Source organism: Rattus rattus, chromosome 5 (assembly GCF_011064425.1).
Source record: "Rattus rattus isolate New Zealand chromosome 5, Rrattus_CSIRO_v1, whole genome shotgun sequence".
NCBI lineage: Eukaryota > Metazoa > Chordata > Mammalia > Rodentia > Muridae > Rattus > Rattus rattus.
In genome coordinates this window covers 145,501,479-145,571,208 of record NC_046158.1, presented here as the reverse complement: position 1 = coordinate 145,571,208, position 69,730 = coordinate 145,501,479, and the positions used below count along the sequence as shown (strand labels likewise).

Genomic DNA, 69,730 nt, shown 5'->3' with positions numbered 1-69,730 from the left:
AGTTCCTGTCCCGGAACTCAACATGTATATCGGGCTGGCCTGGAGCTCACAGAGATACAACTGTTTCTGCCTCTGCCGCCCATGCCTCTCATGTCTCTCCCTCCCCCTCTCCCTCTCCCTCCCCCTCTCCCCACCCCCACTCCTACCTGCCCCCCGGAGGCTGGGTTTAGATGCCTGTGCCACCGTGACTGGCACCACTATCTTTTTACTCTTTCTTTTGAGACAGGATCTCCCTAAGTTGCCCGGGCAAGGCTTTGAACTAAGGTTCTTACTGCCTTAGCCTTAGGGTTTAGCACCATGACCAAAGGTAAATTGTGGGGGAAAGGGTTTATCTATTTGGCTCACACTGCCACATCGCTGGAGGAAGTTAGGACAGGAGCTCAAGCAGAGAAGGACCCTGGAGGCAGGAGCCGATGCAGAGGCCATGGAGGGTGCTACTCACCGGCTCACTCCGCATGGCTTGCTCAGCCTGCTTTCTTATAGCACTTAGTACCAAGAGAGGAGGCACCCGCACACAGCGGGCAGGGCCCTCCCTCACCAAAGCCAATAAATGCGTCGGTAGGCAGAATCGTGAACAAAATCTCACATCTCGGAGTAAACTTTTAAAGTGGGGCACAGTGGTCATGCTATAACCTCTGTACTCAGGAAGCTGAGGAAGAAGGTGGGGAGTTTCAGGCCAATCTAGGCTACAGGGTAAGATCTTGGTGGGGTTTGGGGGTGAGCACAAAAACCACCAACCATAAAAGTGAAACAAAAAAAGCGAACTTAGGCAGCCATTGTAATTTGAAAGCTATTCAAATTAGTAATTTGAGATTTAATTTTTTTTTTCAGAAGTCACCTAACCTACAAAAGAAAGGAAAGCACGCCATGGAAGCAAAGTCAAATGAAAACCAAGACTTCTGTGGCACGGTAAGCCCTTCTGCCCCTCAATGCTCTGATGAGTGTGATTTTGCCCTGGAGAGCTCTCCTTGGCTATGGAAATTCAGTGTTACAGCCCACTCCATGTTTAAGACTTCCGTCTGTCTTCTGCTTTCTTTGGTAGTGGAAGGAAACCTGGACACCCAGGGTGGAGCATCAGTCCCTAAGTATCAGGGGAGAAAATTCAGGTGTTGTTCAGGGTTATCATGAGTGGCGTCAACATGGCATTTGCTGACATTGTCGCACGTCCTGTGACAGTTTTCCCTCTCCCTCTCTCCTTTCTTTGCATTTGGAGTTGAATCTAGGGCTCTGTGCAAGACAGGCAAAGACTACGACTGAGCTACACCCCCACCCAGCAACCCTTTTGTGTCTCTCTGATCATGAGTGCAGTAAAGCATTTTGGTCCAGGGGTTAGGTATCTTCATGGTTATCTTTGACACTTGATCAACAGCTTCTAAACCAAAGATGCTATCATGTTTTGTTTTTATTGGCTGTTTTATTTGTGGCAGAAGGCAGTTTTCCGTTTACCAACGTTAAATGTTTCCTCTAAATTAAATAAAGTACGATCGTTGAGTCCAGGGCTAGGGAGATGGCTCAGTAGTAAGAGTGCTTGCTGTGCATGCATGCAGACCCGAGTTCAAATCCCTAGCACCCATGTAAAAACAGCATGGCTGGCTACCACATGCCTGTAACACCCAGCATTGGAGGGTGGGTAGAGACAGAGTCTGGGAGCTCACTGGCCAGTAAGCCTAGCCAAAATGGGGAACTTTCAGTTCTCCTCGAGACCCTATGTCAAGACAGGAAGATGGGAAAGACTGGGGAAGAAACCTGACACCATGTTTTGGCTTCTGCATATATGTGCACAGCAATATCTGTTCACCCACACACATGAACCATACACTACACACACACACACACACACACACACACAGAGTGAGTCCATTTAAAACCCAAGTAAAAACCCAGACGACATTGCAAGAGGTCAGAGATGACGGTGTCAGTGCAGTAAGCCAGAAGGACAGCCAGGGTACTGGAGAGAGCAAGACAGGATACAGATGTTCATTGACTCGGACAAGGTCATCTGCCTTCTCAGAGACAACTCTGGGCCAGAGCCCAACTCTCTCAGAGCTCTGCTCCCTGAGCCCTTAGCTCTCTGGCTCTCTCCTGATGGAGGCCACATTGTTTTGTCCCACATGAGGAATGCCTTGATTTCCTACAAATCTGATCTCTTGCATCTGGACAGAGGCCAAGAATCTGCATCCCCAACAAGTCCTGAGTTGATGTTGATGGGGCTGACCCAGGGCTCACATCTGCACAGTGCTATTTCATACTAATAGGGCTTCCCCATAAAGCTGGCTCTGTGTTTGGGATGCACCATTTGGCTGCCCAGGGCCCCTGCCCGCTAACTATCTACAGCTCACAGCAGTCTCTCTCTAAGAGATGACAGCTGCCTCCCCAATCCCCGACCCAGGTACATTCTTCATTTCCAAACCAACATGCTCATGATGCAATGTCTGTCTGTCTGACTGACTGGTTCTACCCTCTGCCTGGAAAAACAGGGTTCACCACATAGGTCAGGTCAGTCTTGAATGGGCACTCTTCCTCCTACCTCCAAAGAGTGGAGATAACACCCCTTGAATGCTTGAAAGTTGCAAATTTATCATTATGGATGTGTTCCTTAGAATGTGTTTCTTATGGTTTACAGAGCTGGTTGAGTTAAATAATACACACAAATGTGTTGCAGTCTATAACACAAGAATACATACAGTTGGATACAGAGCAGTGCTTTGAAAACACTGATATTCCAGCTGGGAGGTTGTGATCCCGTGCCTTCAATCCCAGCACTTGGGAGGAGGAGGTGGGTAGAGCTCTGTGAGTTCCTGGATAACTTGGTCTACAGAGGGAGTTCCAGGACAGTCAGGGCTACATAGACTAAGTCCTGTCTCAACGAAACAAAAATGAAACAGAACACAAGAAAGGAAGCAAACATTGACATTCATTTGTTAGACAAATGTCACAGCCAGCTCTGCATTTCCTTAACAAATCGGCTTTTTTGAAAGACAAACAGCATCCTGCTGGTGGTTCTGGTCCTTACATATTTTCTCCTTCCTCTTCTCTAGAGTCCTATCCCTCTTCCCTCTCCTTCTCCCAGTGGGCAGAACACGGAGAGGAAGATCCGCCTGTCTGAGCACAGCAGGCTCTATTTCGGAGCACTCTTCAAAGCCATCGGTGTCTTTGCCAGTAGCCTCAGCAACAGCCAGCCCCCTGAGGTCTTCATCACTCAGAGCAAGCTGGCCATCACGATCGGGCAGAAGCTGGTGGACACGCTGTGCAGCGAGACCCAGGAGAGAGATGAACGCAATGAGATCCTGTGTGGAAGCAGTCACCTGTGCGGACTGCTCAAGGACCTGGCGCTGGCCACCAAGAATGCAGTGATCCAGTACCCCAGCCCGAGTGCCCTGGGCCTCCTCCAGTCAGAGCTGGAGAAACTAGAGTACCACTCCCGGAAATTCAGAGACACACTGGAATGAGGCCTACGGAGGTCAACCCCTGGCCCATTTTATACCCACCACTCTGTTCTGTGGTAAAGCCAATCGGAATGGCTGAAGCAGCCGTGGGTCTCGGAGCTGGTGTTAGTAAGTGGCTAAGGCCCTGAAGGACACCGGCTGACCACGAGGAGGTCAAGAAAGAGAGGCAGGTGACAAGTCAGGACCTTGGGATGGACCTGACTTCACTGACCTTCACTGTGAAGGTGTACAGCATGGACAGGGGAAGTGGCATTGTAGAAGCCGTGTTTCGTGTCGGTCGAATGTGTATGTGGTTTACAGTCATTCTGCGCATATCAGGCAGCACCTGAGGTCAAGGTCAGGGGGCTGGAGAGACAGTAGTGTGTCAAAAGCTCTGAGCGCAGAGAGTCCCAGTCTGATTGGGAAAATGGACAAAGAGACGAAGTACTATCCGCAGTCTGTCGGCTGCTAGTGAGAAAAGGAATTGTGGAAGAGCGAGAATGGAGGAGGAGAAAAGAACTTTCCCCCAGAGGATTGACTTCTGTCATGTTCATTGGGAAAGTGCAGGTGTTGGTGTCACACACCTTTAAGTTTAGCACACAGGAGGCAGAGGTGGACAGACAGGCCTTAAGGAGACCAGACCAGTCCACAGTGAGCTCCAAGCCAAAGGCTGCATACTGAGAACCGATTTTTTAAAGCCTCCCCAGAAGTAATGAGTTTGCCTTTTTTAATCTGTTGTTTTAGATTAATACTGTGAGACGTATACAAGTTGTATATGTGCGAACGTGAGTGTGTGTGCATGTGTTGCTAGAAACTGAATCTAGGGTTTCACGAATGCCAAGCATGTACTCTGCCATGAAGATTGACTCCCTGGCCCCCCAAAATGTATTTTTGCTGTTACTTGCCCCTGAAGGTGATGGCTATGTACCTGTTGGAGGTGGTTATGTGCTCTGTCCGGTCCCCTGCTAACTTATTTCATATGTTAAAATCCTGTGTCCATCGGTTCCCCTGCTCAAATTATGTTTGTATTTCACTAGTCTCAAATCTGTTGCATTATTTATCTATAGTCATGGGTTTAAACACATTTGCAAAGTCCTGAGAGATGGTTCAGGAGGTAGAGGTATCAATCTTGACTTCCCGAGTTCTATTCCTGGGACCCATGTGGTGGAAGGAGAGAACTGACTCCTGATAACTGTCTTCAGACCATGCACAAAATAAGACGAAACTGTAATTAAAAACTTATCAACAGATGAGCAGGCTGGCGGCGATCCTTTCTTTGACAGTGTCTCTGGGCCTTGTCACCCGAGTGCCTTTGTCTCCAAAGTGAAGTGTTAAAGACACCTCCACTTTGAGCTCATCTGCAGTGAGTGTGCAAGCTTGTTATGTGTTGGTCTGGACTGGAAAGCAACACCATCATTGGTGTGTTCCCAGGGTGGGTCAGGAAGATGTGGGATGCCGACAACACCCACAATTGGTCACAGTTCCTCTCGTGCAAACCGCTTCCTTTCTCCCTCTCTCTGCAGCTCAGTCTTTCCCCTCATGTCACTATGGTGGGGAGGGGTCCCTGTCCCTCCTGAGCACTGGATACCTCCACAGAAGGAGAAAGCATTCCCAGGTTGTGTCAACTTCTATCTTATCTGCATGTGGTGGGCACTTAAAAAATATTGACTCTAGGGACTGGAGAGACAGCTCAGAGGTTAAGAGCACTTGTTACTCTTACAGAAGACCTCAACCATTTGTAACTCTACTTCAAGGGATCTGATCTCTTCTGGATCCTTAGACAGCAAGCATGAAAGTGGCATAATACATACGTACATACATATATACATATGCATGTACATACAAACATACACCCACACATTCATACGTACAAACGCTCATATGCATGGAATAAAAATAAATCCTTTTCTTAAATGTTGATGTCATTTGGGGTCAGAGCACACTTTTTGCTCTTCCAGAGGACCTGAGTTCAGATCTTAGCACCTTCAGTGGACAGCTCACAATTGCTTGCAACCACGGCTCCAGGAAAGCCAGTGTCTTGTAGGCTCTGCGAGCACCTGTGCACATGCTCACACTCACGATGAAACATACTCACATTCCAAAGCCCTAACCACCGGCCCAGTGTGGCAGTGGGATGCATCTAAGGAGTCCTCCTGCCAGTTCTGCAGAAATAAAGATCGGAGGTTCTGGGAGAAGTGGCTATGTGGGCGGGTCTCGAGTAACCCTGTTACTTAATTAGTCATAAGGGGACTCACAGGACCCAGGACAGTCACACTCAGACCTATGCCTCATTCTTTTTGTTTTATGAGACAGGGTTTCTCTGTGTAGCCCTGGCTGTCCTGGAACTCACAGAGCTCCTTCCGCCTCTGCCTGTTAGTCTGGTTAGACTGAATCACACTATATGTGTGGTTTAGGACCAGATGGCCATGCTTAGCCATTCTCGGAATGGTGAAAAGTCTTCCTGACTCCAAGTGCTGATCCAGAGCCACCCCTGGAGCTGGCTCTCCTAAGCGTGGCAGCCAGGCACGCTGCACGGACCTACATCTGCCGGGAGGCAAGGGTTGGCAGCCTCAAAAGCAACGTGTGCTCACTTTCACATTAATGATTGATCCATGTCCCTTCAGCCCCAAGGCAGGTTGTAGAGGTGGGCTCGCATGAAGGCTGGCACAACATTTCATATTGGAGCCAGGGAGCTCTTAGTTGAGGAATGCCTTGCCTTTTACAGCAGACCCTGAGCACAGCGGGTGGAACTGTGTCTCTCACTAAGACATCATTATTTATCTGATTTTCAGCAGCTGGCACTTGGGAAGCAGAGGTCACATTGAGGGCAGCCAGGGTTATGTAGTTAGATTTGGTCTCAATTTAAAAAACACACACATGCATACACACACACACACACACACACACACACACACACACGCTCTGCTGGTGGCAGTTGCAGCACCTTTAATCCCAGGACCCTGGAGGCGGAGTAACGGGTGTATCTCTGTGAGTTCAAGGCCAACCTGATCGAAAGAGCAAATTCCAAGATAGCCAGGGCAACACAAAGAAACACTGTCTTGATCCAAAGAGATTATTACACCTATATCTATTTACATAGAAGTCTATAGATGTCTACACATATACATATATCTGTAGATATATCTGTGAATTTGAGGTCAGCCTGGTATACATAGCAAGTTACAGGCCACTCAGGGGGTATATAGCGATCCCATCAAAAAAAAATAATAGGTGTCTATAGATAGATAGATAGATAGATAGATAGATACTTTGTTAGTAAAAATAAAATCTGGGGCTGGAGAGATGGCTCAGTGGTTGAGAGCACTGACTGCTCTCCCAGAGGTCCTGAGTTCAATTTGTGAGGTGGCTCACAACCATCTGTGATGGGATCTGACGCCCTCTTCTGGTGTGTCTGAAGACAGCTACAGTGTACTTATGTATAATAAATAAAATCTGTCCTGCAATCTGGAGGAAGAAACTCTCTTTTTCCTATAAGGTCGTCAGCTGCAGCATCCTTGAGAAGATAATTAAGAACAAAATGCCACGTGGTCTGCTCAGATATGCAGAAATGGAAGACAGCCATTGCAAGGTTGGGGAGGCGGCTAGAAGCAGGGGTGGGGTGTGGCTGGAAGCAGGGAGTGCTGTAGGCAATCGAAGGGTAACGTCTATCACTCCACGATAACAGCATCTATCTGCGCTGGTTCTTTGGCTCAACACTGTCCCAGTGCCTCATCAACTTGAACCCCGCCTTTCCCCAGTGACAGACAGCCTAGCAACCCGTGACTGGAGCTGCTTTTCCTATTTTTAAATTTCTTGAGTTGTGTTCAATCCAAGAACTGTTGTCAAGAGATTCCGCTGAGTTGGCAGTGTGTGCGCTTAGCATGCATGAAGGAAGCCTTGACTTCCATCTCCAGAACCTCATAGATGGTGGGAGGGGAGGGATTTCAAGGTCATTTTCAACTACATATGGAGTTTGAGGCCAGCCTGCGCTATGGGAGAGACCCTACCAAAGCAGGCAAAGAAAATCCTTGTCAACCAAGAGCAAACCCATTCTGTACAAAACCATGAAAGATACTGCTCTGGGCTGCAGATGCTTCCTTCCCTCTTTTGCAAAGATGGCAGTGAGCCCGCCCGGACTCATTTCATTAGACTGCCCTGCATTGTGATGGTTTTGTGTGCTCGGCCCAGGAGTGGCACTAGGAGGAGGGAGGTGGAGGCCCTGTTGGGTGGCCTTGTTGGAGGGTGTGGCCTTGTTGGAGTGGGTGTGGCCTTGTTGGAGTGGGTGTGTCACTGTGGGCATGGACTTAAGACCCTCACCCTAGATGTCTGGAAGCCAGTCTTCTGCTAGAAGCCTTCAGATGAAGATGTAGAACTCTCAGCTCCTCCTGCACCATGCCTGCCTGGGTGCTGCCATGCTCCTGCCTTGATGATAATGGACTGAACCTCTGAACCTGTAAGCCCGCCACAATTAAATGCTGTCCTTATGAGAGTTGCCTTGGTCATGGTGTCTGTTCACAGCAGTAAAACCCTAACTAAGACATGCATTTTCTCAGCTTTTGGAGATATCTTGTTGAATGTTTTTTCTAACAGCCAACACTTTGTACTGTTTCCTCTACAAAAATGAAGAGGAAATGGTGGGTGGTAGTGACAGCAACTTGGCCTCGATCATGTTCACTACACTGAGAGGGTGGAAACAGTGACGGCCCACTGAGCGAGCTTCCAGTGTGACAAGCACTGGGTGTCACGTGTCCATTCTGATGCAAATACACTTTCTTAAGAGAGGGTCTTGCTATGTAGCCCAGGCTAGCTTCAAAATCACCATCTTCCCATGTGCTAGGATTATAGGCATGTACCACTCCCCCCAAAAATAATATTTATAAAACTTCTTGGGCCAGTGGGTGAGAAGGATCGGCGGGGAAAGGTGCTTGCTGATCCACAGGTTCATGTGATGGAAAGATAGAACCATCTCCCGTAGGTTGTTCTCAGACCTCCACACACGAGTGTAGTCCACACACATACATGCTGGCAAACCCATCTTATGCATAAAATAAAATAAAATTTAAAAACCTTTGAACCTTCGGATATATTTTGAAGGAACAGGGGAACCGGGGAAATTCTCACCTAGGGTTGGTCAAATTTTTCACAGAGAGAAATGCATCTTTAACTGACCCAATCATTTTTTTGCTTACAGGTGGATTTCTGTTGGTTCAAGGCCAGCCAGGGCTACACAGTAAGCCCTGTCTCAAACAAACAAACAAACAAAAAACACCCGGGCTGTTAAAAACAATGTAAGTGCTAAGGGTCTGCCCCATTGGACATAATGTCTTCCTATCACACACAAAGCTTTTGGTGCCATCCCTGCACTGCATAACTGGGTGTGGTGGTGCACGCCTGTGATCCCAGCATTGAAGAGAATGGAGGCAGGAGGGTCAGAAATTCAAGATCACCCTTGGGTACCAGGGGGGTGTTCCTACCTTTCTGCAAACCACCACCACCACCACCACCACCACCACCACCACCACCACCACCACCACCACCACCACCACCACCAGACTATTGTTTCTGTAAGAACAGGATACTTGTGAATCTTCGGGTTTCTCTGGACCAGACACTTCTGTCACCCCTAAACCCGGGCCGCACACCCATGACGGGAAACTAAGAGAGCCAGCTCATAACTGTGTACTTAATCTTTAACCTTTGCTTGGTCTCTGCACTTTGTGGCAAGCTGCATCCTCTGGGCTTTGTAACTTCGGAAGCTACAAAATCAGATGTATAACGACTATAAGACTCCTAAGTGTGACTCTCTCCCTTGAAAAAGCCATCCCTAAGTGAGGGGTGTTTAGTGTTATCCCTATTTCCCATATGTATGGCATATGCATCTATGATGTGCTAGAAAAACATGACTTACCACTGAAACATATACATGACTCATTTTTTGGTGTGTGTGAAACAAGGTCTCCCTCTGTTGCCCAGGCTGGCCCTAGAACATGCCCTGTAGGCTCAGCCTAGCCTTGAACTCAATATAACTCATAAAGCGGAAGGCAGAGATGTAAGCCGTCCTTCTGGGCCTGCAACCAGCTAGGATCCCAGGAGCAGCAGAGCCCCAGAGGACACAGCGCTGCCCTAAGTGAGGGTGAAAACGTAGAAACAGTGGTCTTCTGAAACCATCTGGTCACCTTAAGCAGTGCGGGCTTCAGACTGGCCACCTTGCAAGACTGGCACGGATACAGAAACGAAGAGCATACTTAGCCCAGGACTGCTTACTTATGCATGCCATCTACCTGTTGTTCCTCTGGGCCTACAGCTCATGTTGCCGCCCCAAAGAACACTAGGGAGTCATTGAGCCCCTTATTGGGTCTCTTCCCAATATGGTCACACTCCCCTTTCTCTGCCTGCACCATCACTAATCTCTTTAACTGGCACAATGGGATGAGTGGCTGCGCTTAGCTTTTTGGAGACATTGGAGCCCTAGGTTTTGCCCTAAAAACTTTGGATACAGGATGGAGATGTGCTCAGTGGCTAAGAGTGCCTGCTGTTCATTGAGCGATCACAGGTTGGATTCCCAGAACCCCAGCAGCTCACAGATACAACTCCAGTCCCAGGGAGATCCAACACCCTCGACAGGCATCTGCATTCACGTAGAGCACAAGCACTACGTCTTTTCTTTTGTAAGTCTGGATTTAAAAATACAGGAAAGGTAGCTGAAATGACAGGTCCCGTCCCTCTCATCCTTAGACAAAGCTTCCCTGGTCTGCAAAAATGACGGGGACGCAGACCTCGGGACCACCACTACTGATTTCCCAGTACTCCTTCAAGCCCAAGCTTACGGAACCCAGCGTTAAGTCCCGGGACCCACAGGGAAAAAGAAGGGACCGCCCATGGCCGGAAGTGGACGCACTCCAAGGATGCTTCAGCAAGTCGCCCGAAAGCCAACGCCCAATTCCCTGACAAAGATTTTCAAAGGAACTGCTGCTGACCAAGGTCTCAGCGGGCCTCGCGCGGTGACCCCGCCCCTTTTGCCGCGCGCTGTTTTGTGCGTCATCAAGGAGCGCCGGAAGTGGGCTCGGTTTCTCCCGAGACCCCGGAAGTGACGGCTTCTAGTGTTTGCTAAGGCTTCTGACTATTGCTAAGGCTTCTGACTCCGGCTTTGGGATGGGTTGCGACGGAGGCACAATCCCCAAGAGGCACGAGCTGGTGAAGGGGCCGAAGAAGGTCGAGAAGGTCAGTGAGGACTGCGGGCCGCGGGGCTCGGGATGAACAGTGTCTGCTGGCGCTTATGGAGGGTTTACTGTTTGCAGTCACTACTGAACAGTACGGTTAGACTGGGTATATGTAAACATTAACGCTAAAAAGGACAGAGAATGGGGAGCTAGTTAGTGACCTAGCCAGGACTGGGATGTATGTGCAGTTAGCGACGATCACGGTGATAGATTTATGGACTTTGTGTGGGTTGTTTGTTTGTTTTAGACAAAAGCTCTCAACTCACTATGTGGCCCTGGGTGGCTGGAACTCGCACCTCTGCCTGCCGAGTACTGGAATTAAAGGTGTGGGCTACCAAGCCTTGGTATTTGAAAAATCCTTTTTTAAAAAGAAATGTTGTGTGTGTCTATATATACGTGAGTGTGGTATCCAAGGATGCCGTCAAACTTGGCTGTTCGAACCAAACTCGGGTTTGTTGGAAGAGCAGTACAAAGGCTTAACCACTGAGCCATCCCTCCACCCCGAACTGTGTGTGTTAAAGTCTCCCCAAACCATTCCCTTATGTGAAGTCAGACCCTTATTTAACTGCGTTAGCACTTAGCATGGTTGATCCCATCTGATCCCCATGTCACTGTAAGCTCCTACTGGTGGACTCTGTGCACTGTTTTTCTTCCAGAACTAGCACAGTTTCTGTCACAACGAGCACTTTTGAATAAATGGGTGAACAGTCTTTAATTCTTACAAGACATTGAGCAAATCGTTCCACACTAATGTAATGGTAGGGAAGCTGAGTTCCGGAAAGTTAGTTAACACCCCACTAAAGTGACATGGCCTAGAGTTGTGAACTGCTGTTCCCATCCAGTTGAAGGCATTTCAAAGCTAGTGTTGATGATGACTGTTCAATAGTATAAGGCTGGGATACAGTTCCCAGCACAGGGAGGATCATGTTTTCTGACCCAGCATTCAGAGAACTTTGGGGTGAGAGGCGAATCCCATCCAGTATTGTACTTAAGACACTGCATAACTTCCTGACACATTCCTAATAAACTCCATTGGGTCCTGTGTGAACAAACTTCTGCTTGTCTCTCTGCCCTCATCTTCTGCCCTCATCTTCTGCCCTCATCTTCTGCCCCTCCTTAGCTCTTACACTCTGTCCTAGATAACTTGGACCACCTTGCCCCCCAGCATCCTGAACATTCCTCACTCATAGTGACATCATTACTTTTCCATTCCATCCTTACTTGGGGGAAGGGGCCACTTGAGACAAGGTTTGGCTGTTAGGTAGCCCAGGCTTGCCCCAGACACCTGAGTGGAGAGTGGCAGTGTGTGCCGCTAGGCTCTTTTCCTTCATTTCTTCACTCAGCCTTCATGGCAGTCGGCTGCAGTTGCTCTCTAGGCCCCGCCCCCCTGCTGCTTTCCTTTTTGTCTGTGGGCCCTGTCTCTGTGGTTAGCAACTATGTATCCTATGTATCGATCTCCCTCCCTTGTGCTATGGGGGTCCTTGCACTCTTAGCTCTGCAGTCTCTAAGATGTTTCTGCGCATATTAGACATCCACTGAGCATGTGTTGAAAGTCTGAGGGCCGTGCCCTCAGACCACGCCAACATGTCACACTCAAGTGTGCATAAAGTATTCATCTTACTGTTGTCTTGTGCCCAGGGCTGACAAAGAATAGTGTAATGGAAGAGTTGGCAAACAAAAACAAAAACAAAAAACCCCAGAAAATGCTGATCTCAGAAGGGTAGCGAAAAGAAGAAAGAATGATCAGGAAGGGCGGTTTTTATTAACCCATTCATGCAAGTTCTTATTAAATGTTTGTTGTATATACTATTCTGGACCCCATGGCAAATCTGTCCCTTCTAGAGCTTCCATTTGAAATGCCTGTTGTGAAATAATCATATAGATATGGGGTGGGGCATCTGTTCCCGCTTTGGTGCAAAGCTCCTGAGTTCTAAGGGAGATGTGTGGTGACTTTTCTTCTCTCTGTGTCTCTGTCTCTGTCTCTCTCTCTCTCTCTCTCTGTCTCTCTGTCTCTCTCTCTCTGTCTCTCTCTCTCTCTCTGTCTCTCTCTCTCTCTCTGTCTCTCTCTCTCTCTCTGTCTCTCTGTCTCTCTCTCTCTCTCTCTCTCTCTCTCTCTCTCTCTCTCTCTCTCTCTCTCTCTCTCTCTGGCCTGGAACTCTTTATATAGATCAGAGTAGGCTCAAACCAATAAAGTTCTACCTGCCTCTGCCTCAAATGCTAGGATTAGAGGTGTGTGACACCACATTCAGCTCATGGGGACTAGGTAAGCTCCTGGTCAGGGACCAGTCACCAGAAAGACAAAATCATGATCAGAAGTTGACACTTGCATTTCTGTTTCTGCTGTTTGTTTGTTTATATAGACACAAGTTCATGTGCACCATGTGCATGCAGGAACCCAAGGGGCCAGAAGAGGGCATTAGAGTCCCCATGAAACTGGAATTGTGAACTACCTAACAGGGTTATAGGTAACCCAAACTGGGCCCTCTGCTAGAACAGTAAGTGCTCTCAGAAATTGAGCCATTTCTCCAGCGCTGAAACTTGGCACATTTATACCCCTTTATATTCCAGGATGATGTTGTGTAAGTGTTACCGGGAAGACCTTATGTCGTATACGGTGTTAATTTATTGTAGAGGTATAGACATTAGTGTTGGTACTGGGACTGAAGATAGTTCAGGCAGAGGATCCCTTGGTGCGTGCAGAGTGGTTCCCTCCCTGGCCTCTCTCTGTCCCCCTGTTCTGTTTTTTCTAAAGCTTGCACACAGTTTAATAATAGGTATGAACTTGCTTTGCATGCCTTAGGTGTTAGTGGGCCTTTAGTTAACATAACACTGATTTAAAACTTGAAAATTTTGTTATGTGCTGCATATGTGGGGGTCAGAGAACAGCTTTTGGAAGCTGGTTCTTTTCCTCTGTGAGTTCTAACAGTCAGATTGGACTTGGGTTGGTTTGTTTGTTTCGTTTTTTGTTTTATTTGTTTTTTCACCTCAGAGTTATCTCACCTCTAATTTCTCAAAATGTTTTAAAGTCACAAGTTCATATATCTGTTTTTTATTAGCAACTTACTTATTACACTGGAGATTGATCCTCATGTATACTGGGATGTATACGTGTATACAGATGTCCCTCCGTGCAGCCACATTCTCCACATCCCAGCCATTTACATGGTTTCTTCTGTAGTTTTTAAAATACGTTTAGTTGGTTGAGAGCTGTGTGGCAGACATGCAGAGGTCAGAGGATAGTTTGCGAGAGTCGGTCCCCTCCTTAACCATATGGGTCCCAGGGACAGACTCAGGTCATTCGACATGGGGGCAAGCACCAGTACCCGCTGGGCTATCACAGACTGTTGTTTTCTTTTAGAAGCAGCATCTTGTTGGGTTACTCAGGCTAGCCTCAGACTTTATCCTCCTGCCTCAGACTCTCAAATACTGGAATTATGGTCACTATTGCTCCTGGGTATGGGTCATTATTCTGATTTTAAAATTAAAAACACCACAGTATGTGTATTGGTTGATTTTCTACTGCCGTGATAAAACACCAAGGCCTAAGCAACTTCTGGAAAAGTTTATTTTGGCTTCTGTATCTCGAGGGAGTGTCCATGACAGCGGGTGGCAGGGAAGCCGCTGACTGATCCATTTTCATCCACACTCAGGAAGCAGACAGTGAAGGAGAAGTAGGGTGAGGTTATAAACCCTCCAAGCCCACCCTCGGGCTGTGCTTCCTCCAGCAGAGCTCTACCTCCAAGGTTTCATCAACTCCTCAAACACGACCACTGGGGACCACGAGCTCAGACATGAGCGTAGGAAGGACATCTCTTGTTCAACCGCCACAGTGCGGGATGGGATACATCGTGCACGTGAACAGACTGGAGTGACTGTGTGTGTTCTCCCTCAGGTTGACAAAGATGCCGAACTGGTGGCCCAGTGGAACTACTGTACTCTAAGTCAGGAAATCCTGAGGCGCCCAATAGTTGCCTGTGAGCTTGGCAGGTATGGACTTCATGCAGTCATGATGCATTTGTTCTGTTGGTTTTGAAGAGAATACTGAAGTACTTGATTGATGAATAGGGGCCGTCCTAAGTAGATTGGTGGGAAGATGTGCGTGGACACAGCTCTGCACCTTCCTACTCAGTTTAGTTTACTCTCAGGAGTAACTGTTGACACAGAAACCCGAAGCCTGAAGCAGCCATGAGTCCTGTAGAGAGCAGTGGCCATGAGTCCTGTAGAGAGCAGCGGGGAGTCGGAGTGGAGAGGGCATGACCTGTCTAAAGGCGGTGGGGACACTGCTGCTCAGCTCTAGCCAGTTGTGGAGAATGCGGGCCTAGTGACTGTAAAACTTCTGACCTTTACGTTTGAAGGACGGGGAATAAGCTCTTGCACGTTGATTTTTTTCAAGTTTTTGTGTGTCGGGGCAGCAGTTGAAGCAGGGTTCTATCTGCTGTTAGCAAAGGCGGCCGACTTTTTGGTCATGTTCAGGTCTTCCCCATTTGGTTATACAAAATCATGACTGCAATAGTAAACTAATGCTTCCTCTTATAGACTGTATAACAAAGACGCTGTCATCGAGTTTCTTCTGGACAAATCTGCTGAGAAGGCCCTAGGGAAGGCCACCTCGCACATCAGAAGCATCAAGGTAGGACGGGGTGTGGCTGAGCTCCAGGCTCCTCTGAGTGAAGGCACTTTAATAGGATCTGGATCTCAGTTAGGGTTTACTGCTGTGAACAGACACCATGACCAAGGCAACTCTTAGAAGGACAACATTTAATTGGGGCTGGCTTCCAGGTTCAGAGGTTCAGTCCATTATCATCAAGGCAGGAGCATGGCAGCACCCAGGCAGACATGGCGCTGGAGGAGCTGAGCGTTCTACATTGTCATCTGAAGGCAGCTAGTGGAGGGTCTGGAATACTGGCTTCCAGGCAGCTAGCTTGAGGGTCTTAAGCCCACACTCACAGTGACAGATGTTCTCCAACAAGGCCACACCTCCAAATAGTGCTACTCCATGGCTAGACATATTCAAACCACCACGATCTGTATGCATTAACGACTGAACTTGCACAGGCAAGATGGCTCGGGGGGTGAAGCACCTCATGTGCAAACCTGTAACCTGAGTTTCGCCCCTGGCAGCCGCATGGTGCAAGCTCAGCAGCTTGCTCTCTGACCTCCGCAGGAAGGCTATAATGTGTTACTAAAGTAAATAGGTAAACGTATCAGGCACTGTTTTAAAAACAGTGTCCAGGGCTATGGATGTTGATGAGCGGGTAAAAGGCTTAACGGACAAGCATGGGGACTTGACTTCAGATCTCCAGCACCAGGTGAAAAGCTGTGTTCTCAGCTGTGATCTCAGCACTGGGGAGCTGGAGGTGGGCAGACCTCTGTAGATCGCTGGGCAGGGAGTCGTGCTGAACTGTTGAGCTCCGGGTTCCCTTAGACTCTCAGAGAGCAAGGTGAAGAGAGGGAGAGGACTCCTGAGCTGATTGTAATGGCTCCTGCAGGAGCGTATGCTGAAGAGGAGGAGACAAGAGGATCACAAGGAAAACACCTGGCATCCACCCAGCCAAAGCATCGAGCACACACACACACACACACACCACACACACACACACACACACACACACACACACACACACACACACACACACACACACACACACACACACACACACACACCACACACCACACACACACACACACCACACCACACACACCACACACACACACACACACACACACCACACACACACACACACACACACACACACCACACACCACACACACACACACACACACACACACACCACACACACACACACACACACCACACACCACACACACCACACACACACACCACACACACACACACACACACACACCACACACACACACACACACACACACACACACACACACACCACACACACACCACACTGCACACACACACACACACACACACACACACACACACACACACACACACACACACACACACACACACACACACACATACACACACACACACACGCACACACACAGGAGCACACACACACGCAGGAGCACACACACATGGGAGCACACACATGCACACATGCATAGGAGCACACACACACACACGGGAGCACACATGTACATGGGAGCATACACATACACAGGAGCACACATGTACACAGGAGCACACATACACAGGAGCACACACACACACACGGGAGCACACATGTACATGGGAGCATACACATACACAGGAGCACACATGTACACAGGAACACACACACATGCCTACCCTCCCCACTCAAATATACGTGTTAAGATTCTGTACCAAATGTTGGAAAGGGCTCCGTCTTAGATTGGGTCAGCTTCCGATTCTTTCCTTCTGGTGCTGCCGAAATGATGGGTCCCATAGAAGTGAGTCCCCTCCCAGGCCGGCATGGCTGTGCTGCTGTCCTGCAGAGCTCTGTGGGTCAGGTCCCTGCTCTCACTTCACCTCAGCGTCATTAATGCTTCCCCACAGAATGTGACAGAGCTCAAGCTGTCTGACAACCCTGCCTGGGAAGGAGATAAAGGGAACACCAAGGGTGACAAGCATGACGACCTTCAGCGAGCTCGGTTCATCTGCCCTGTGGTGGGCCTGGAGATGAACGGCCGGCACAGGTGAGGGCGACGTGGGACCTGACCCGGGCCTGGCTGCATTTCTCTGTGCTGTATTAGGGCGGTAGCAGGGCCTTGTGGGAAGCGGGACCAGGCATGGTGGGTGTCTTCCCCAGCAGCCCTCTGTGCACTCACCTACCCACCCTGCTGGCTCACTCAGAGCTGTGGCCCTCTCTGCCCCGTGTTGGGTGCTGCATGCACACTGCTCAGTGCTGGCTCAAGCCGCTCTCCCTTGCTCCCTCTCCAGGTTTTGCTTCCTCCGATGCTGTGGTTGTGTGTTTTCTGAGCGCGCCTTGAAGGAGATAAAAGCTGAAGTTTGTCACACGGTGAGTCTCCACCGCACTCCATTTGTTCCCTCGTGGCAGCTGAGGGGTCACTTCCCATCTTTCCCTGTTATTTAGTCCTAGTCTTTGTGAAAGCATTTACTAGTCACCTCTTTCCCATAGCTCCTCACCGCATACTCACACTCCCTCAGCCGTCCCCAGCCTCTCTTCAGGAGTGTGCTCTACTCCAGCCTGCAGCCTGGAGGGCCCTGCTCTCCTCAGCCTCACCTGCTCCTTCCTTGTTGCCATCTGATCTCCTCACAAGATTGTGGCTGTGTGGCGTTTAGCGTAGTGCTAGGATAGATGCCACGTCTGACTGTGAGTGAGTGTGAGTGAGTGTGCTCAGCCCTGCCGTGGCTCGTGCTGCTGCTGCTGGCTTTCAGTGAGCAGTTGTCATGGCAGCTCCTGTCCTAGCCCTTACTGTGGGTGCCCTGAAGGCAAAGGTCCACTGAGTTCTGCTCCTGTGGATGTCCCCCCTCCCACTGGGGACACCCTCACAGACGTGTCCATCACTGACATGCTTAGAGGGAGATCACAGGGATGTGCAGGTGAGGGGGAGCATCGACCTTAGCAGTGGGCAGCAAAGGCCTCTGGAAGCTTTGAGTTCAGAGCCAAGCCTGGGCAGGCATGGGGCGCAGCAGCTGGAGTGGCAGGGGACCGTGGTTCAAGGAGCACCAGTGTGGCCAGGGTGAGGAGGCACAGATGTAGTTGTAATCACCTCACATCGAGGGTATGCATGAACTGTAGTCTGAGGTGATAAAAAGCTCACTTGCAGTGGCTCGCGATGCTGTTCAGATTAACGCACACCCTGCACTCCTGCCGCATTCACGGGATGATGACATCCGCATGGCGTGCTGCGACAGTGGCTGCTGGTCTTCATAGCATGTGCAAATGTCATGTCAGGCTTTTGTCCTTAAAAGTGGTACCCTTGGGAGGTAACCTTGATGCAGGTGGTGGCAAGCTGGTGACGCTTGTGCTACAAGGGAAGCGAGGTCTGAATGACGGTGTCTGGAGAAGGTCCCCGCCCCGCGTCAGGTGCTTCCAGCTGAGACTCCCACGGTGGGGCGGGGCGCTGTTTCGTCTGCAAGAATCAGAGCACCACTGAGGACAGGGCGGCCACTGCGCGTGAGCAGGAATCTTCCAGTTGTTCTTTATCCCCTCCCATCCCAATCTGCCTGACATCACTGACTGTGGAGACCCTGCAGTTTATAGAGAAGAGAGATTCACTTCACAGTTCCTGAGGCTGGGGGCCCACGCGGGTGCCAGTGTCCCGCAGAGGCGCACTAGTCCATGTCACAGTGTGGAGGGTGTTAGTGTGGGAGTGTGTGCGATAGTGAGGGCAGGGAGTGAACCTCACGAGCCAGCATGGATTCAAATGCTCAGGAGCATCAGGTTTCAGCAGTCACCACCGTCAGATCCTCTGTCTGAAGTGTGGTTATGCTCCGTGTGGGGAAAGAACTTGTCCTTTGTAAGGAACACAGCCGAGACAGTAATTAATGTCAGAGGCAAGTGCTGCCTGCCACCAGGCCCTGCTCCCAGCACTGCTGCCCTGGGGACTGCCTTTCCAGCCCAGGAACTTTGAGGAACATAGCCCCGTGGTGTCTCCATGTAGCACCTCTCTGGACCCCAGAGTCCAGTGTGTGAACTGAAGGGGTTATGTGACTCTTCAGAGCCCTTCTTTTTACATCCAAAAGTTCCAAACAGGAACAAATTTAAGTCGGAAAATAGTTGTATTGTGTCAGGAGCCAGGCTCCGACTTGCGTGTGAGGTTTCTGAAGTTCGTTAGTAAGGACATTGATCGAAGGCTGCCTTGCCGCTGGAGCCATCCTTGGGTCTGGGTGCCCAGCAGAGAGGAGTCCGGCTGGGCAGTTCCTTCCCTCCCATCTTCCCCTGACTTGACGAGAAGCAGAGGGAACCTCTCCTGGGAAGCCTCTGTAGGTCAGAGCTAATTGTACCTGGAGCGTCTCACACTCCATTGCTTGGAGCCTGTTCACATGGCCACAGCTCACTTCAAGGAGCCTGCGAAAAGGCGTCTGGATGGGGGCGCAGGACGAAGTGAAAGGTGCTGGCCCTTTCTGCAGCAGTCTGCCCAGTGCAGAGATGGCTCCGCATGACCCTGATTGCGTCATGAGGAAAGGGAGATGAGGCCAGAGGGGCAAAACCAAAAGATTGTCAGGGTCAGGCACTTCTTGAAATTGATAAATCACCAACAGAACCAAGACATGGAAGCTGGGTGGTGGCAGTGGCGCCCACCTTCAATCCCAGTAATCAGGAGGAGAGGGGGCTGACCTCTGAAGTCACAGCCAGCCTGGTGCTCGCTCGTGCTGGGAAGGCCGCTTGATCTCTGCTTGTCGGCTGGGCCGCACTGAGATCTGTCCCTGTCTCCACTCACTCAAACACAGTGCACACGGCAGTGGAACATTCAGGCTCTCAGAGGCTCAGGCTGGCTTTGCTCAGCTGTACGAACGGTGCGTGCTTTGCCTTAGAGAGCAGCACCCAGGCGTGCAAGCGCTGTGGTTTGTGTTGTACGATAACAGGCCACTAGCCAGAGAATGAAGTGTGCTCCTGCTGTGTGCTCTCTGGTTGTGAGACAGCGCCACACAAGAGGACGGGATGTCATAACTTTTCAGTGTACTGTGAGGAAAATGTTCCCTAGACAGAGACTACTTCAATCTATTTTGTTTAAAGCTGGTTTGCGGTGCCTGCCTTCAGGGCTTCTTCACTCTGCTCAGCTTTCCCAGGCCTCTCAGCGCCTCACTGATGTGATCTCAGCTGTGTGGAAAGCCTCCGTTGACTAAGGCGCTGATATTTGGCCTTTACAGTGTACAGTGTTTGTTCCTTTCCTTTCTGGGCTCCTACTTAAAAAAACAATCTCAGGACTGGAGAGAGGTGGCTCAGTGGTTAAGAGCACTGACTGTCCTTGCAGAGGTCCTGCGTTAACCCCATGGTGTCTGGCAACCATTTGTAACTCCAGTTCCAGGAGTGCCAACACCTTCTGACTTCCATGGTCACACACATGATACACATACATATGTGCAGACAAAACACTCATACACATAAAATACGTGAACATGTCAGTCTTTATGCCACCAAGGACACTGCTAGAGAGAGAGCATCTATAGAAGTTTCCCATAACAGCAGCAGCAACAGGAGAGTCAGGGACATAAGGAGGGAAGGACCTGGACCTGAGGCTCGATGCCCATGGCCTTTTATGCCTTCAGCCCATACGTCCAGGGTGTTGGCCACTTGCCACATGAATCACCTAACTCGAAAAACTCCGTGAAAGTCGAGCGGCCTCCTCTGTCTCTCTTCACATTGTTGTGTGCAGAAACCCCTGTGGTGGTGGCACAGGCAGTGCAGTTGTGGCCCCCAGCATGGCAGGAGGAACAGCAGATGACAGGCCAAGGCTACACAGACTTCAGGCAACATTTTTAAGACGTTTCTTCCCCTCTGTGGGATTACTCACTTTACCCCTAGATGGTTTTCTGGAATTTTCTAGAAGAAAGTTGCACTGTTCTTAGTCCATAGGGACAGCTCTAAAGAGGCATGGCTTCCTGTGGGTGGGGCACCTCTTACCCAGGGTCTCCAGGCCCTCAGAACAAGGCCTGCTGCTGGTGTCCAGCGTGAACTGGATTGAGCGGGTGGGGAAACTCAGCAGCTGGTAAGGCGCTGTTGGTGCTGTTGGCCCGGGCTCACAGCCACAGCCTCAGGCGGTCCTCATAGGTCTCTCCCTGCCTGTGTAGTGGTGAGGCCTGACAGGGGTGTGTTTCTGCATTGTTTGAAGTAATTCACGTCCAGGAATCGAAAGAGTGATGCTGACAGCCCCCTTAGTCGTGGGCTTGACTGCTAAAGTGGCTTTCCTGGGGAAATTGCCAGTGTGGCTCTGGGGGGACCTCGGCCTGCTGTAGGGCTTTGAGTCTGTGCCTCCTCTCTATGCATACGACCACCAGTGGGTCTGTGGAGGGCTCCATCGTGGCAAAAAAAGCTGGCAACTGGACGAGCCAAGGCAGGTCTCCCAGGCTGTACACACAGGTATCTTGGGCATCATGGCCTGCAGAAAGAAACAGAGATTTAACTGCCTGTTTCCCCACGAGTTCAATCCCAGTATATGTAAGGGATGCTCACTTCCTCGAGTGTCAGCTGGAGGCCTGGGTGTGGGGGTCACCGTGCACAAGAGCTCAGATTAAGTATTGTTCTGTGGTTGTTATTGGTCTCAAAGGGTGGGTTTTGAATTTATCCTGGAGGGATTTTACCTTTGGCCTAGTATTTGAGGAACATTCTAAACACATGAGCCACTAAAGAGCGCTGCTGCAACAGGCAAGGGGGCTCATGCCTATAAATCATAGCACCTGGGAGGCTGCTGAGGCAGGAGGATTGCCATGATTATAAGGACAGAATTAGTACCCAAGCAGTCTGGTCTACTGAGCCCTGGATTCTAATTCCTATTTTAATTAACTTACATCGAGCTTTACTCAGAAGAACTAATGATGGGAGAGGTGATAACTTTCTACACCAGACTTTTCTGATGAACAGCCCACAAGCAAGGAGAAGCCTGAAAGACCATGGAGTCAGAGTCTGAGAGCTGTGCCAAGGCTGACCACTCACACCTCTGATGGCAGCACTTGGGCGAGTGAGGCGAGAGATCGTGAGCCAGCCCAGCTACACAGCAAGACACTGTCTCAACAGAAAAAGGAACATGGTGGGTGGTGAAAGCTCAGATGTCAGGAGAGAGGGTTTTGACAGATGCTGTCGTAGCTCCCTGGTGAATTACAATGTCTACCTTAAAAAAACAAAACAAAAAATGTTCTCACCAGACATGGTGGCATATGCCTTTAATCCCAGGAGGTAGAGACAAGAAGATCTCTGAGCTCCAGGCTAGCCTGGTCTACATAGTGGGAGCCTATCTCCTGCTCACTAGCTGCGTGGCTCCCCCGTGCCCTTGTGAGCAGGACTTGTGGTGCACATCTTTAATCCTAGTATTCCACAGGCCGAGGCAGACTGCTCTCTGAGACTTTACCTGTGCACCCTGTGTGACCGTCTCCTGCCTCTGTTCTCTGCTTCATGGCTCGAATGTGTCCTTCCCATCCAGCACCTGGCGTGGCACCTGGAGCATCTGTGGGGGGAGAAAACCAGGGCTGCGGGAGCGGACAGCTCCCAGCTGCTGTAGTGCGAGCTGTGCTGCCTGCCATTGCCCTTCTGGAGACGCAGTTACCGTAAGAAAGACCCGGGCACTGCCCATCAGTGCATGGGCTGACAAGGGCAGTGTCCACCCTTCCCTGCCTCTCAGAACTCACTGGATGTGTGCGATGTGCCCTCAGGACATGCTGGGGCTCTGGGCACATTCCCTTCCAACAGCTCTGGTAGGTGATCTGGGAACAGGACTTGCAATGGGTCTAGGAGATCACAGATTGCTCCAAGATCATTCCTGCTGGGTCCCTGTCTGCAAGTGTGTTATTAATCGGCAGCCACAGGCGGCCGTGCTTGAAGCAGCATGCTGTGAGGGAACCAGTCAACCTCTCGAAGATGACAGTATAAACTCACTTAAAGGACAGCACCAACCAGAGTCCCCGCAGAAGGGGTGGGGTTGCCACAGACAGCATCAGTTTTCGTGGTTGGGGGGTTTTGTTTTTCTGTTTTCTAGTCAAGAGCTCACTCTAGCTCAGGCTGTACTGTACAGCTGTCCCCCTGCCTCAGCCCAAGAGCTGAGATTTACAGGTGTGAGCCCTTAGCACACTCCTAAGCTGCAGTGACTGTCCAGTAATGTTACTAAGTGAACAAAAAAATTCAGATTCTTCCAAACACTTACGCCCAGGATTTCTAAACGATTGTTTGGAAGAGACACAGACGAGCCTAAAATATCCAGGTTGGATGGGAACATGACAAGACTGTCTCCCTGACTCCACACTCCTAAAACAAGAGGCCCCCCATTTTCTTTGAGTGGAAGGCCTTGTGAGATGCAGGCCCTGTACAAAGCCACAGCCAGACAGCTGAAAGAGTCAGCCCTGCCAGCTTCTTCCCTGAGTGTCCCCCACACCTTGAGTCCTACCTGTCAGTCGGTTCAGAGTCACCCAGTAATGCTGCTCTGGGCTGGGGATGTCTTTGGACCACTGCAGCATGTCTTTCGCACGGGGATCAGTTAGGACGAACTCTACAAAATTTCTCGTAAGTGCATAGTAAGCACTTCCAGAGTGAATTGTTAGATTACGGGGTGGTTTTGGTTTGAACCTTGTATTTGGAGATGTGTAGCTATTTTCATTGGAGCTGGGCTTTGGAGGGCTTTGGCCGGTCTTGGGTTTCGTGTTTGAGGCTGGGGTCACCCCAGGAGTGATGTTTTTACCCTTCCACCTGGTTCTGATGTAGTGGATGATTTCTTTGTTGGTTTTGATAGGGAATTCCTGTCCACCGAGATTCATGACATAGCGCCATTGAAGTGGGGAATGGACCAGGTCCCTCATGCAGTCAATCTCTGCCTGCAGCCTCCTGAGGTTGTCATGCGCCACCCTCTGTGTCTTTGATGAGAGAAAGACGTTTCTGAAACAGCCCACGAAGGTCTGCATGGCACTCTTAAACTTCGTGGGGGCCTTGTCATCAGTGTGGATACAGTAGACGTTTTGAGGTGCATAAATTGCTCTGAGAAGCCGCACAAGCATGGCTAGTTCCTTAGGAGCATGGATAACATAGGCCAAAGAGAAGTTCCCCTCTTCTGCAGACAGGGGTCTGGTTATGAAATGCAGCCCCCGGGCCATCCTGGAGCAGTTTCCAGGAGAGCGCAAATGAGCGAGTACCTCAGAGTTCTGAGGGGGTCTGCAGAATTGTGCAATCTGCGGGGCGGCCTTTTTCCCCTCAAATAAAGCCGAGCACAGCTCATCTGGATAGAAGCCGCATTCCACCACAGCTGGGCGGGTGGGCTCAGCGTCAGCCTCCTCAGGCTCTGGGCTTCTCAGGTAAAGGAAGATGAAGGCGCAGATCATGCCGCACGCCACCAGCCCAGCCTTCGTGGTCCAGAGCCGGCTCATGCTTTGAGCTGTCAGGGTGTTGTCGCCACCATAGTCTGAAAGGTTTTCCTCTCAGTTTCCTAAAGGAGAACAGAACATTCAGAGAGGAGGGTACCTTCCTCCAGCCCCTGCCACCCCAACTCTCAGAAGCACACTCACTGTATGTTCTTAAGGGCGTCGTTTGGGCTGGGGTGTAGCACAGTTGGGGGAATGCCTGCCTGACATTGGTGACCCCTGGGTCCCCAGGAACCCGTGGGTGCTCATGCGTCAGCTCTGTAGAGTGGGTGGAGACAGGAAGAACAGGAGTTCAAGGTCATTGCTGGCTACACAGCAGTGTCCAGGGATCAGTGGATGGACAGATGGGTGGGTGGACAGATAGGTGGATGGACGGATAGGTGGATGGACGGATGGGAAAGTGCCATTTGAGCAGAACTTGGTTTATTGGCTTCTTTCTTTCTGCCTTTGGCTTTTTCAGAGGGGCTGACATTGAACTTTAGGGTTTACATATCCTCCTGTCTCCGGCCTAAGTCTCTGGACTGCAGGTGCCTTGGGCACACCCGGGTATAATCTGAGCACTTTTAAATGTGTGTACACTCTGAAACTACCACATCAGGACAGCTTTCCCTATGTTCCTTATACCCCTGGTAAGCCTTCTGCCTTTCTACCCCACCTTGCAACAGCCATTTATGTGGTTTCTGTGTTCCTGGACTGCTTTGCATGTTCTGTAATGGGACATAGTGGACTCATACAGTGGATTCTTGGTAGGGGTGGTTTCTCCCAGTTACGATAGTGATTCCGAGAGTCATTCTCATCAGCTCCGTTCCCCATAGCCCTTCTTCATTGCTCAGTGATGCCCCGTCTCATAGTCAGGCACAATCTGTCTGTTCGGTGTCTCATCAGAGACGCTGTCATCAGCGTGCACGGGTCTTTGTGTAGACATGTTTTGTCTGTCTCCAGTGCGTGTGGGGTAGTGAAGTGGCCTCTCCCATGCTGGGTGTATAGCCTCACTCTGGGCTTTCTCCAGGTCAGTAGTACAGCAGCAGGTAGATTTCCCCACACTCTGCACTAGTCAGCACTCCGTTCCCATGGAAACCATCCTAATTGGCTTGTGAGGGGTGATTCCCTGTGGTGTCACTGTGTGTCCCTGATGACTACCTCTGCTGAGCACAACTCACGAGCTGTCCCCTGTTTTCACACCTTTCTCCATTACATCGAGTCTGAATCTTTCCGTAAAGAATTTGAATGACAAATTGAGAGCGATCCTGTGGTTACAAAGTTGAACCTGTTGAAATGAGCTGGTGAACTGCTTTTAGGCATTAGAGTCAGGGTGTGTGACGGTGGCTCCTGATGCCACCGTGGTGAGCCATCTAGAAGCCACCGTGGTGAGCTGTCTAGAAGCAGATAGGAGTTGAGCAGGGGCAGCTGCAGACAGTGCTGGAGCACATCAGTGAGGCGACTGCTGCTTACCTACCATCATTGTCCTCCTGCACCGAGAGCAGAGCTGGGCGGGCGGGCAGGCGGGCAGGACGTCAGGAGGTCCTGCTGTTTGTGAATCCTGGTTCTTTGCTCCCGTAAAACTCATGTTGTCATGGCTGATGGACTTGCAGGAGCTCTTTTCCTTAGTGTAACTGGGGAGTTGGTAGAGCTCTGAGTTACTCTCAGGTTTCACAGCCTTGAGAGTGCTGCCTGTCTCTGGTGTTTTATAAACCACATTGATGTTCACTGTGGTTTCTGAACACCTAGCAAACTTTGAAATATAAAACAGCTGCTGCCCCGGGTGCTGCTCACAGATTCAGTCAACTCGAGTCAATCGCCGAGAGCATCAAACCTTAGGGTCTCCTTTACAAAAGAGTTTCTAGAGCTCGCAAGGTCTCCCTTCATAAGCACTCTGTTGTCTCCTCATCTCAAGTCTGCTCCCCAGAATAAACGGCCCCGCCCCCATTGCAGACGTCCCCAGGAAGGAGAACCCTTGTCGAAAGACACAGATAAGCCTCTCCCCACACTCAGGGTTCTTGGTTGTCGTCATCTCAGGCTTTACTTATTTTTCAGCCTGCTTGGGTTTTTTGAGTCTCACTGGGTGGTTCTGTCTGTCCTGGAACTCACTGTAGACCAGACTGGCCAGGAACGCACAGAGCTCTGTGCTAGGGTTCAGGGCATGCGCCACCATACCCAGCTGGAACTTGGGAATTGTGACCAAGGTACACAGTAAGTACTTATGGCTTGGCACACTCCTCCTGGTAGCATATGTTTTGCCAGGAAGAAGGCTCGGGGTCTGTTTGGTTCTCACACTGGCAGAGTGTGCCCCCTGTAAACCTCCTGCTGTAGCCATGCCCTAGGGACTCTGTTTCAGACATTTATCTAATTAAATGAAGACAGTCCCCGGGGTAGCCCAGTGTCCTTCAGGGCACTCCCTGGCCTAAGTGGTTTTCTGCCTTTTGTAGGTGGATGAGAGAAAAGTGGGTCTTTCTTACCACCTTTTCCTGGTCCGCAGCCCAGCTGATACTGGGCTCTGTCTCTGTCACCCACTCAGACTCCACTGCCCAGCCAGCTGCTAGTTCAGCACAAGCCGGCCACTGCTTCTACTCAGTATATTGTCACATGAGCTCCATGCTACTCCTCTTGAGAATTCTCGTCATTTGATCAGCAGTTTTCAGAGTTCCTCAAGCTTTCCAAAGCCCAGCTCACTGTTGATCCCTCACTGAGAGCCTGCTGTTGAACCTGAAGGCTGAACTCAAACCAGGGAGCCAGGCCAGTGGGTGCCACGGGACCTCCCCAGTGTCCCTTCTCCTGATCCTCCCTCTCTCTCCCTGGGGTCATCACCAGCCTGCTACTTAATGGTCACCGACCTCATGTGTCATAGCTTCTTTCCGAGCATGGTGACACAAGTCACTGTGGTCACAGCAGGGCAGGTTCTCGTCTGCCCTCTCTGTCCTCAGGACAGTGTCCACAGCACCATGGACATCAGCTTTTATCAACTGCTAGACGTGTTAGTTGGGCTAATCTGAGCCCACGGACCGTCCGTAAGATGGGCATCGCGTTCACAGTGTGCTTACGTGCCCTGTGTGCTGGCTCAGCCTGTGTCTGCTGAGGTGGCTTCTCTGTGGGGCGTCCACTCGGAACACGCACACAGCCGCTTTGTCTTCAGAAGCAAGCTTTGGCAGTGGCCTTAAGTAAGTTAGGGTTAAGACATGGTGGCTTAACACCTGTGAAATGTCATCTGTCACATGCTGTGGAAATGGTCCACCGTGGTTTTCCTTTTCTTAAAGCCAAAAACCATGGGACTATTTTTGAGGGGAAAGTGATGCCCACTCATCATACATCGCTAATCATGTGTCCGCAGTCACAGGCAGCTGTGCCTGCTGCTGTGTTTACAGTCACAGAAAGCCCTGTCTCCTTCAGAACGTACACCTGCTTGCCACGATGCCCACCATCGCCTCCCCGTCCTGTTACCCACACACTCACCGGGTGCAGGTCCCTCCCGTTCCTGGCGGGAACTTGGGCAGGTGCTGGCCTGGCCACCTCTCCTCTCACCCCTCCCCGACTCCAGTGCTCCCCGATGCTTCCCTTACAGCGGTTCCTGCTTCTTAGAGTTGCCTGGCAGGCTGGGCTGCCTCTGCGTCCCTGGGGACTTGCATTCTTGTTGATCGTGACATGTTGTGGAAAAGACTGCCGAATTTGATCCTGAGGATTCAAGAGTGTACACCTGCCAGGAAAGAGGGGTGGGGCATAAAGCAAAGCAGTGAGAGGTGCTGACAGGCAGCCAGATGAGGAAGGTGCAGACTCTCACTCTGAACAGCACACGCCAGGTGGGGCGGGGGGGGGGGGGGGGGGCAGGGCGGGGCTCAACCCGCAGACTCAGAAAACCGCTGGTTCTGGTTGGCCTAATAGTTTGTAAGATCTTGGTCATATTCCTAATGTGCTCTTCAACGCCTTTCATCTCAGCATTCTGCACGTGAGAGACTGAGGCGGGCGTATCCTAATTCCCAGTTAGCCTAGTCTGCAAAGTGTTCTCCAGGCCTGCCAAGGCTACACAGTGAAACACTGCCTCAGACAGACACAAAACAACAAAAGAGTCCTTTCTGACACCTTTGTCTTTAGGTTCACTCTGGACAGATCTACTTCTGCACATTCATTCCCTTACTCACACATGCCCCTGAGCACTGGAAGAGGTCAGAAGACCCCGTGCAGAGGCCAGTTCTCCCACCATGAGGGTTCTAGGAATTACACTCAGGCTGGAGGCCCAGCAGCGGGCGTCCTCCCCGATGAACCCTCTCGCTGACCCGACAGACATGTTTTCAGTAAAGAAATGAAGTTGACAGCGCTCAGTGCGGCTCTGTGAGAGAGTGTTCCACTAGCTCGTGGGATTCTAGGTTCCACACAGCACAGAACACGGACAGGAGAAGCGCAGCACTGAAGATTCGTCCCCTCCTGTGGTTCTAGATTCCTCAGCAGATGGTCAGGTGGACGGCGGCGTCTTCACCTGCTAGCGAGCGAACATGAGGCCTGAGTGTGTTTTGTGTAGCAGCTGTCACGGCTGCTATAGAAATCGGTCTGAGTGAAGTGGTTGGCAGAGTCTCCGTGACCTTCAGGCCTGACCCTCAGCAAGGCCCTGATGGCACAGAGCAAGTACAGCCTGCGCCTGGCTGGTGCCCGACCTCTTCTGTCCAGGCTGTTTCTGTACAGCGGCTTTAGAAGAGCAGCCAGGCACGGTGCACACAGTGTAACAGTAGAGGCTGACCTGGGCCGCCAGGGAGACCTTGTCTATCACTCCAGCACTTGGAAGGCTGAGACAGGAGAATTGCCATGAGTTCCAGGCCAGCTTAAATTAAGTACTTCTCAGCTAACCTGGGAAGGAGGGAAAACTGTTCCAGCAGATGTGCTGAGTCCCCGTGGACCATCTCTGCATCAGCCCTGCCCTCCCATCACAGGGCCTTCATCCACGCAGAATTGCTGGCTGCCATGGCTGGCTGCTTCCTTCCTTCATCTTGTTCCCTAGGATGGATGCATCCTCACCTGCATCCAAGGTTGGGTGTAAGGAAGCTCTCCCGAGGCCAGGGCATGTGACATGTGACCTGGAGGACCCTGTCTTGAGGGCCAGCCCCACTTAGCTTAGATCTAAGCAACCGGCATCATTGAGTGTTAATGGGACTTTTGGGGAGGTGGGGGATGCCTTCGGTTGTCTGTTTTTGCTTTGGGGTTGGGGTTTTATTGTGTAATCTATGTTGGCCTGAGATTCCATGTGTAGCCTAGGCTGGTCGTGAACTCATGTAGTTCTGCCTCAATCACCTTAGCGCTGGGATTACAGGCTCCAGACAGCTCGTTAAAGGGCTGAAGAGATTGTTCAGTGGTTAAGAGCACTGGCTGCTCTTCCTGAGGTCCTGAGTTTAATTCCCACGTGGTGGCTCACAGCCATCTGTAATCGGGTCTGATGCCCTCTTCTGGTGTGTCTGAAGACAGCTATGTGTACTCACATACATAAAACAAATAATTCTTTTTAAAAAAAATATAGCTCATTAAGAAAAAGAAAGGTGTGTGTGTGAGTGTCTACATGAGTGTATGTGCACAACTTGATGCAGGTACCCAAGAGAGTGTCAGATCCCCTGGAATTGCAGTTACAGGTGGTGAGCCACTGACTGGGACTGGGGACTGAGCGTGGGTCCCTAACAAGAGCAGGAAGCATCCTTAACCACCAATTAGCCACCGGTTGGTGGCTTATCAAGAGTTATCAGTGCTGGGTATGTGTGTCCAGAGCCAGGCCACAGCCATGGCTGTTTCCAAAGGAGGTTGTTGCCAGCACCGTGAAGGGAGCAGGGGCAGGATAGGCAGGGAAGGTCACCCTGAGCTCCCGGGAGGAGAGCCTCTAGTGTGCGGCCAAGTCTGCTCACACCAAGAGTTCAAGGTCAGCCAAGTTGCTTAGTGAGACCCAGGCTCAAGAGAGAAACACTAAGCAGGTTTTAAGGGTCAGCGTCTTTCCAGGTCTGGGTTCTTTTTCGTCACAACCATCCTGAATGCACAGAGAATGGTCTTCGAGCAGCATCCTGACCCCTAGCGGTGCCGTTCGCTCCTGACGGTCTCTTAGGTCAGGGATACTAATCCTGCCTGTGCTGGGCTTCCTCAGCTTGACACAAACCTAGAGTCACCTGAGAGGAAGGTGCCTCAGGTGAGACGATGACGCCTCTGTGAGGCTGGCCCATGAGGCGTTTTCTTCACTGGTGATTGGGATGGGAGGATCCAATTCACTCTGGGCCATGCCACTCCTGGGTGGTTTAAGAAAGGCTGAGCAGACAGGGAAAGTGTTTTCTGTGATCTTCTCTTCAGTTCCTGCCTCCAGATTCCTACCTTGACTCACGTCAGTGGTGGAGTGTGGCTGGAGTGGTGTGAGCGGAAAGAGGCCCTTTCCTCACAAGTTGCTGTGGACATGTTGCTTATCACAGCAGCTAAGACAGGCGGTGCCAGTCCTGGACTAGGAATTCTGTCCTCACAAAATTCTCCTTCACAGTCTTGTGTGACACGGTTTTGTGTCAAGCTTTTCGATTGTAAAATCTGGTAGCTTCTCTGGGGTTAAAACTAAGAAGCAGGAAGGTCTGTGCCTCTGGAGAGAAACTGGAGCTGAGGCCTGAGCAGGGAGGATGGCCCTGCACTAAGGGTCCCGCCTCCTGCACTCTGCACTGTCCTCAGGGGGGTTAGTTACGATGCCTGCGATGCCTGCCGTGCCTCCAAGCCCCTGGGGCCTTCTTTCTCACCTCACTCAGTTACAGAAAAGTCCCTTTTCATTCCTCCCTCACTGACGGGTTCTCTACCCAAGTGTCCCCTGGTCCCACATTTCCCAGGGGACCACCTGCTCAGAGGCTGTTCCTCCCCACCTCCCCGCCTGTCATGATGCTGAGATAGCCCTCTACCTCAGTGGGAGCCTCCCTTCATGTCATGTCTTTGGAGGCCACCGAACTCAGGGCTCACAAATATCTTCTGTCAGCAACACTCTTCAGGAAAACCCTGAGAAAGAAGCAGACCCTGACCTGAAAGGTAGCTTTGAACTAAACCACTCACCAGCCCTGTGGGGTGCAGGAGACTGAAGCCCACACACTGACCTCTGACCTGTATGCCCAGAGGTGCCAGAGACTTTGGGCCTTCTCAAAGGAAAGAGTCTTCCTGTTTATCAGCTTTCTTACAGAGGATGGCAGTGGCACCTCTTCCCAGGTGTGACAGCCAGAATCATCTGCAGATGGTGTGGAGTCCTGGGGAACAGAGCAGCCACCTGTGAGGGTCTTTTCTGTGGAGTCAAACCACCCTTACAGCTGAGGAGACTCCCTGGAGACAGGAGCAAATGCCTCTGTCCGTGTAGGAGAGGTTCCTTGCTCTCTGACATTGTCCTCCTTCCTGCCAAGACGAGCATTGAGAACAATGCAGATAATGTGAAAAGGGTCCCAGGCCACTCAGTGCCTGGGTCTTCATTCTCAGGGGAGGAAGGGACTTAATGGTCTGGTGGCCTCTCCGAGGTGGTGGCTTGCTTGTGAACAATTCTGTGAATATGGGCGTGTGTGCAGTTGGCAGAGCTGAGCATGAACTGACAAGTGTCTGTTCCTTCCTCTAGGACACCACTGGGACACCTGGGACATGGCTCAGTCTTGTCCTAAGATGTGTCTGGGGCACCCTTAGCACTTTGTGGAACGACTATCGGAAGTTAGCAGACACTTGTATTTTCAGCGAGGGCCTGTCGCCACACCAGTAGGCGTGCTGTTGGTACAGAGCAGTGTGGTATGGGAGGACCAGCCACACAATGCAGCTGCCTCAGATGGTTCCACTGCTCAGTCTTTGCTCAGACCTGGTTAGTCAGAGATTGCAGACTCCCAAAGGGAAAGCAGGTGTCCAGCTTGGACCAGTGTGTGCAGTCTGATACATGAACCACCTGTCAGCTATCCAGAGTTGGACTGCCAGGCTGTGCTGCTCTGGGCACATGGACCCAAGAGCAGCCGATCCAAGATGCAGGCAAACTGACAGGAGCCTAGCAAGGGCTGGAGGCCAATGGAGAGTGCACAGCGGGACCTTCGGTGCCTCCCTCCTGTGGTGACTGACTCCTGTCTTTTGCTCTTCAGTGTGGGGCTCCCTTCCAGGAGGAGGACATCATTGTGCTCAATGGCACCAAGGAGGATGTGGAGATGCTGAAGAAGAGGATGGAAGAGAGGAGGCTGCGGGCCAAGCTGGAGAAGGTAAGAGGGGGCTTCGCTTCTGCCCCAGAGCCTGTCACAAACCTTCCTGCCCCCTTAGCAGATGCTGCCCGGGGTACATGGCTGGGTTTTGTCAACCTAGAAGGCCTGGCCTCTAGAAACAGTCAGGGCTTGGCTGCATTGGGCTTCGTCACCAGACAGGTGGCTGGTTGGTGGCTCAAGGCACGATGGTGTAAGGAAGGTTTAAAATGATGGCGCAGGCCCTTGCCTGCAGTGTGGCTGAGTGAGCTCTCAGGAGACACAGTCATTACAGAGAGAAGAGCACACGGGGGCTGCGATGTGGCTCAGCAGTAGAGTGAGAGGCCCTAGGTTCTGTCACCAGTGCAGAGAAAGAAAGGACGACTCAATGCATTTTCATAGCTTGTAAAGGTGAGAGCAGAAGCCGCCATCATCCAGCAGGTCTGAAGACCCCATCCTCAGCCACTGCAGTGTGGTCCAACATGCATGGCGGGGAGAAGCTGAGGGGTTGGACTCCAGTGTGGCTCTAATGTTGTTGTTGTTGTTGTTGTTTTATAGAAAGGTTAAGCTAAAGGTAAACTTGGGCCTACCTTGTGTTTTCACTAAGGTAGAAATCCAGATGTGCACACCTGTAACCTTGTCCTCCTAAGGCAGAGTCAGGAGGGTTGGAGGCCAGTTTGGAGAGCCACGGGCTAAGTATGGCTTAGTGGTAGAGCACCCGCCTCTCATATACAGAGTCACGAGTTTGATCCCAGCACTGAAACAAAGAACCCACAGGGCAAATGCTGGGAGTGTTGGAACAGCAGGTGTGGTGGGGTCACACTGACTGGAAACAACTGGCATTAAATCTGCCTACATCTGCCAGTGTGGTCCAAGGTAATAAGGCTGTAGTGAGGGAAGGGGCTTCAGAACCTTGTTTGTGCCTTTTAGTCATAGAAGAAAGAACAGAAAGATCACATCACCCACGAGTGATGGAAGTTTCATGGTCGTGAGGTCTAAAAAGCTGATGGTCTGGGGTTGGGGATTTAGCTCAGTGGTAGAGCGCTTGCCTAGGAAGCGCAAGGCCCTGGGTTCGATCCCCAGCTCCGAAAAAAAAAAAAAAAAAAAAAAAAAAAAAGCTGATGGTCACACCACCAGGGATCCATCTCTCGGGGGAAGCAAATCCATGCTCGTCTCCTCCTTCATCATCGTGAAGAGTGCGTGTAGCACACGCAGATGCCCCGAAGCCCTGGGAGCGGTGGAGCTTAACCATCTGTCTGTGTGCGATGTTAATTCCAAACCAGCTTTCAGCATCACTCCACTCACCATCAGGGGAGCATAGGGGACCGAAGTGTCTTCCACAGGAGACAGCAGCCGAGGGGGTCACTTCCACAGGAGACAGCAGCCAACGGGGTCACTCCACTCACCATCAGGGGAGCATAGGGGACCGAAGTGTCTTCCACAGGAGACAGCAGCCAAGGGGGTCCCATGGGTTTTTGCTGCCCTTGGTCAGTTTTTTAAAAATGCAAGGAGAGGCATAGTGTGCTGAAAGCAGCAGGAGCCTTGTCAACCTAGGAGGCCTAGCAGCTCCCTGAGGGACTCTCCCATCACAGGCTTCCTGCCAGGTCCTGCAGGGCCCTGTGGGACTGGATCCCCTCTGCAGCCTCCTCAGCAGGGCCTCTGTGACCGCGTGTGGATACTGCTACCAAGATACAAAATATTTCCCAAATATGCTCGCCTGCTGTCAGGGCTCGTGTCTCTGTGCACCTCCAGTTCTGAACAGCCCAGCGTCAGCGGGAGCAGGAGGACCGAGCGTTCGTCTCTGTCGTTTTGTGTGACTGTGGTGTGTGGACAGAGTGTGTGCACACAACAAGATGTCAGGTGTCTTCCTCTGTCACTCTGCTCCTGAGACGGGGTCTCTCACTAAACCTGAAGACCACCATTTTAGCATGACTGGCTAACCAGCAAATTCTCAGGGTCCTAGTCTCTTACCTGCCAGTTCTGGGGTACGAACTTACGCAGACATGCCCAGGTTTCTGCAGTGGGTGCTTCTGTGCTACGGTATCTCCTTGGTCTGTGGGGTTTTTGGTTTTTTTAGCAACAGCCTTCACAGATTTGTGTGTGCGCATGTCATATGTGAAATGCGCTGTTTCTTACCATGATTTTCAAATGTGTTAAGTCACATTGCGTGGATGTCACTCATCGAAGTCCACCATCAGGAAAGGTCTTTTGTTCAGTGTAAGAGATGACAGCCTTCTAGAATTCATTATTTTGTTTTTATGTTAGAGACAGGGTCTTGTGAAGTCCAAGCTGGCCTCGGACTTACTGGTCGTAAACTCAAGACTCTCTTGGCTCTGCCTCCCCAGTGCTGAGACAGTGGGTATCACAGCCTAGGCTGTGTCTCTGGTACACTCTTGGGGTTCTGATGGAAATGGTGTTTTAAAGTAAGTTGTGACCTGCACTTGTGATCATCCGTGTGGTTAAATATAATTTCAGAATGGGGGATGAACAGTAACTATGTTACCAATCCAGCCTCTAAAAGTCTAATGACAGCAGCCTAGTGTTTCACCAGCTAAAGTTCTTCAGTGAAAGCCTCCAAGCCTTACAGCTAAACATCGTTTGGTCACTCTGGAACTGAGTTCTCAGAGTGAAGGAGAGGCCATGTATGTTCATGTATGTATAATTTATGTTATTGTTAACTGTTCTTTTGTGTACGATAGTCTCTGGAGATGGTGGCCTTTTATGTTTGTACTCTGGTGTTAGGCATCAAATTCAGGGCCTCCTGAACACTAGCTGGTGCCCCATCACAGAGCAACCTCTGTGGAGTCACTGAGCCCATCTGTATGAGTCTGTGTGGACTCAGCCATGTGTGGTCGCTTGCTTGTAGACAGGTCATCCTCAGAGAGTGTCAGGCCTTCCGAGGGACCCTGGGCTTCAGGCAGGCCACGGCCACTGTGGTCCACCTAATCCGAGCTGACCTCCACTGTCAGTTCCTTCTCTGTCTGTACTAAAACACCAGGACCAGTGGCAGCCTACAGGGGCTCACAGTTCTATGGGGTAAGAATCCGTCGAGCCCAGGAGACATGGCCTCAAGAGCAGGAAGCTGAGAGAGAACACCTCCATCCACACTCAGGAAGCAGGGTGAACTGGATCTGGGCCGGGTTTTATGCCCCAGTAGTGCACCTCCATTTGTTGAAGGTTCCCTGAACTCCCAAACAGCACCCCCAATTTGGGATCAACTGTTCAAATAGGCAGTAACCTCTGGGAGGCTTCCCCACACCACCACAGCCTCCAAAGGCTTCTTTCTTCTTACAGAAAACAAAGAAACCGAAGATGGCTGAGAGTGCTTCAAAGCTGGGTATCACACAAGGTACGACCCTAAGAACCTGGGTGTGGTTCCTCCCGTATCCTGGGGCCTCGCTCTGCTTTGGCTGAAGGTTTGTTCTTACTGATTCTGTCTTGCACAGACTCTGCAGGGCCATCAAAGGCGAAGGCGGGCAAGTCTGAGGAGGCGGACCCCGATCCTAGGGAGAAGAAAAGCTCCTTGGCGCCCAGGGGCACAGGTGGGTCCTTCCAAGGCAGCAGAGAACTGGGAAGCCAGAGCAAAGGGACGAGAAGACTTTCCTGCTCACTCAGCAGCGGCTCCCCGTGCGCTTTGAGTTGAAGAGTGGCAAAGGTTCTGGGCACAAAGCCCGTTTCTTTTCTTTTTTTTTTTTTTTTGGTTCTATTTTTCGGAGCTGGGGACCGAACCCAGGGCCTTGCGCTTCCTAGGCAAGCGCTCTACCACTGAGCTAAATCCCCAACCTCACAAAGCCCGTTTCTTACTCTTGTGCAGCCTGATGGCGCCATAGACAGCAGCACAGACACACTCAGTACCTCACTGCAGAGGCCTTGGGCACTGCAGACACACTGTGTGAAGAGTTTGGGCACTGCAGACACACTGTGTGGAGGCCTTGGGACTTCAGTGCCTTCCTATGCTCCCCCAGGGTCCTCTACCTGCCTTGAGGACCAAGTGGCCACACTGCTCTGAAACGCAGTGTCTTTACACCAGCCCAGTGGCACAGAGGTGGCTCAGCCATGAGTGCCAGGCCAGTCTGGGGCACATGGTTGAGCTCAGGCCAGCCTAGGTCACTGGTGAGTTTCCGGCCCACGAGGGCTATGTACTGAGACTGTCTCAGAAGGGAAAGGGGGGGGGGTGGGGTGGGGCAGAGAGCTGGCCTAGCAGTTCAGAGCCAAGAGTGCTCTTGCTGAGAACCTGAGCTCCGTTCCTAGCACCCACAGCAGGCAGCTCGCCACTGTACCTCCATCTCCAAGAGACCTGGCAGCCTCTTCTGGCCTCAGCAGGTACACGTTCACACAGACACGCACCTCCATATAAATAGAGAAAACAGAAGACCAGGAAAGGAAAGGAAATATTTACACCGTGCCTGGTAACATAGGCTGAGGCAGGAGGATCAAAGATTTGATGCCAGCCTAGGCAACTTCCTGAAATCCTCTATCAAAGTAAAACGTACAAGAGACCTGGGCTGTAGCTCAGTGGAGAGCGCTGCTGTTTAGTGCGCGTGAGATGCTGAGTTCACTGCCCAGCACTGCAGAGAGGAAGGAAGGAAGGAAGGAAACACAGCCGAGAGAGAGAGAGAGAGAGAGAGAGAGAGAGAGAGAGAGAGAGAGAGAGAGAGTGTTATTCCGGCAAATGCAGTGACCAGTGGCCATCCTGGCCTCAGTCAGGATAGAGGACTAGCCAGGGCAGGTCACTGGGACTTCTGGGCTCTCCTTGTCCTTGTTCAATGCCAACCTGGGAGAACCAAGCCTCAGCCTGAGTGCGTAGAACCGGACAGGCTGGTGCCAGCACACAGTGTCCAGCAAGGCCTTAAGTGGTTGGCTAGCTTACAGGAGACACCAGTAAGAGTCTGTGCTTCAGGGGGCTGGAGAGATGGCTCAGTGGTTAAGAGCACTAGCTGCTCTTCCAGAGGTCCTGAGTTCAAATCCCAGCAACCACATGGTGGCTCACAACCATCTGTAATGGGATTCAATGCCCTCTTCTGGTGTGTCTGAGGACAGTGACAGTGTGTACTTATATATAATAAATAAGTAAATCTTTAAAAAAAAAAAAAAAAGAGTCTGTGCTTCAAAGCAGGCATGGCGGCAACGTGGCTGCTTGAGAGGCAGTTAGGGAAATCACTCCAAGTTCAAGGCCAGACTGGTCTACATAGCAGTCGGCTACGTAGTGCAGCCCTTACTCTAATTTGATATACGGTAGGTAGGAAATACAGCTCAGTGGTTAGAACACTAGCATATATGCACAAAGCCTTAGGCTCTGTATAAAGTGGTGTGACGGCATGCTCCTATAACCCCAGCACTTGATCCAAGATCCAGGCCAGTCTTGGCTTCAGAGTGAGTGCAAGGATAGCCTGCCCCTTCACCTCAGCTCCTTTCCAGATAGCAGCAGGACATCGGGAAGCTTAGGGGACTGGCATGCATGACTTGGTCCCTTTAAATCCTAGTCATGTGGGGTCATCAGTCCCAGCCTCACAGGTTTGGCTTTGTTTTCTAGCATCTAATGGCAGTGCTTCTGGGAAAGTTGGCAAGCCCCCATGTGGGGCCCTGAAGAGATCCATCGCAGACAGTGAGGAGTCTGAAACCTACAAGTCCATCTTCACAAGCCACAGCTCTGCCAAGCGCTCCAAGGAGGAGTCTGCCCACTGGGTCACCCACACGTCCTACTGCTTCTAAAGCCCAGCTGGGCCCTCGCCACAGGGCTTCCCTGTGGCCCTCAGGGCCACACTTGCTTGGTGTGGCATCGTGCTATAAAGCTGTCCTCTGCAATCTTCGACCGGCGTGGTCACTTGCTGTGAGATCCTGTGGGTCCTGGGAGTGAGAAGTCCCATACCTGCCCACAGGCTGTACCTCCGCTTAGCCTGGAGACTGCTGCTCTTTAGCTAACAGAAAGCTCTGACTCCTCACTGTGTGCTCAGCTCATTTCCGAAATCAGAGTGGTAAGGGGGAAGGCCCTGAGCTTAGGGACAGACTCCAACAGTCTTAGACCTTGGTCCTCGTGAGAGAGGAAACACACCTGACTGCCTGGTACAAACCAAAGCCCTTTCTCTCGTCTTCCTTCTCTCTCCAATACCTTGATAAGAAATGGCAGCCATGTAGGTGATGGTGGCAGGCAGGAATGGCTCCTTTGCCATCCCCACCATTAAACTCGGAACCTCTGTAACACTTCACGGGGCACGATAGAACTGCCTCTAGGCCAGTTCCAAAACCTGCTTCTGGGCTGGGCAGATGGCTCCCTCAGTGGACACTTGTGGACCAAAGTTTGGGTCCCCAGAACCTTTATAAAAGCCCAGTGAGCCCTTAACCAGCCTGGGATCCCAGCCCTTAAGAGGCAGACATGAGATTCCCTGGGCAAGGCGCTAAGTTCAGGGTTTGGGGAGACCCTGCCTCAGAAACTAGCTGGAGTGCAATTGAGAGATTCCCAGTGTCAGCCTCTGGCCTCCACACATGCCCACAAACCTGCAAACCCCTAAAGGCCCTGTTCCCAAAGCAAACATGGCGGCATGTGTAGTCCAAGCTGTCAGAGGCTGAGGCAGGAAGATCACAGAGAGGTCAAAGCTGGCAGGGTTACATAGCAAGACCTCACCTCAGGAAGCAACCCAGAAAAGCCCTGCTCCCACTGCCCCTGGGTTTCTGCTTGCAGGGGATGAGGCTTGGCCCCAAACATGTAGCATTTGTTCTGGGACAGTGCTGGGGGCGCTGTGGAAGTGTGCAACAGGACAGGGTGTGAATGAGTGTCGTCCAAGAGAACCTGGGCGCGTGACCTTTGTACTTAGAAATTCAAAATAAAGGTTGTAGAAATGTTTGGGGGTTGTTTTTGCTTTTGAAACAGGCCCTGCATCCCATCTCCAGCACTCCAGAGTCTAGGTGACACAGCTACCTGTTGTCCAGCACCTGGGAGTGGGGGCAGATGGATCAGACATTCAAGGCCATCCTCGGCTACATAGAAGTTCAGGCAAGCCTGGGATACGAAAGACCCTATCCTTTTAAAACCAAAAAGAAGAAAGAAATTTTATTATCCAAAGCAAAGCTAAATTAACTATTTTATTTTTCTAAACTATCTTTAATTCAGTGAAAACTATTTTAGAGGGTTTTTTGTTAAATTCTTATCACAGTTGCTTTACTTGGCTAGCTGGATTTTTTTATCAAGAGGACTTTATTGAGGATGCAGACTGTAAAATCCAGAGCTGCTGTCATTGAATTAAGGGAGTACCATTTTCCTCTTATCCTGTCTTTACAAAGAAAACAGCCCTTGTCAGCCATGTTTTACTAAATTTCTGATGACTTTTTTAAAAACCACTTTTACATTTCTTAGCCTTGACACTTCAGTGTCTTCAGGCCTGCAGCCTCAAAGTTTTCTAGACTTTTGACAGCGTTTGTGTGACTCTCCCTCATCCTCTGCCCTGCCCCCAGAGAAAACCCCTGAAAACAGGGAACAGAGCTTGTTCTGAGATCCTTCTCCAGCCCTTAAGGTTAGTGAAGGCATGGCCTCCCTGAGATTGGAGAACCAGCTTGTTGAGTGACCCTGGGTGTCACCAGGCTGAAGAGCCAGTCCTTTCCTAGGGCTCTAGAGCTGGGCTCCACCTGCCACCTGAGTGACCCCTGACCCAGGGAGAATTTCTTCTCCAGGACCTTTGTGCCTCTGGCTTTCCCCTGGTCCTGTTCAGCAAACACACTGAGGGTAAAGGAGATTCTGGGATTCCTACACTCAGCACACACGAATGTTTCCAGATAGCTGAAATCACCTGTGCACAGATATACTGTGTGGCCATCTGCAAATGGAGGCCATCTTCCCATAGGGTGTCACCACACGGCCACCAGATGCCAGATCTGACTTCAAAAGCAGTACCTCAAGACATGGATACCCAGCCCTGAATACCTTCACCATGGGAATCCTCACAATCCTGCCCAGGGCCTGCCATGATGACCCAAACCAGCTGCACTGCTCCCTGGCCCTCCGTGGACACCAGGAGTCAGCCTTTGTAGCCGGGTGGATGGAAGTCATGTACGGATGGAAGCTGGTGTCTAGTCCAGCAGGAAGGGGGGCCTGTATCTCCCCAGACCTGAGCCACTGTCTGGTAAGAGCCCCTTAGACAAGGACGCTCGCCCTTGCTGCTCACTGGCCCTCTTGACAGATGAGTCCGAGGAAGCCCTGTCAAGTTCAGAGTGCAGCACAATCGGAGACAGCGTGAGTGTTAACAGAAAGTCACTCAGGGGTCAGTCTCAACAAGATCCCTCCAGTGACCCAGGAGGGACCAGTGTGGGCCTTACGCTGCAGGGGTACTGTGCTCCGTTTTATGTCACCTCTGCAAATGGCTGGCTTCAAATGTGTGTGTGTGTGTGTGTGTGTGTGTGTGTGTGTGTGTGTGTGTGTGTGGTGGGGGGGGTGTGTGTGTGTGTGTGTGTGTGTGTGTGTGTGTGTGTGTGTGTGTGTGTGTGTGTGTGTGTTGTATGTGGTATATGTGTATATGTAGTGTGTGTGTGTGTGTGTGTGTGTGTGTGTGTGTGTGTGTGCACAGGTGCATATGTGAACATGTGGAGACCGGAGATGAACCTTAAATATTGTCCTTCAGATGCCGTACATCTTGTATTTTGAGATGGTCTCACTGGCCCAGAACTGGACAGTACATAGGCTGAGTAACCAGCAAGTGCACATTCAGGCTGCCCCTGCCTCCCCAGCTCTGTGCATGTTCTGGGACTAAACTCAGGCCCGTGTACAAACACTACCTACCGAGACATCCCCCCAGCTCCTTGGGTGACAGTCCCCACAACACTTAGATGCTGGTGCAGGCCGATGGAAAGATACCCTTGAGCCCCAGGGAGCGGCCTGTGGCTGGTAAACTTATTTCTCACAGGATCGACCTCTGAGGGGCACCTTGTACCTGCAGCTCACCACCGTCAGGATCAAAGAAAGGAAACCAGAAACACACGATGGCCTCTCGCTACAGTGACCCAAGCTCAGAAAGAACATTCCAGCAAGGAGACAGCGTCCTCCTTTCTTGTCTTCTGGAAGTTTCTCCTCCTGGGAAGTCCTATCGGGGCAGGCTACTAGCAGTGGTCGAGCCTCAGTCTTCTTAAGCCGAAGGCATCACAATGGCTGGAGCTGTTGGCTCGGGGCCCTCTGTGACATCACGAGCCCCCAACACTAGCCCCTCAGTCTCTCTGGCACCACGGTGGGCAGCCCCACCATGAGCAGGTTCCAGGCCCAGCTCTGCTCACCATGCGGACGCTGAGATGGTTCCTGTTACTGCTTCTGTGCATCTCTTGCGTCTGTGCCTTCATGTTTTCTTCGACGAGGGAGAAAACCAAAGAAAGCCCAGGGAAGGTGCCTTGCGGAGGACACTTCCGGATTAGACAGAATCTTCCAGAGAATGCCCAAGGCTGGCTTGGGAACAAATGGCTCTGGCTGTTCATTGTCATTATGATCTATGTGTTGCTGAAGTTTCGAGGAGACGGCGAAAAGAACAAGGTAAGGGCCGTCTTGGTCACGCCACAGCCACTGGGCCTCAGAAGCTCAGGTTCTGTCCCCACAAGTGGGGCTGCTAATGTCTGACCTTGAACTTTGGCCGGAAAGCCTGGTGCTGATGGCTAGGTGAGCTGGCTTCCTCAGTGAGGACAGTAGCGGCCACGTCTGCAGAGGATGGGACGGTTTGAGATGGGCTCCTGAACAGCTCACTGTTGTCCTGTGGAGTAAGCTATGTTTATCCCTCCCCAATTGACAGCAGACCCTGGAGCTCACAATGTGTTCCGTGTCGAGCCAGGCTCTCACACTCCAGGCGAGGAGAGGTCTTGTTTCCTAGCTTTTGACTCATCACAAATGTTCAAGCCACAGGAAATTTTATCTGGGGTAAAGGAAGTTTGAGGCCCCTATTTGGATAAAGAGCAGTGACCGATGTTCCCCACAGTCACTTGGCAGTTCTTTGGGGATTGGAGGGACAGACAAACCCAGCATTTCAAGACAGTGGCCAGGGCATGGGAGATGGCTCAGTTGGAAAAACGCTTGCTGTGCAACCTTGAAAACCTGAGTTCTATCCACAGCACCCCTATAAAAGTCAGGCATGGTGGTACAACCCTGGAACTGGGGAGCTGGGGTAGTAGGAACAGAAGGACCTTGATAGCAGAATTCTGAAGTCCCAGCCTCAGTGAGAGACCTTGTCTCAGAAAAAAAAGTGTTGAGGAAGACACCCAGCATCTGTTGACCTCCACACACACATGGCATTCTGGCTAGAAGAGAGGCTGCCAAGCTGCCTGTAACGGGTCCAATGGAAACCACTTTCAGCTCTGCAGGCCGTATAGTCTCCGTGGCCTGAGAACAATCACAGCTAAGAACTGAACGTGGCTGTGTACCAATAAAACTTTATTTACAAAAACAATTGGCAGGCCAATTTGGTCACAGTTAACCAACATCCACACTAGGTTTGTGATCATGTTCCCTCATAGATGAGCCTAACTTTTGGAACTGTATACTTGTGAGGCCACTGGAGTCATTCACCCTGAATATCTTTCTTGACAGGAGCAGAATCCTACTAGCCTCCGAAGCTCCCAGTTCCGCTCTCCACCAAAGAAAGCCCAAAGTATTTCCCCCAGCAAAGACTTCACTTTCAATACTTTAACCCAACTCGAGATGGAACTGGTGAAATTTGTGTCCAAGGTGCGGAACCTTAAAGTCTCCATGGCAACTAGCAGTAACTCCAGGCTGCAGATCCCAGATATACCCATGGACCCGTACAATAATGTCACGATATATGAGATATGGGGGGAGGAGGAGTCTGAGTGAAGGGGTTTATAGCAAAGTATAAGAGAAGACAAGTCTAGTATTGACAGACAGTATCCAAACTAATAAAGAATATTCTGGTGAAAGAGTCCCCCATGCGAGATCTTTCTCCCCTCCCCATCCCCTCCTTTTTAGTTTTTGGTTTTCTGTTTTTTAACTGGAGTTTAAGATGCCAAGTCCCAGTAGCCCTGAAAGTCCTGTCTTCCCCTTCCCCGAGTCCTCCACAGGCATCTCTGAGCCCCGATCTCTGGCCCTGGGGGTCCAGACACTTAGTTTCTATACACTATCTGCAGATATCTGATTCCAATGACTAATTTCATCACAAAATCGAACTTCATGGGTTTAAAATGACAGTGGCTCTGTCAGAAGAGGCAGTTCTGGAACCTTCTGCTTCTCCCACAATCCGGGATATCTTTATTCATTCCATCCCATTGGCCTTGAGCGATACAAACTTTCTTTTTCTAACGAACTAGCAATTACATGTGGACTTTCAGAGTAGAGAAACAGTGGGTTATAACATTGTATCTGTTCCAGTCTGCGGTTCCAAAATTGGAGAAGGTTGATGAGCGTGGACTCGATAGGGAGGGAAGGAGATGAACTAAACAAGAACTCTAGAGTTAGTCTTTTTAAATGTATTTTTATGTATAAGCACATGCCAGACCTTACAGGCATGCAGGTGTCTGAAGAGGGCAGAAGAGGGCGCTAGAGGGCGCTGCAATTACAGGTGACTGTTGAGCGCTTTTAACAGAGTAGGCTTACTGTAGTGTCAGGATGGGAAGGTGAGAGGAACTGATGGTACGAGTTATTTTCACAACACACACAGAAGACTCCAGATGGACAAAGTAATAATGGTATTGAGAGAGCTAATGGTAGTTTTAGTGTTTCAATATGGGCATATTTCAGATGTTCACCACACCTGTACAGCTCGTTGGCCGAACCTGACCCACTGTCTGGGTTTGTGTGGCTTTGCAAACTGTTCATTGTTTTCATATTGTCAAGTAGTTAAAAAAGACCACATCAAGCAGACACTCTCTTGTGATGTGAAACTCAGGTCAGGGTCTAAATCCTCCCAGAGCCCAGTCACACGGTCATTGGTGGCTGCTTTGACACCGTCAGGGCAGACAGAATGATGGCACCAGAGTGGGACACTTTGCAGAGTTGACTGGTGTGACCCAGGAGAAACTTGCTACCCTCTAGTCTGTGCTCCACTGCTAGGAACAATACACCCAGCAATTCCCGCAGTCTTTGCTGCGAGTGTTATGAGATGCCTTGGTGGCTCTTGGGAAGGAAACTGAAGTGTGAGACATTTATAGCAGGTCAAGGACAGCCTCTAGGGCCCAAGAAGAGTCCCCAACTAATAGAAAGTGGGGCTCTCACCACTCAACACAGGAGACAGATCCACCGCAGGATGGATGTGGTGGTTCTCTGTACAGTAAGAATAGGCCTTGAGCTCTATTCTTTTTTTTTTTTCGGAGCTGGGGACTGAACCCAGGGCCTTGCCCTTGCTAGGCAAGCGCCCTACCCCCGAGCTAAATCCCCAACCCCAAGCTCTATTCTTAAGCTGATGCTGATACCTGTTGCAGCCTTGGGAGACGCTTAGTAGGGCTCCTCTGGCCTGTGGGTAGCCTCTGCCCTCAGAGGCACTGTGTTGTTTCACGCAGTGAGGTTTCTGATAGTTTTCTTACATAGCAGTAGAAAACAAGTCCAGTGTGTGGTGCGTACAACATGTTAAAGAGCTGCTTCTCATACATCACACGGCACACTCAACCCTGCCTTCCCCCTGGCCTCTGGTCCCTGAGCCCCAGAAATGGCCAAAGAAAGAAACAGCCAAGGATCTTGAGAAACTGTTCCTTGAAGTCAAGATCACTCATGTCACCCAAACATGACCTTGATCCACAGCAGACTGCCCCTTTTTCTGGAAAATGACAGATCCCGGAGTCAGGTGTGTAGCTCAAGTGTTTGCCTTGTGTGTGTGAATGTTGGGTTTGATCCCCGTCATGCTGAGGAGACAAAGGTATCAGGACTTCCTCTGTACAGTGAGGTCAAGGCCAGCCTGGGATAATATGAGCTCCTTCCTGTCTTTAAAGAAAAAAAAAAAAGTAAGACTTAGATTAACAGAAAGTTGCCAAGGCAGCAAGGCCCCATTACATTTCTCCTATGGGTGACTTAAAGCACAGCATCAAGCCAGGAAATAGACATTAGTCCGATGTCAGAAGAACCCTGTGCTCTTTTGTACCAGTAATCTGTGATACCACGTCCACGCCCACCTCCACGGCCATCTCAGGGAGACAAACAGTAGGTACCTATAATACGTATATTATAATAAGCAAATGCTTATAGGGTGGGTGCTTTCCCTTTAACCCACTCCAAGTGTCTCCCACAGTCCAACCCACACCCCTGCCTTAGAGAGCCTTAGGGGCTCTGGTCTCCCCTTGGCTATGCTGGCCAAGCTCAACTCTACCTTAGGGCCTCTAAACTGTCCCTCCCCCAAGGCTTCTCCCCAGTTGACACCAACAGCCCTGTTACCATCCCGATCTCCAGTCAGCAGCAGCTCCAGTGAGGCCTTCCAGGAGTTACCTGGATGGAGCCCCTCTGCCTCTCAGAACACTGGCATGCGTGCTCTGCTCCAGTCAGTGTCTCTCCCCTGTGAGCAACCAGACATTTCATTAGACTCTTCTTGCTTGCCCATTCCCTCTACAGGCAGTGTGGAGAAGCTGGGGAAGTGTCTCTCAGATCCTGAAACATCCCTTAGCCCCCAGCTCCAGAAGTCCACAGGAAGGCCAAAGCCACCAGGGATTGTGGGTGGGTGGGCTGGGAACAGAAGATGGAGCCCTGTCCCCTTTCCATTGCCTTCCAGTAAGGGAGGGGCTCTTAGTTTGAGGAGATGATCGATGCCTTCTAGAAAGGCTGCCATAGGCCCCTCAGGTATGTGCTTGCACAGTGGTGTACTGGCTGGTTTCGTATGTCAACTTGACCCAAGTTGGAGTTATCACAGAAAAAGGAGCCTCAGTTCTAGAAATGCCTCCGTGAGACCCAGCTGTAAGGCATTTTCTCCACTAGTGACCAAGTGGGGAGGACCCAGCCCATTGTGGGTGGTGCCATCCCTGGGCTGGTGTTCATGGGTTCTATAAGAGAGCAAGTTGAGCAAGCCAGGGGAAGCAAGCCAGCAAGCAACATCCCTCCATGGCCTCTGCATCAGCTCCTGCTTCCTGACCTGCTTGAGTTCCAGTCCTGACTTCCTTTGGTGATGAACAGCAATGTGGAAGTGTAAGCTGAATAAACCCTTTCCTTCCCATCTTGCTTCTTGGTCATGATGTTTGTGCAGGAATAGAAACCCTGGCTGAGACAGATGACCTCCCGCTGGCAGTATTTCCATCCATTTTGGACCCCCACTTCTACTTGGCTCTGCAGACTGTGGGATCATGAGAGATGTAACCAAGGCTCCAACAGTCAAAGCTTTGGAGAACCCCCACCCCAGAAGCACCTTTTTTTCCTCTTCAGATCCTCTCCCCACCCTACCTGGCTTCCCAGGCATAGCCCTGAGGGCAGCTGGTCTCTACACTTCTGCTCTGATCTGCATCTTTCTCACCCCTGCCTTCCCACGGGAATCCGAGTGTGCCCGTATAGTTTCTCTCCCTCCACAGCTTTCCTAAGAACACATCTTGTTTTTCCGTCCGGCTTCAGGACAGACCACGTATGTGCAGGTGCCTCTGAATATCCCACCACACCCATCAATGGGGAATCTCAGGGAGTTTCCAAACACTCGTAACCATAAACACCTTGTAAGCCTCTGGGGTGGTTGAGGGTGAACCCGCCCAGGCAGCCTCTTGAGAGAGGGAACTGCAGTTCCCTGTATGGCCACTAGGTGGCAGACAAAGCCCATTGGAACAAGAAAGCAGTTTCCAAAGCCTGAGTTGGGGTATGGGCGCCTTTCCATCACAATCTTGTAGTATGTAAAGTGAAGTTCGCTGTGCATAGACATCATGGCTTTATCTTGTTTCGAGACAAGGCCTGAAACAGGCTGGACTGGAACTCACTTTGTAGCTCAGATGGCCCCCGGACCCCTGATCCTCCTGCCTCAGCCTCTTGAATGGTAGAAATCACAGGTGTGGATCACTACACCTGTCTCCCACCTTTGTTGGAGGATGAAGATCTCAAACTAACTGGCTGTATAGCTGAGGATGGCCTTGAACTCTTGACCCTCCTGCCTCTACCTCAACAAGAGTTGGGGTTACAGGCGTACTGTCGCCCAGGCTTCCATATTTTAATTAAAAAACCCATAGTCATCACTTGTTCCCTGACTCAACAAATAAATGCTGTTCTAGGCACTGTGAATGAGACAAAGAGTAGACAAGACACCTCCAGAAGGCTGGCATCCCGCTGGTGGGACAGAGAGGTCATAAGCTAATACGGAAGGGCTGGCAGGTCACTCTGAGCTGAGGTCCTGGGTGCCATTGTCTGGGGTGAAAAAGAGAAAACTCACAAGAAGCAGGTCCAAGCTCAGTGTATAGAACTTGCCTGGCAGTCCTCAGACTGTGGGTTCAGTGCGCGCGCACACACACACACACACACACACACACACACACACACACACACACAAAGTGAATTTAGCGTAGCTCAGTGGTAGAATTCTTGCCTAACACGCTTGAGGTCCTGGGTTCCATCCCCACCAAAACTAACAAAAAAATTAGTTTAAACTTTAAGGGCCGGAGAGACTGCTGTTAAGCACACTGGCTGCTGCTCTTCCCAGAGGTCCTGAGTTCAATTCCCAGCAACCACATGGTGGCTCACAGCCATCTGTAATGGGATCCGATGCCCTCTTCTGGTGTGTCTGAAGACAGCAACAGTGTACTCATGTACATTAAATAAATAAATAATCTTTAAAAAAAATTTTTTTAAAGCCAAAGTGGCCAGTGTCTGCACATTTGCACCTGTCACTCAACCCACCACAGCTTCACCCGGTCCAGACTGGCTCCTGGATGTCCTTTGTCCCATTTGCAATGAATAACTGCTTTCCCACCCTCCACAGCAACCAGCCCGATAGGGAGGAGGCTAGGCCCCTTATCTGCAGACAGGAACCGTGATCCTATCTGTTCCCTTTTCCAGTTTTTCGGGAATGGTTGACTGTAGAAATAAAGACATAAGGGTCATATTCCAAGAGAGTCACTCACTCTGTCCCCAGATCCCACGGAGGAAGTCTGAGCAGGGGAAAGAACGGTGGCTGGCCCTGGGCCCTTGAGGCTTTAATTCCCTGGGGTGTCACAGGTCAAGTAAAACCTGGAGAGACTTACCTAGGAGAGTGGCAGGGAGTGTGGAGGAGCAGATGAGTTGGGGAGATCCTGGAGACCTGGACCCTGGTACAAAAGGGGACTGAGCTCCTAGGGCAGGGCTCCATCACAGGACCTGACACACCGCTGGGTCTCAGGGCTGGTTGCCCTGAGACATCCCTAAAGCCCCATTCCTTCCTACGATGTCACCTAAATACCTTGACAATGCCCACCCCTTACTCTCTGGGGCTCTGAACTCTAGTGAGGGGCTCCCTAACAAAGTTCACGCCCAGGGTAGGAGCCAGCCTGTGTGGAGCATCCAGAACTGGGCTTACAAGTCAAGGTGAAGAGACACTGGATCTGCAGAAACTTATGAACCCCAGGAGGCCAGGGGAGCTGCTTGAGGCAACACACACACTCACACACACTCACACACACACTCACACATACACACATACACACACTCACACACACATACACACACACTCACACACACACACACACAACATACACACACACACACACACACACACATATACACACACACACTCACACACAAAAACACTCACACCCTCATACACACACACACACATACACACACACACACACACAAACACACACACACACATACACACACTCACACACACACACACCCCACACACACACACGAACAAACACACACACACACACACACACACACACACACAAACACTCCTACACACTCACACACACACCACACATACACACATACACACTCCCACACAAACACACACAAACACATCACACACACACACACATACACACACACACACATATACACACATACACACACACACACACCCCTACACACATACATACACGAACACACACTCACACACACACACACACACAGCAGCAGCAGCAGCAGCAGCTCTGGGATTGGGGGATCTGGCTTGGACCTGCTCAGCCCCCAAGCCACCTTCTGCTATGTCTGAAGACAACTACAGTGTACTCACTTAAAATAAATCTTTAAAAAACAGACAAGCCTGATGGTGGGGCCTCTCCCTGCCTAGAAGGGGTGACTCGTGGCTGCTTTGGCCTTAGCTCCATGGTAACTGTGTGGCTTGCTCTGGAAGACACTGTATTAACATTTACACCCTCCAGCCTGCCCCACTGTCCCTTAGCGCCTCGTTTTCTTAACTCCCTTTTCTCACCCATGGATGGTCTGTAATGTACAATACCGTCTCTCTGAAAAAAAGACCTTGTGTGGATTCTTAGGAAAAAGACAAGCTTTGACCCCCTTGGTCATCACTCCCCCCATCCCAGCCACTGACTACTTCCTGTCTGTCCGTCCTTCCTCCTGACATTTCACACACAGGGTCTCTCACTGTACATGGCCCTTTGTGTCCATAGCAGGTTAGTGTGGAGGGGGCTCCCATTCTTTTCAGGGGTGGATAATATTCCACTGTATGGATAAATTTACATTTTAGTTTTCGGTCTGTCCGCTGATGGTCATTCGGGTCTTTTGGTAAGCACCCTATGTAGCCCAAACTAGCCTCAAAATCATGGCCGTGTACACTCAGCCTCCCGACGCCAGCATTACAGACATCTGCATCCTGTTCAGCTGTCGAACTCACGCGGTTGACTGAATCACCTCCGCGGTGGTCAGGTGATTACGCTGAGCCGCTTCCCCGTCTAAGCCCCGCCCCCTGCTCACTGGGCAGCAGGCTCCCTCCACGCAGGCGCGGAGAGCCCTGCCTGATTTCGGCGTGATCCAGGGTCGTCTGCGTGCAGCAGCCCCGCTCCACTAACTCAGGCCTCCGAGAGGCTCTGGTGTGACCCGGCCCCCTCCACTCAGAGAGGCAGACCCACTGCTGTCCTTCTCTGTCTGTAAGGAGGAGGGAGGCATCTCGGCCTGGGCAAGGCTGCGTGGCCCTGGCATGTGGGAGAGGTGGCTGAGAGAGAAGCCACCGTCCTCCTGAAACCATTCAGGAGACCCTCTCTGTCCACTGAGCCCCCAATGCACAGCAACTCAACACTGCCCATGATCACGCAAGAAAGCTGGACCCCGGGGCCCCACTCCTTCATCTCCATTTTATATTACTGTTACATTGTGGAGAGCATTTGCCAGGTCCATTATCAGAATGGTTCCCACATACACACGCCTCAACCCCAGGAGGCTAGCATTTCTGATAACCAGTCTCTTATATAAAATGACTTAATATTTTTTTTAAAGACATATTTATTTATTTTATGTAAGTCCACTGTGTACTATCGTTGTCCTAAGACACACCAGAAGAGGGCGTCGGACCCCATTACAGATGGCTGTGAGCCACCATGTGGTTGGTAGGAATTGAACTCGGAACCTGTGGAAGAGCAGCAGTCAGTGCTCTTAACCGCTGAGCCATCTCTCCAGCCCCGTACGTGTTTTACATAGAATCGACACAGTCTCCATGCAGTTTTTGAAACTGGGTCTCTTATAGCCCAGGCTAGCCTTGAACTCACTATGTAGCCGAGGATGATCTTGAACTCCCGACCTCTCTGCCCTCGCCTCCCGAGTGCTGGGATGACAGGGTTGTGCCACTGCATGCCAGGCTAGAAGAACACTCTGTCAACTGAGCCAGGATCCCAGCCCCTGAGGGTTCTAGGATGTTCTCTGCCTTCCTCTTAGTGTCGATCTCTCGGGGTCTCCTCATGGGGTCTGTGTCTCTCTGCTTGTAGGAGTGTCAGTCATGTTGGACTGTGAGTGTGCCCACCCTCGGGGCGACACAGGGGACTTGAACTTGGGGCCCTTTGCATGCCAGGAACGTGCTCTACCCCTGAATGTCAGCCCCAGCCTATGGTCTGAATCTACAGTGATCCTCATAGGCTCGTGCTTTGAGTTTTGAATGCTCTACCTCTGTTCTGAAGGATGTGGAGCTTTTAGGAGGTGGGGCTGACTAGTGGGAGTAGGTGCTAGGGGACAGCCTTTGAAGGTTGTGCCCACTCTGGCTTTACTTTTTCTTGTTGCTTCCTGGCTCATGGATACTCGAGGAGCCTTTGCCATCCACTCTGTCTTTGAAACCAGGAGCCAAACTGTACCCCCAAACCCCCAAGCTGTTTCTGTGCACTACAGTTTTGCACAGTGAAATGGAAAGTTAATACCGGGGGAGGGGGACACAGAGGCAGCAGGAGAGACGGCTCAACCGTTAAGAACCCTGGCTGATCTTGCAGAGGACCTGGGTTCAATTCTGGGGCTCACAGGCATCAAGTAACCCCAGTTCCGAGTGACTGGCCGGGAAGAGGGGTGTTCTACTTTCAAGGAAATGGATTTGGAGTGGGGCTAATCTCAAACGCTATCTTTAGGGATCAGAAAGCAAAGGCCTTGGGGGTGGGGGTTAGTGGTTCTGTTGTGCTCTGAGAGCACAGACAGCTAGGCCAACCGCCCTCGGCCCTCGGGGACACACACACTTACAGGAGAGTGCGGGCAGGGAACACAAACCCAGGCTCTCCACATTCCTGGCCTAAGCCTCAGACAGAGCAAGATCCAAGGTCTCATGGCCCCAAATGTAGGTGTCCCACCACCCCCCTAACCCCAGGATCCTTGCCAGGACTCCTTCCAGTCGATTCCTTCATCATGGTGACCTTACCCAGAACCTAGCTCCTCCTGTAGCGTGACATCACTCGGGGCCTTGTCTCCATCTGCCAGGAACAGTAAATATTTTAGGCTGTACCGACCGCCCGCCTGCCCGCCCCGTTTCTGTCACCACCACTGTGCTGGGTGGGTGACAGTCCTTGTTTACATGTTGTTTGTTGCTGCTCTTGAAACCATCTGGGCTGCAAAGCCCAAGTTTGCTGTCACAGGGGCAGTCTGCCAACACTACCATCCGCTAAGCACATTTGTTCTTCCCAGCACTGAGGATCGAACCCAGGACCTCGAACGCACCAGGAGAGCTCAGGCACAAGCCCAAGAACATCTTTCAAATCTGTAAATAATGTGTGTGCACGTGCACACACACACACACACACACACACACACACACACACACACACACTTTTAAAAGATGCATTTTGTGTCCCTTCCGTGGCACCTTTCCCAGTATCTCCAATCCCTGTGTGTGATGCCACCAAGCCCAGCCCTTGATGTATATGCTCTGGCAGGCAAGGAACCGGGTATATCTAAGTCTCTTCTCTTAGCCTCACCAGCTATAACGGGGCCTTCGATGGACGTGCCTCCCATTACTCCCGCCCCCCGCCCCGTGCTGCCATGCAGTGTGGTCTCCCTGGGACTGGGTCCCCTGCTCAGGAGGCTGAGTCCTAAGCAGATGTGTGCTGAGAACGCCGTGAAATCATCTCTCCCCTGTAATTACAGTTCACAGTGGTTTACTGGGAGTGAGGAATTTCTGCCTCGCCTGAAGCCATTACAGATCCAGCTGGGCTGGGGGAGGTGACTGGGGGGTGGGGGCAGGTGGCAAGATCCCGGAAGCTGCTCCAGCACAGACAGAGCTGGGACCAGTTTTTCTAGTTCCTGGACTCTGTCAGAGGCTTCCCTGAGTTTACCTTTCTTAGGAAGCAGCCCTACAGGGATTAGCTGGTGACTGGAGCTCCCTTGGGGCCCATAGAGAAGCCACTCTAGAAAGCATGGCCTCTGAGGCCTTTTCTTTCTTTCTTTCTTTCTTTCTTTCTTTCTTTCTTTCTTTCTTTCTTTCTTTCTTTCTTCCTCTTTCTTTTTTTTAATTTTTAAAAATGTATGTATTATATATGAGTACACTGTCACTGTCTTCAGAGACACCAGAAGAGGGCATCAGATCTCATTACAGATGATTGTGAGCCACCACGTGGTTGCTGAGATTTGAACTCAGGACCTCGGGAAGAGCAGTCGGTGCTCTTAACCACTGAGCCATCTCTCCAGCCCCCCCCTCTCTCTTCCTTTTTCTCTCTCTCCCTCCTTCCCTCCTCTCTTCTCCTTCTCTCTCTCTCTCTCTCTCTCTTCCTTTTTCTCTCTCCCTCCTTCTCTCCTCTCTTCTCCTTCCCTCCCTCCCTCCCTCCCTCCTTCCTTCCTTCCTTCCTTCCTTCCTTCCTTCCTTCCTTAATAGAAGAGGAATCACAAGCTTTGCACCTGACATCTTGGATTTGTGCCAAGTCTAAATGCCACTGTCACGACTGTCCGTTCCTGACTCAGAAGGGCCTCTCATACTAATAATGGAGCCTCGTAGCATAGTTCTGTTCTTCGTCTTTCCTGAGACACCCCGGAGGCAGACATCACGTCCGTCCCCACACACTTTCAGAGGCATTGGTGGATATCGGAGGGAGGAAGGTATGATTGCTTTCAGGATTCCCAAATCTGAAAAGGTGCTGGCGTGTGATATTGTTGGAGCCCACCGACCAAGACGATGGGAGAGCATCCACTGTGGAATACAGACAGGCTTGTGAGCAACGTTGCAGCCGGCCCAGAGAGAAGCCACAGAGAGCCACTTAGCTGGGGCAGGAGGCAGTGTAGGTTGAGTGTAGGGAGAGGGAAGCAGGACCCAGCAGTAAACTAAGCATCGGGGAGAAGCTGGCCAAACCAGGTATGGGGACACTGCAGAGCCTGTAGACCCCACTGTCCAAGCAACTGAAGCAAGGGGGTCATGGGAGCCTAGGAGTCAGTCCTTCCGTCAGCCAAGTGTCATGTCACATGCCTCTAATCCCAGTACTTGGGAGGCTGAGACAGGAGGGATGGTGCAAGTTCCAAGATAGCCTGGGCTATGTACTGAGTTCTGGACCAGCCTGGGCTATGTTAGTGAGATCCTGTCTACAAACAAAAGCAAGCTGGAGGTGTAGCTTGGGCAGGGGTGCTAAGACATGCTCCCAAATCCTCTGTAAAGTTCCCTACCATGATGGTCTGTTAGGAATGTCGTCTGGTGGAGTCAACAAGACCCCTCTCTCTTTCCGGCTGTGAGCAAGGCCAGTTTTCACAGTCACTACACATGTGACACCCAGAACAGAACATTACGGTGGCCCGGGCTGGGGTGTAGCTTTAGTTGGTAGAATGTGTGTCCAGCATGCACAAGGCTCTGTGTTTGATCTCTCACTGCGTTACCCATGGTCGGTGCTTGCCTGTAAGGCCTGCACAGAGGCAAAAGGATCAGGAGTTCGAGGCCTGCTTGGGGCCAACCTGGACTATGAGAGACTCTATCTTGATAAACAAACAAACAGTTAATGAATGGAGATTGATCCATCTATTCCGTAAGTAATAAGGACGGAGAAGCATCCTCTCCAGAAGACAATTAAAAACAATCAAAACATTGTCTTGCCTCCTCTGTGGAGAGTCAGGACAAATGTGCCTTATGTCTTGTTTTGTTTGGGGACAGGGTCTTACTATGCAGGCCTGGTTGGCCTGAAATCCACTACGTAGACCAGGCTGGCCTTGAACTCTCAGGGGCCAGCCTCTGCCTCCTGAGCCCGGACAAGTGTGTAGGTGCCGCAGAGAAGCTCTCACTAATGCTCCCGGTCCTTAACTGTGCCCTCCAGCTCTGCCTTCCACACCAGCATGGGCCCAGTGCTCCCGCCACCCCGCTTCCTCCATTCTCACGTCCTCTTCTCCTTCAGAGTCTGGCCTTGTGTCTCTGGTCCCTGTCACCTATCCTCAGGCCTCCCTGAGTCCCTGACTCTTGTCCCACCCAGTTCTGCATGCTTCCCTTCTCATGAAGCATACACAGTTTCCTGGTCAGTGAAACTTCTCTTGACTGGGCAGCCTCCATGTTGGATGGGGTCCTCCAAAGTCACCCTTAACACACTGAGCCTATGGAGGCTCGAAGGTGAGGTCGCCACGGCTAGGCCGGGCCATCTAACTACAGCTGTGCATTTCAAAGTAAAGGGGTCGTCGATGGACCGGTTGTTTATTGAATTCACTTTGAGTGCAAAGCCCAGGTAGTGTGGACGCTTCCACACAACTGAAGGGTGAAAGGCTGTCAGGCGACGTCCTCTGAAGTTACAGGACCCGTGTGTTTAGTGGGAGGAAGCTCATCTGGGACTGTGGATGGAGTGGTGGGCTGCAGGACAGCAGGAAAGGGGTGTGGGCAGAAAGGAACAGTGGCCCGGTGTGTGTGGGCGGGGGTGAGAGTGTGTCAAACGCCCTCCCTGTGTCTACACCTTGATTCTACTTGAGCAGGTAAATTATGTGGCCCCTGGCCCACAGGGCCATCCTGAAATGAAAACTCAAAGGGTTCTGTGACTTCCCCTTCTTGGGGTACTGTGCACAAAGTCCCCAAGGCGACACCAACAAGGAAATTTTTTTTTAATTTAAAATTAAAAAAAACTACTTAGTTTTACTTTATTCTATTTTATACTGCTCTATTGCATTTTTATTTATCTAGAGACAGTGTCTCCTGTAGCCTGGACCAGCCTCAAACTCGATTAGAAGGGCCTTGAACCTCTCCTGGTCCTCCTGCCTCCAGCTCCTGAGTTCTGGAATGGCAGGTGTGGGCCACCGAACTTGGTCTAACATGTGTATTTTATTTTTAGCTTACACGCATGTTTTGCCTGTATATAGGACCGCACTACGTGCATGCAGTGCCTGAGGAGTCCAGAAAAGAATGTCAGATCCCCAGGGTACTGGGACTCGAACCTGTGTCCTCTGGAAGAGCAGCCAATGCCCTTAACTGATGAGCCCTTAGCATTCGTGTTTTAAAAGCAGAGTTTGGCTAGAGAGCTGCTCAGTGGCAGGGAGTTGAAGCCTGGGCAAGCCAAAGGCATATACGGTCCTCCTAGACTAAGCACACATGGGTCATGCCAGGACTCTGCGGGCTGCAGCAGGAGGATCTAAAGGCCGGCCTGAGCTATACAGTGAGACCCTGTCACAGAAAACTGATGGTACAGATATGGTTCAGAGGTAGAGCATTTGCCTAGTTTTTTTGTTTGTTTGTTTTGCAAGCTGGTGGGTTTGAAGCTTAGTATGGAAGGAAGGAAGGAAGGAAGGAAGGAAGGAAGGAAGGAAGGAAGAAAGACAGAGAGACAGAGAGACAGAGAGAGACAGGGACAGGGACAGAGACAGAGAGAGAACTCACCCATTTTCACATGTGTAACTTCCCTGATAGAGCAAGCTTTCCCAACTTAGCACGGTAAGCACCCAGTCTGTTGACAGACAACATTCTGTGTGCTCTGAGCCATTTAGTGGGCCCCCGACCGGTTCTCACCAGCTCTCCACACCCTCCCACCCCAGTGTAACATCCAGACGTGGCCCTGGCATTGCAGAGCATGTTCTGGAGTCGGGGAAAACTGTTTCCAAAAACCACCACACTAGAAAAAGAAGGAGCAACCGCCCCAGCTTCTGAGGCAGGAGGACCAGGAGTCAGGGAGAGGTGCGTAGTGAACTCTGCAGTCCTCTGCGGTCCTTCTCTGACTTCTGTCTCACGTGCAGGAGAGACCTACAACACAGAAACATGGAAATAGCTCTGTGTGTGAGTTCACACAAGCGTGACTAAACAGAACATCCTCAGAGCCTCACAGGAGACTCAGAGGCGTGTGAGGACACGGTGATTGTTGATGTCCCAAAGATCAGAGAAAGGCACAGAGGCCGGAGTGACATACCGGACCAGCTCGGAGTGAGTGACACCCGGGCTACTGAGCCAGCCTCCTAGCTGCCCTGGGCAGCTGCATAAAGAATATGGACACCACAAAGACTTGTGTGCCTAGAGAACGGAACAGTGGCCTCACCGCCTTCTCTGGGTGAAAGCAGCACTATTTCCGCTTCACAGATCATTTGACGCCTTTGCCGCGTGACCTGCGTTCTAAGAGTGAGACAGAGCCCCACGGCACTTCTATAACTTCACCTCGGCCTCCAAACTCGCTCGTTCTAATTTTCTCTGTTGATGGAAGAGGTAAAAAAAAAAAAAAATGCCCTCCCCAAGCCAGACAGTGGTGGCACAGGACTTTAATCCCAGCACTGGGGAGCAGAGGCAGGAGGATGTCTGAGTTCAATACCAGCCTGGTCTACAGAGGGAGTTCCAGGACAGCCAGAGCTACACAGAGAAAACCTGTCTCAAAACACAGACAACAACAACAACAACAACCAAAGTCTCCTCCATATTGGCTGAAGCTAGGGACATAAGACAAGTGGGGTTTCCCGTCATCCCTTTGACATGGTGACAAGCGCGCGCACATGCTTGTAGATACACACATTTAGGCCAGAGGACAACCTCAAGTATCACCCCTCAGGAGCCACCCACCTTTTTCTTTTGATACAGGCTCTCACATGCCTGAGACTCACTGATCCAGCTATGGTAGCTACCCAGTGAGCCCCCAAGATCCACTTCTCTCTGCTTCCCCAACACTGGAACCGCAGGTGCACGTCAACATGCCCAGGTTTTTTGGAAATTTACTTACATTAGTCCTAACTTTTTTTAACCTAGGTTCTGGTGACTGAAACCAGGTCCCTGTGCTCGCAAAGCCAGCACTGTACTGACTGAGCCGTCTCCTCAGCCTGCGACCTCTCGTTTCCAGTGGCAGTAGGTAGCCATGCCTAGATGTTGGGGCTTGGGTCCTAAAGGCCGTGTTGAGGGGGAAATCACCAGCTTGCGTTGCACTGGGGATGAAGGAGTCTTTAAAGAGCTCAGTCTAGTGGGAGATAGTAAGGTCATTATGGACAGAGCCTGAAGGGTGCGTTGGAACTCTGGCTCCTTCCTGCCTCTGCCTTTTCCTTCCTCTGTCCCCCGCTCACTGCCATGGTGCCCGGGTCGCACCACAGCCTCAGAGACAGAGACCAGCGACCAGGGAGGGGCTGGACACTGAAACCATGAGCAAAGAGAAACGTTCCCTTTTAAGCTATAACTGCGAATGTTTTGCCACAGCAACAGGAGAGCTGAGAGATACGGTGATAGCCAATGCCACTCACGCTGATTCTTGGAATTCCACAGATAAGAACCAGGAATCTTTCTGCCTGGCCAGGGGCCTGGAGGAGCTATTACAGAGATTTTTAATCGGAATGATCCGGGAGAGGATTCTGATGGATGGGTACAGCTTAAGTCATGCAGAAAAAACAAAACAAAATAACACACACACACACACACACACACACACACACACACACAGAGAGAGACACACACACAGACACACACACACACACACACACAGAGAGAGAGAGAGAGAGAGAGAGAGAGAGAGAGAGAGAAACAGAAAATACTAAAATGCCTACCTGCCTGTAGGATTCTTAGGTGCAAAAACTGTCTTCCTAAGACCTCATTTTTACATTTAAAATGCATTTCACTTCCCCTCTTTAAAAATATTAAACTGTCTCTCTGTTATCTACCTACCTCTCATTTATCTATCTAACCTATCTATCATCTATCTACTTATCTATCATCTATCTACCTGTATAATACATCCATCTACCTGATATATATATATATATACATATATATATCTGCTTTGTTAAATAAGATCCCATGTAACCCAAAGTGGCATCAAACTCACAATGTAGCCAAAGACTGGCCTTGAATTCCTGATTCTCCTGCCTCCACTTCCAAAGTTATGGGATTTCAAGTGCATGCTTCCATGTCCAGCCAAAGCCTTTATTATTTTATTTTATAAGAGTTATTTTAATCTGTGTATGTGTGCTCATGCACGTGCATGTGCACCTGCACACATGTGTGCCTGACCATCTGCATGTGTACCGCACAGAAGGGCTCTGGACTACAGGCTGCTGTGAGCCTTTGGGCACTGTGCTTGCAGTCTAAGAGGTAAGCTCTCAACTTCCTGGTTCTGTCATCATGCTTAGGGCTTGCTGTTACATCTCTGTTCTACCAGCATGGACTCATGCATGTAGAACCATAAGTCAGAAATAAACCTCTGTCTTCTTTAAGCTACATTTACTCATAGCATTTCATCAAAGCAACAGAAAAGAAACAAATATAGAACTTTGGTACCAGGAGTGGGGTATTTCTGTCAAGCAGTTAACCATGTTAGTTTTTAGAAGAGTAAAACAAAATCAGAAAAAAGCTTCGTAGTTCTGTGTCTTAGTTAGGGTTTACTGCTGTGAACGGACACCATGACCAAGGCAAGTCTTTTTTTTTTTTTCTATTCTTTTTTTTGGAGCTGGGGACCGAACCCAGGGCCTTGCACTTGCTAGGCAAGCGCTCTACCACTGAGCCAAATTCCCAACCCCACCAAGGCAAGTCTTATAAGGGCAGAATTTAATTGGGACTGGCTTACAGGTTCAGAGGTTCAGTCTATTATCATCAAGGTAAGAGCATGGTGGCATTCGGGCAGACATAGTGCAGGAGGAGCTGAGAGTTCTACATCTTCACCAGTAGGCTGCTAGGAGAACACTAGCTTCCAGGCAGCTAGGATGAGGGTCTTAAAGCCTATGTCTACAGTGACACACCTACCCCAACTAGGCTACACCTTCTAATAGTGCCACTCCCTGAGCCAAGCATATTTAAACCACCACACAATAGTTCACATCTTTAATCCCAGCACTGAGGAGGCAGAAGCAGGTAGATATCTGAATTCTAAGGCAGCCAGCAATACAGAGAACCTCTATCTTGGGGACAGAAAGGAGGTAGGGCAGGTCTTGAACTTTGAACTAGAAAAATGAAAAGTTGGATGTTATAAGTAGAGATTAAAGGGTCATTCTGGTAGGATCCCAGAAGACGGCTGTGCTAAGAACCATGTGGACTGTGAAGGCCCAGCTCAAGAGATTCAGAGAAGGAAAAATATTAGCAATAGAGCTAGAAGCCATTCATGGAATGCTTTGAAAAGAGTCTGTCTATGTTCTGCCCTTGACCTGAGAACTTGCCTGTAGCTCAGTTTTAAAAATGTTACAAATTTAAAAGTCCCATCCCAGGTACGAGCTGGCACAGAGGCTATAGTTGTTAAAGAGATTGGTGACTTTAATGGTCTGGATTGAAATAGATGAACGGGTTCTCCCAGGTCAAGACATCACACAGCACATCCAATTTGTGACACCAAAAGCCTAAGTCATTCTCTGTCTCCAGAAAGAAACTGTGAAAAGAAACAAAGAAACAAAGGCACAAAGAAACAAAGAAATAAACAAAAAGCAAGCAAGCTGTTGCTATGGAACAATTTCATTGTCAGAGGAAATTTCAAAACATTGATATTGAATCTGCCAGTGTGGATATTATTAACAAGTCTTATTCCAGTCTCAGTGAAAAAGTACAACTGAGGCAGAAAGAAAAATACAAAATATACAATTTAGATGGAAAGGTAACAAGAAGTTGCTTAGTGTTTCTGCCAAGGCAGAAAAGAGACTGCCATTGGTAAGAGAGGTCTCTCAACGCACCAGACAGCTAACTCTCCAACCTGTGAAAGAGAAGGCCAAGGGATTTTCAGTTCCTAGTAAGAAATAGTGGACAAGGGTTGGGGATTTAGCTCAGTGGTAGAGCGCTTCCCTAGCAAGCGCAAGGCCATGGGTTCGGTCGGTCCCCAGCTCCGAAAAAAAGAAAAGAAAAGAAAAAGAAATGGTGAACGATGTTTGCTGTCAATAAGGTTCAGTGGTGTGAGGGTCCAACCCAAGCTGTCTGTGTTGTCCACTTGGTGCTGAGATAAGAGATGTAAGAGTAAGGGACTCAGATTTTTTTTCTTCTTCTGTAGCTTTAGAGAGCCAGCGAAGCAAGGCAGCATGTGGCAGGGGAGTCCCTTGTGTGAAGGCCCCAAGAAGGTAGAAGGGCCCTTGTGCAATGCTGGGGGAACCTGGGTTACATTGGAGCCCTTAAAATGCTGAACATTAGGGTTGGGGATTTGGCTCAGTGGTAGTGGTAGCAAGGCCCTGGGTTCGGTCCCCAGCTCCGAAAAAAAGAAAAGAAAATGCTGAAAATTCTAGACATATCTACCAAGAAGAGCTGCCCACAGGGAGCAGAAACATCCCTAGAGAGACACGTGCTTCAGGCAGCAAGCGGGAAGGTGTGTCACAATCAACCTGGGCTACAGGATTTTGGAGTTTGTCCTGCTTGGTCCAGTGTTTCCTCTCTGTGCTCCCCCCCATTCCTCCCTTCTGGAAAGATAATTTATATTCCGTGCCATTATACATCAGAAATAAGTAATTTGCGTTTTGATTTTACGGGGGTTACATTAAGAGGTTGCCTTGAGGCTCAGAAGAGACATTGGATTTTTCAACAGTGTTGGGAACTAAGTGGAAGACTAAGGGAACTTTTGACGTTGGACTAAGTGCATTTGCATTATGATATGACCACAGACTTTTGTAGGCCAGGGAGTGGAGTATGATAATTTGAATGGGAATGTCTGCCATCTGCTTGTATATTTGAATACTTAGTCCTCAGTGGGTAGTACTGCTTGAAGGCTTAGGAGGTACAGCCTTGGAGAAAGTGTGTCAGTGACTGTGGCCTTGAAAGTTTAAAGACTGTGACATTTCCAGGTCACTCTCTCTCTTCGTGCTTGTGGGTCAAGAGGTGCGTTCTCAGCTTCCACTTCCTTCCAGCCAGCCACTGTCTCGTCACACCTCCACTTTCCAGACTTGGACTCTGGGAACTTGTAAGGCAAGGAAAACTCATCCTTCAGCCGCTTCTGGTCATGGTGCTCTTTCACAGCGACAGGAAATAGCTAATGCAGCCACATACGATCTTGTCCTGACCAACCACAGAGCAAGGGCCAAGAGCACGGCTCAGTGGACAGAGGCACTGGCTTGCAGGTCTGAGGATCTGAGTTCCCTCCCTGAATCCCATAAAGTGGAAGAAAAAACTGACTCCTGAGAGTTGTCCTGTGATCTCCAAATACACGTGCCTGCATGGGCAGACAGACACACAGAGAGACAGACAGACACACAGTGCCTGCATAGACAGACAGACAGACATAGAGAGAGACAGCAGACAGACACGCAGACACAGGGACACACAGAAAGACGCACGTAAACAGACACATACCGATGATCACGGTGATGTGTACTTTTAAAGTCAGCACTCAGGGTGCAGAGGGAAGTGGATTTCTGTGAGCCTGGTCTACACAATGAGTTGCAGGACAGTCAGGGCTACAGAGAGAGACCCTGCCTCAGAAAACACAACAAAAAGAACCTACGGTAACTTGGATGCTGTACTAGTTTGCTTGGCAGGTACAGAGATAAAGCACCACAGGCAAGACAGTTTAAGGAAGGCGGGAGGCAGCAGAAGGAAGCCAAGGGCTCCTTCTTTTTTTTTTTTTTTTTAAGATTGGATTATTTATTATGTATACAGTTTTCTGCCTGCACGTGCGTCTGCAGGCCAGAAGAGGGCACCAGATCTCACTATAGATGGTTATGAGCTACCAAGTGGTTGCTGGAATTGAACTCGAGACCCCTGGAAGAGCAGCTGGTGCTCTTAACCTCTGAGCCATCTCTCCAGCCCGAGGACTCCGATCTTAAACCACAGGTGGGAAGCAGAGTGAGTACCTTTGAAATGGCATGGATCTCTTTTCTATTTTTAATTTATGTGCATGTGTGTGTGCGCACCTGAATATGTATATGTGCACTGAGTGTGAGTGTGCATGGTGTGTGTGTGCAGTGAGTGTACATATGTGCAGTGAGTGTGTACAGAGTGAGCGTGACTATGTGTGGTGTGTGTGCAGTATGTAGTGAGCATGTATGTGCAGTGAGTGTGTCAGTGAATGTGTGCAGTGTATGAGTGGTAAGTGTGTGTCGTGAGTGTGTATGCAGTGAGTGTGTGCAGTGTGTGCAATGAGTGTGTGCAGTGTGTGCAATGAGTGTGTGCAGTGTGTGCAGTGAATGTGTGTGAGTGGTTAATGTGTGCAGTGAGTGTGTGTGCAGTGTGTGCAGTGAGTGTGCATGCAGTGAGTGTGTGCAGTGTGTGAGTGGTGAATGTGTCCAGTGAGTGTGTGTGAGTGGTTAATGTGTGCAGTGAGTGTGTGTGCAGTGTGTGCAGTGAGTGTGCATGCAGTGGTGTGTGCAGTGGTGGTGAATGTGTCCAGTGGTGTGTGTGCAGTGAATGTGTGCAGTGGTGTGACTATGTGGTATGTGTCAGTGGTATGTATGCAGTGAGTGTGTGCAGTGAGTGTGTGCAGTGAGTGTGTGTGCAGTGAGTGTGTGCAGTGTGTGCAGTGAGTGTGTGTGCAGTGTGTGCACAGTGTGCACTGCAGTGAGTATGTGTGCGGTGTGTGCAGTAAGTATATGTCCAGTGAGTGTGTGCAGTGAGTGTGTGTGCAGTGAGTGTGTGCAGTGTGCACTGCGTGAGTATGTGTGCGGTGTGTGCAGTAAGTGTATGTCCAGTGAGTTGTGTGCAGTGTGTGTGCAGTGTGTGTGGTGTGTATATATGCAGTGAGTGTGTGTGCGTGTAGGAACCTACACCACATCTGTGTATCTGTCTTGTCTTCTGTCTTAGTCCATCTCCCATTGCTGAAACAGAACACCCGAAATCAGGTCACTGACAGAGAATCGAAAAGCATCTATCTCGCTGTGTCCAGTTATTTATGGTTTGTTTTTCCTGCTTGCTGGGAATGTAAGCAAGGCCTGGGTCATGGTAGCCTGTGCTCTACCCCTGAGACCCGGGATGTATGTGAACAGGAGGCTGACCTCCTGCATGGCCAGGGTCTTCCAGCCAAGCTGTGTGTTGTGGAAGGCACCACCCAGGGGCAGAATAAACTTGCCAGTGCAGGTCTCTCCACCCTGGGAGCCCCGCCCTCACCTCCCAAAGTCACACGTGGAAATCTCATTAACACACAATTTGGGAATTAAGCCTGCAGCACACAGACTTTTGCGGGCCACATTCAAATCCTATTATCCTGGTGTGAGGTGTGACTGGAGATGGGTGGGTAGGGCCATAATTAAAGGAGGACTTGGGACGTTTCCTGCTAATTTTAGGACTGTGGGCTAATTCACTGCTGCTACAACCCCGGAGGGACTTCTGGTTTTGTGTGTGGCTTTGCTGTTGTTCTTCTGAAGGTCAGACACAGAGGCTGACCTTAGGTGTCTGATCCTCTGCCTCCCCTCCCCCAGCAGAGTGCTAAGATGGCAGACACACACCGCCCCACCACGTGCAGTTTATCTTCATGCGAGGTAAGGACTCTCCACAGAGGGGAAAGCAGGACTGTGCCGGGCTTGGAAACCCCTTATGAGATCTCACAGCAGCAGGCCAGCCGCAAGGCCTGTCACGTTGGCAGCCAGGATGCAGAGATAAACTCTGGTCCCAGTGGCTCTGTAGCCCTTTGCTCTCAGAGACACAACGGGTGAAGGAGGGCAAGCAAGCTTGGTTCTCCCTGCCGGGAGTCACTGGGAGCCTTGACAGACACCACGGATTGGAGGTTCTCCATGAGAGGTCAGGTTCTTGCTGCTCCTTGACTTACGGCTTGAGCAGTCGTTGTGTTTTAGGAGCGCTGTTGTTAACTTCTCCAAACGGAGCAGAGGAGAGGCTGTCACCTCGCCTGGGGTACAGCCGCCACTGCCACGTGCTTGGCAGAACTTGGCTAAAGATGGATGGATGAAAACACCATGCCGGAAGCTGCTCTGGAGAAACGCCTTGACGCTGAGAATTCTTCTTGGGTCCTCTTCCTCTGTCCCTCTGTCCCTCCCTCCTTTAAATGCCCAAGCCAGTGGATGCATTTTCTCAAGTAGCCAGGTAAACAAGACAAGAGGCAAACCCGAGGATGGCACAGCCCGGATTAAGGGAGAATTAGATCCTTTGTCTGTTTCCCATCCTCTCTCAGTAGAGACAAGGGTTGCTAAAGAATTCCTTGGAAACCAGTTTCTTCAGTTTCCCTGCCAGCGGAAGCTCCCACTAAGCGCCTTCGTGAGGAAGTGCATGAGGGCTGCCAACCTTTGAGCGGTGGGCACAACCTTGGCAGAGAGTTGGGCCTCTAGGCAACCTCTCAGGTCACGTGATGCAGGTCCCAGCAGCAAGGCATGCTATGCCAGGGTGCTTTTGACTCTTGGGTCAGGTCAGGTCAGGTGATCACCCCAGCCTAGGACCTCAGTGTGGTCCTTCTGTTAGCTTTCTCCTAGTTGTACCCTAGTAAGCTGCTAGGTCTGTGGGGAGACCTGGGTCCCCACTTTTTGGCCTTGTCCAGGACCACCCTGGCCTCTACCTTTTCTCTCCTTGTCCTGATTGTGTGTGTGTGTGTGTGTGTGTGTGTGTATGTGAGTGTGTGTGTGAATGTTATGTGAGTGTGTGTGAGTGTGTGTGATCAAATGTGTTTGAGTGAATGTATGTGTGTTTGAATGTGTGTGAGTATATGTGAATGAGTGTTTGTGAGTGTGTATGTGACTGTGTGTGGGTGTGTGAGTGTGTTTGAGTGAGTATGTGAGTGTGTGAGTGTGTATGTGAGTGTGTGTGATCAAGTGTGTTTGAGTGAATGTGTATGAGTGTGTATTTGAATGTGTGAGTGTGTTGAATGAGTGTGTGTATGTAACTGTGTATGTGAGTATATTTGAGTATGTTTGAGTGAGTGTATGTGACTGAGTTGTATGAGTATGTGAGTGTGTGAGAGTGTGTATGAGTGAGTGTGCGCAAGAGTATGAGTGTGTGTGAGTGTGTGAGTGAGTGTGAGTGTGTGAGAGTGTGTGTGAGTGTGTGTAATTGAGTGTGTTTGGTTGAGTGTGTATATGTGCGTGCCCATGTGCACACATGTGAATCAGACATCAATCAACTGCACACACTGCACATTAAATCATCTCAAATGGAGTTTAATGAACACTGCGTTTGTGTTTCTTCTCAATGGGCGGTCAGTTTTCCCAATGACAGATTGGAGAGTCTTACTCTCTTATTCTCTGCCCCTTCTCTCCCTGACCACTCTCCCTCTCTCTCCATCCTTCTCTTTCCATGTGTTCCTGGCTGGCCTTCCCCCCCCCCCCCCCCCCCCCCCCCCCCCCCCCCCCCCCCCCCCCCCCCCCCCCCCCCCCCCCCCCCCCCCTCTCTCCTCCCCCCCCTCTTCCTCCTCCTCCTCCTCCTCCTCCCCCTCCTCTTCCTCCTCTTCCTCCTCTTCTTCCTCTTCCTCCTCTTCCTCCCTCCTCCTTCTTCTCTCTCCCTCTCTCTTTTCTCTCTCTCTCTCTCTCTCTCTCTCTCTCTCTCCTCCTGAACTCCCTTCTCAACTCCCTCCCCATGCTCTGAATAAACTCTATTCTACACTACACCTGTCCCGTGGCTGATATTTTACGTATTTTATGGATTAAGTAGACTGGCCATTGCTGGGGTCTGAAGCACACCCAGGCCTAGTCTCGTCTGTGTCGTCACGTCTGGTATTTAAGATGGCTTGAGCACACTGTCACTGTTGGCTTTATATGTGTCGTGTTTTATAAAAAAGAAAAAGAAGCCATGGATATGTTTGATAGAGCACGGTATGTGAGGTGGAAGGAGACGCCTTGGCAGGGCCATGCTGAGGTGTCCTTTCCCTCTGAGTACGAGAGAGAGGGGGGGGAAGGGAGAGAGAGAGCAGCCAGGAACACATGGAGAGAGAGGGGTGGGGAGAGAGGGGGCAGAGACTAAGAGAGCAAGGAGGGGCCAAGCAGCCCCTTTGCTTACTGTTGCCAGGTAACTGTGAGGCAGAGCCTAGCAGGAATGCTAAGAATATGTTTTTGAAATTTCTTTTATATATATGAGTCTGGATGTATATCTGTACCCTATGTGGGTACAATGTCACAGGAGGCCAGAAAAGGGTCTCCGATTCTCTGGAACTGAAGCACCACGTAGGTGCTGGGAATTGAACCCGGGTCCACTGGAAGAGCAGCAGATATCCCTAACTGCTGAGCCATCGCTCCAGCTCCTGTAAGGGGCACTTTACATCACAATTACTGTGTTCCAAGTGTTTAACAGACACTGGGCGTGGGGTGGGGTGGGAATCATGGGTAAATGGATGAAGGCTGAAAGGTGAAACTGTTCTTAGCCCAAACCCCCTTGGAGCTGTGTGAGTTCGACCTCCAGTGTTTACACTCCACACCCAGCTCTCCTCTCTCGAAGGTCTTGTTCATTCAGAGCATTAGCCTACCCCTCTTTCTCATTCCCCCCAGGCACAAGACCAGACTCGTCCCCCACTTGTGGAATCACAGAACCACAGAGGAACAGGACCGGTGTTTGGAGTGCCCATGGCTAGCCTCGCTTATCAACAGAGGCTGTGGGGAGCAGCAGGCGCCGGCTGCAGAATGAGGAGGGGTTAGCTCTGCCCAGGCATACTCCAAGTCCAAGAAACTTCAATGTATCCATTGCCGGACCCTGCTTCTTTCTGTTGATTGTGCTAAGATCACGGCAAATGACTGCAAAACCAGATGCAGGTTTAGAGATAGAAAGTAAGGCGTGGCCCCAGCCAAGTGGTGCCTGCTTGTAATCTCACACACTCCTGAGGCAGAAGGATTGCCCGCCACATGCTCGAGGCCAGCCTGGTCTAGGTAACAAGTCTCTGTGTCAAAAAAGAGACAGGCTTAGCTGCATACACCCCTAACACTGGGGAGGCAAAGGCAGCAGTTCTCTCCGGGAGTTGGAAGCCAGCTTGTTTATGGAATGAGACCGTGGGTCAAAAAGAGAAAAAGAAACACAGAAAAAGAAGGAGGGAGGGGAAGACGAGAGGGGAAGGAAAGGAGACCCTGACCACACTTTTGTGACACCTACCCTTTAATGGAAATGCCTTACAAGCAAACCCCTAGCGTTACTTCTCCACCTTGTGGTCAAGCTGTGGTATTGCAGTCTTTCGGGGCTTAAGGCTCGTGCTTGGAGGTAGGATTTGGGTTCAGGATTAAGGATTCTCTCCAAAATCCCAGTGTAAGAACTGAGACCAATTCCTGGTCCTCACAGCCTCAAGCCACAGTTCCCAATGATATAACTGAAAACACACATCTCAGAGTAAAGACCTAAGAAGAAAGGAATTGGAAATCATCACTGTGTCTCAAAAGGGTGTGTGTGTGTGGTATTTATGTGTGTCTATAGGTGTGTGTGTGTGTGTGTGTGTGTGTGTGTGTGTGTGTATAATTTATGTATGTGTGTGTATCTGTGTATAACTATACAAATATATGGTGTGTGAAAATTATTTTTTAAATGGAAGGTGAGAACATTTTTCTTCAATGTTCCTCTCAAAACAAGAAAACCAAAATATCCAAGGAGTTTTGGCCTCAAACTTACAGTGAGCCCCTGCTTCTGCTTCCTGGAGGCTGGGATTGCGGCATACATGGCCACCCTTGGCTCTCTTGCATTTGGGGGTGCTGCTGGGACCGAACCTGTGGCCTCATGCATATACCCCAAGCCTCGGCCTTCCTTCAGAGAGGAAGAAGCAAAAAGAAAGCGACAGGCAACATTTTAAATTGATTTTTATTTTATTTATTTAGTTAGCTAGCATACATAATAATGATTTCCTTTACAAAAGAAATGCTGGCCATGTCGTCTGTTCTAAGGCCTGTGCTAAATGTCCAGGTCTTTCCCGTCAGTACATGTGTGCACAATTCTGGGGTCTGAATTTGGAACTCGGAGCCTGGGGCTCCAAGCTCCAGGTGGGGACTGACCAGGAGAGATAATAAGTCCCCAGGGTATTCCAGAGTGGGGCTCAGGGAATGAAGTTAGTGAGGCCAGAAGTCACACCTCCCCCCCACACCAGGCTCCTTCCTGCTTACGGCCCCGCTCCCTCCAACAGAGGCTTCCTCCGAGGCATGTGTCAGGTGTGCAGAATGTGAGGCATCTGGCGAAGATCTTGCCCAACCCTCCCTGGATTTTCAGAGGAGGAAACTGGAAGGCGGAGGGAAGAGGGGCCTCGCCTCAGGATACCGCTCAGCTATCAGGAACTGCGCGCGCGGCAGCTGCGAGCTGTGTGTCTGAGGTCACCGCTCTTCATCCACATCGGACAAACAACTCCTTCCCATGCAGGAGCCTTGAAAATATGTACCTTACAGCTCGGCTGTCCTGCCTTCCCAGAGCCCTCGCTAATCTCCCTACCGCCACTCTACAGACAGGAAACTGGCCCCGGGGAGAGAGCGTGCGTGATGCGGGGGTATCTAACCGA

The 69,730-nt window shown here is 50.6% G+C and overlaps 4 protein-coding genes across 4 annotated transcripts in view; 3 read left to right on the top strand and 1 right to left on the bottom strand.

Moving 5' to 3' along the window:
* Positions 1-3,449, top strand: part of Cass4 (Cas scaffold protein family member 4) — a 39,942-nt gene extending 36,493 nt beyond the window's left edge. The window contains exons 6-7 of the mRNA XM_032902465.1: positions 832-909; positions 3,039-3,449. Of these exons, the coding sequence (XP_032758356.1) occupies positions 832-909; positions 3,039-3,449 (489 nt within the window). The remainder of the gene's footprint in view (positions 1-831; positions 910-3,038) is intronic.
* A 7,033-nt stretch (positions 3,450-10,482) lies between these two features.
* Positions 10,483-39,623, top strand: Rtf2 (replication termination factor 2). The gene is made up of 9 exons (XM_032904716.1): positions 10,483-10,646; positions 14,538-14,632; positions 15,182-15,275; positions 17,145-17,284; positions 17,529-17,607; positions 32,693-32,806; positions 36,077-36,131; positions 36,229-36,324; positions 38,316-39,623. Exons 1-9 carry the CDS (start codon positions 10,578-10,580, stop codon positions 38,492-38,494), a joined length of 921 nt encoding a protein of 306 aa, XP_032760607.1. The 5' UTR covers positions 10,483-10,577; the 3' UTR covers positions 38,495-39,623.
* Positions 21,432-28,119, bottom strand: LOC116902284 (beta-1,3-galactosyl-O-glycosyl-glycoprotein beta-1,6-N-acetylglucosaminyltransferase 7-like). The gene is made up of 4 exons (XM_032904715.1): positions 28,062-28,119; positions 23,651-24,679; positions 22,622-22,717; positions 21,432-21,655 (listed from the first exon to the last, which is right to left on the bottom strand). Exons 2-4 carry the CDS (start codon positions 24,618-24,620, stop codon positions 21,432-21,434), a joined length of 1,290 nt encoding a protein of 429 aa, XP_032760606.1. The 5' UTR covers positions 24,621-24,679; positions 28,062-28,119.
* Positions 39,624-41,997: 2,374 nt separating the features above from the next.
* Positions 41,998-43,675, top strand: LOC116900754 (protein FAM209A-like). The gene is made up of 2 exons (XM_032902464.1): positions 41,998-42,287; positions 43,332-43,675. The coding sequence occupies exons 1-2, from the start codon at positions 42,039-42,041 to the stop codon at positions 43,593-43,595; spliced, it is 513 nt and encodes a 170-aa protein (XP_032758355.1). The 5' UTR covers positions 41,998-42,038; the 3' UTR covers positions 43,596-43,675.
* Positions 43,676-69,730: the final 26,055 nt, after the last annotated feature.

What these genes read in the sequence shown, in the direction of transcription:
- Rtf2 (XM_032904716.1), top strand. Translation starts at nt 10,578, where the DNA reads ATGGGTTGCGACGGAGGCACAATCCCCAAGAGGCACGAGCTGGTGAAG. An exon ending in AAGCTGAAGTTTGTCACACG is followed by an intron (nt 17,608 to 32,692) that starts GTGAGTCTCCAC and finishes TTTGCTCTTCAG; the next exon opens with TGTGGGGCTCCCTTCCAGGA. An exon ending in CTTGGCGCCCAGGGGCACAG is followed by an intron (nt 36,325 to 38,315) that starts GTGGGTCCTTCC and finishes TTTGTTTTCTAG; the next exon opens with CATCTAATGGCAGTGCTTCT.
- LOC116902284 (XM_032904715.1), bottom strand. Translation starts at nt 24,620, where the DNA reads ATGAGCCGGCTCTGGACCACGAAGGCTGGGCTGGTGGCGTGCGGCATG. An exon ending in GACTCTGAACCGACTGACAG is followed by an intron (nt 22,718 to 23,650) that starts GTAGGACTCAAG and finishes CTCCCCCCACAG; the next exon opens with ATGCTCCAGGTGCCACGCCA. An exon ending in CGGTCACACAGGGTGCACAG is followed by an intron (nt 21,656 to 22,621) that starts GTAAAGTCTCAG and finishes TTCTTTCTGCAG; the next exon opens with GCCATGATGCCCAAGATACC.
- LOC116900754 (XM_032902464.1), top strand. Translation starts at nt 42,039, where the DNA reads ATGCGGACGCTGAGATGGTTCCTGTTACTGCTTCTGTGCATCTCTTGC. An exon ending in GAGACGGCGAAAAGAACAAG is followed by an intron (nt 42,288 to 43,331) that starts GTAAGGGCCGTC and finishes CTTTCTTGACAG; the next exon opens with GAGCAGAATCCTACTAGCCT.